The sequence below is a fragment of the Caenorhabditis remanei genome, chromosome IV (genome assembly GCF_010183535.1).
Source record: "Caenorhabditis remanei strain PX506 chromosome IV, whole genome shotgun sequence".
Taxonomy (NCBI): Eukaryota; Metazoa; Nematoda; class Chromadorea; order Rhabditida; family Rhabditidae; genus Caenorhabditis; species Caenorhabditis remanei.
In genome coordinates this window covers 3,083,159-3,149,782 of record NC_071331.1, presented here as the reverse complement: position 1 = coordinate 3,149,782, position 66,624 = coordinate 3,083,159, and the positions used below count along the sequence as shown (strand labels likewise).

The following is a 66,624-nucleotide window of genomic DNA, read 5'->3' as shown; positions in this document are numbered from 1 at the left end:
GTGTAGACGTTGTCCAGAAATCCGATTGATTATGAGCTATAAAATTCAAGAATAAAATTTCATACTTTCAAGAATAATTCTCACATTTATTAACTTTCCATTGGCGGTGTTCTTGAAATTTCCTTCCGTTGTTTCCGTATGATTGAGAAGAGTTGACAGCTTTCTTAGGTTCTCTAGAAATACAATTATAAGTTTTTGGAACTGCAAATTGTTATTAGCTCACCGAGAAATACTGCTACTTTTGCGAATCCGAGTTTTCGTTTTTTGGGAACAATTTGTCCTCTTCACTGAAAGGGTTCCGGTGTGAACCATTGAGTTCTCTGAAGTTTAAACATATAAATCTGAATATTTCGGAACAAAGTTCGGAATGATAATGTAACAAGGGAAATACTGAAAACTCGTAAAAATGGGTAAAAACAGAAAAATAAAATAAATTTAAATGAGTGGCTGCCAAAGAAAAAATCAATATCCAACATTGGGCCAATACTTGGTGACCCTCTATCATTGGCTCTGATCACCCAAAGTTGGGCCTAGACTGGTGGGAGGTTGCGCCTAGACTTGTACAGCCGCAGAGTTTGGCCTAGACTTGGCGACATTTGCCGAGTCTGGTACTAAGCCATGTACGAAAATTTTTTTTGATCGGATTCCAGAAGTGTGTCGACTGTTTTCAAGTTATTTTCGTCAACTGAAAATTTCACTGTCGCTTCCGATTGTAAAACTTTTGATACGACAGATTCAACTGGTGAATTAGGTTAACATGTCAAATTCCTAAATAACAATGAAAAATATCATCTTATTTTAAATGAAATAGTTAAAACATCAGTTTTTTTTCAGAAAAACGATGATGACCCGTACTGTTAACAAGAAAGTAAACAATTTTTAAAAAATTCACAGAATACAGGGATCTGAAACATTGCTATTGGATCGAAATTTCTATTTCCCCATCAATTTGAAACACACAAATTTTTAAATTTTTCGTAATTTTTTTCAACTAAAAATTATTTCTTGTTGTCAAGAAATGAGGAATCGAAAAAACCGTGTTACATCAATACCTGAATTAAAAAGCCTGAAAGCCTGGCCTTGATAATCAAAAATTTTGGTTCTAATCAATTTTAGCACAATTCCAAAACAGAAATCATGAGTATCCCAACTGATTTACCAACGTCTTCCTGTCTTCAGAAAAAACTTTTTTATTAAACTTTTGCTTCGAAGTGTCAACAATAATAAATAGATACTAATGAATGTATTCAAGACCAAGATTTCATAATTATAAACCAATTTTTCACATCCGAATTTATTTTTCCAAAATCTCATGATAACAAAACATTTACAATTGTCATAATCATGATCCATTACCACAGTTACAACCATGCCTCCTGTTTCATCGTAGTGTATTCTATGTCCTCATTTGACGAGAATCTATTAACAAGTTTAAATCTGGAAATCAATTGACTCCTATCGTCTAACGGCCTAAATAAAATATTTTATGGAAACGGAAGTGGAAAACTGGTTAACAGGAAAAATAGGGATCGTAGATACTAACAACTTACCTATCACGCTAATAAATAGAAATTAAGTTTTTAGAAATAGGTAGCAGCTGAAACAGTTGAAAAATTCGATAAGCTACACCCGAATTTCTTTTCGGGAATTTGTTCTGTTTCGACATGAAAGTTTCTTTTCCATAATACCTTATCATCAATTGTTTTGTGTTCAGATAAATTATTTTTTGTTCAATTTAAGAACTTACTAAGATCTCGATCTTGTTAAAAACTAGTATTCCCAAATGTGAGTACTATCACGCTATTTTTAAAAGATATTTAAAAAGATACTAGCAAAATTCTATTGAATGTAAAATATGTAGGTGAAAATATATTTTCTTGAAACATTAAACATGTTAGTGTTATTCGTGCAGTTCTGTATAGTTAAAAAATCATTGGTTATTTGGATTGAGTTTTATGAAACTAATGTTCTTGCAACAGGAAAAATCAATTATTTAAAGATGGAAGAAAATTGAGTTGCAAATAAAAACATTGAGAAAAAATAATAATTTTAGCGTGGTAGGACTCACATTTGGGAATACTAGTTTTTAACAAGATCGAGATCTTAGTAAGTTCTTAAATTGGACAAAAAATAATTTATCTGATCACGAAACAATTGATGAAAAACGTATTTATGGATAAGAAACTTTCATGTCGAAACAGAACAAATTCCCGAAAAGAAATTCGGGTGTATTTGAATTCTTTTTAAAGAAAAGGTAACCTACAACCAAAAGAGAGGTGAATATTGCTATTGAAGTGAATGTGCACACAAATCAAACAACTGAAACAGATAAAGTAGTTTTGTAACTTCTTGAATTGTTTCAAGTTTTTCTGATCTGTTTCAGAGTACCGTAAAAATTTTAGCAGCTGAACAATTGTGTTCACGATTATTTATTTGTTCCAGTTATTTATAACAGGATCTTGAATCTCAGTTGTCGATTCTATTTTTGATTAATGAGAGTTTTTCTGTGAACTTTTAATCAGTTTTTGAACTTTTTCCAACAAAAAAGTTATTTTTAACTGAATATATTTCCATTCACAGAGATTAATAAGTTGGAATTTTTGAGTTTTTATTAGATTTATATGAAAATGCTTGCGAACACTTTTTTGATTTCTTAAACCGTCTTTAACGGTCATAGACAAAAAATGAAGATTTATGAAATAAATCTGAAACATGTATACATATATTTTTGTTTAATGTTGAAAAGGTTGTGGAAATTCTAAAGAATGTTATGATCTTTATGAAATCTCATTTATCTCTGATCCTACCAAGTTGGAGCAAAACTTTCAACTTATGTTCGTGGCATTTTTATTCGCAGTTGCACAGTCAAATTTTCTTCAAGGAATTTCCAAACAAGATATTAATGTCTTAAAACAGAGAAAAGAAGTTAAGAGTAGCGGGTAGAAGTTGTGATGAATAACATTAGCAAAAGACTGGAAATCTTAACTTGAGAAGAAAAAAACTGCCTGCAACAGCTGAATAATTTGAAAATGTGTACAACCTTCATTTTCTGTTTCTGCATGAGAATTTCTTCTATAAGTTCATTCTTCTTGATTACAATTGTAATCGATGTTGAACTTTTCTACAAATCTTATTTCGTTCAAAAACCCCAAATTTACACTACAATTTCTAGCTCGTTACGAATCATCTTTTCCTTTTTTGATTTTTAACCTAATTCTACAGATTTTGATTTTTTTCAAAATTCTCCGATTCGCCTATGTTGTATTAGTATTTCCAGGTAATTTTTTTTCAATGAGCAATTGAATATTTCATGCACAAAAGTGAAGTGAGCTTTGTTCAACTGACAACGGGTTAGCTATCGATAACGTGGATACATTGCCTACTATATATTTTCGGTTTCAGCGTTTCTAGACAATTTGAAAATGGGACAGCTATTTGAAATGAGGAATCTAACTATTTCTAGTTAGAAAATGGATGTGCTATTTTGACTTCATACTTTTCCGAAGAAGATACTTTTTTAAAGACTTGATTTTTTTCTTTTTTGTATGTTAAACAATTATATCAGAAGTAAAGTTGTAATTATTTCTCCATGAAACTGAACTTTATTTCTGTCGGTTGCAAATAGTTTTGAAATGAGTGCTCACAAGAATAACTCGTTTTTGTTTCGTCTATCAAAGGTAATAGTTTGCACATTACTTTACGCATTTTGTTATACAAAAACTATGTTCACTAGTCATTTCCAAAAAGTTACCCGTTTTGAAAAATCATTAGAACGGTTTTAATTTTAATAATTGTTGTATACAATATTTTTTGGAATAAATGTTCTTCTAAAGATTATAGTATCAAACCGGATTAAGATAACCTCGCAGGAAAATCATTTTTTTAATAGTTCAACAATTTTTTATTAATAATATGAAACAGTTTTATCTTGCATAAATGCTGATAATTGGAAAATTACTCAAGTAATAATTATATTATTTTTAGAGTTTCAGATCAATCATGGCATAGCGATTCTCTTTGTTTGAAGACAGTCTGAAAATAAAAAAGTGTTTCATTCGAATTAGTCGGATTCAACTGAGAGTATCAGCTCTCTCCATGGTGTAATGTTAAATAAAAACTGTTTCAAATTTTTCATGAGTAAAGTGTCTAAAATCACATTTTGCTAGATTCGTAGTTCGGTTTCAAACTAACTGTGACCTTCTCCAACTTCAAAAAGCATAGCTGCGGGTTTTTATATTTTTTTCAATGGTGAAGCGATGTTGTTTGTTTTGTTATTTAACGTTCAGTACTAGAAAAAAACCTATAGAAACTGAAAAAACAAGAATGATCATGAAAACCGTCAGAATATGTGGGGAATTGTCAATTTTCCACAACACAACTATTTTTACTGTTCTGATAATTTTTTTGGTTAATTACACAACTGCCTGATTTCGTTTCTGATTTTTTTTTTCTGAATAGCATAAAATGTAAAATTTAAAATATCCCGAAATTATGCATTAGAATTATGCGCCAGTTGTGCTGAAAACATTTGCAGTTTCACAAAAGTTTGAAGTGTATAAAACTTTAAGTCTTAATAGTAAATTGCCTCCGTTCTATGCATCACAAATATGTTGTACCCATTAATAATGAAAAGTGGCACCTATTGAAAACCTGTAGTGATAACAGTAACCATTTCATTTATTCAAGTGTAGCAATGCAATAAAATATGACGAGGAACAAAACAAACACTTTTAATCGATTTCCTGAAGTGTTTCAACTTATTTCAGGTTCTTGAACTGAAAATTTCGTGAAACCAATGAATTTATCGTTTTTAGAAACAAGTTTTAGTTCAATGTTTAGAAAAAAATTCACTGTCTCTTACCATTGTGAAGTTTCTGATTCAATAGATCCAACTGATGGGCCGTATTTCCCAGTCAAATATTCCTATTAACTACGAGAAATAGCATCTTCTTCAAAATGAAATTATTAAAACAGCGGTTCTTTTAGAAAAACTATTTTGTCCTGTTTGTTAACAAATAATATAACCAATTTCTAAAACTTCACAAAAGACGGGCGGCTACAATATTGATATATTGATATTGCGCGCAATTTTCTAGTTTCCCTTCAATTTGAAACACATAAATTTTTAAAGTACACCCTTATAAGACTTACAGATAAACTTAGAGATAAGCTCGTAATTTTTTCCAACAAAAATTGTTTCTTGTTGTCAAGAAAATGAGGAATCGAAAAAAAACGTGTTCTATCACTAAAAAAGCTTCTAAAACCAGGCCTCCATGATCAAAAAATTTTGCTCTGAACAATTTCAGCACAATTCCAAAACAGAAACAAACATGAGAAAGTCGATATCCCAACTGGTTTACCGACGTTCTCCTATCTTCAGCAAAACTTTTTTAAATCTTCTGTTTTGGAGCGTCAACAATAGAGACTAGTGAATGTGTTCAAGACCAAGATTTCATGACTCTAAAGCAATTTTTCATTTCAGAATTCATTTTTTCCAAAATAACATGAAAACACAACACTTATAATTGTCATGATCAACACAAACAAGGTTTGCTTCAACTAAAAACTGGAAAAAGATTTGATACAAGTCCTAATAAGCATAATGAGAATTCAATGGTTCAAAAAGAAAAGGGGGGCGGGGATTGATCCATTACCACATTTGCAATCATGCTCCTGTTTCATCGTAGTGTATTCTATGTCCATATTTGACGAGAATCTATTAACAATACGTTTCCTTCTGCCGGTTAAGAGATACCAATTGATTTCTGTCTTCTATCGGCCTAAATTTAAAAAAAAAAACATTTTTGAAACGGAAGTGAAAGGGGTTCCTGTTCACAGAAAAAATAGTGATAATGAATACTAACTACAATTGACAGATAGAATATGAGCTCAATAATATGAAGATAGAACAAGTACGTAATTAATCAGAAAATCATTTTTTTAGAAATAAAAGAGGCTATAACATTTCAAGTTTCATAAGCGATACCCGACTTTCTTTTAGACTTTTTTTCTGTTTCGACATGAAAGTTTATTGTCCATTAATTAATTTCTTCTTCAATAGTTTCCTGGCTTAATTAAATCTTTTTTTAAATTCGAATTTAAGAGCTTACTAAGATTTTAATCTCAATTTTTTACCTTTATCAATGATTTTTCCTGTTGCAAGAACTTTAGTTACAATTCACATTATCAATGACATCTTGTTTATTTACGCATAGGTGAGGTGTTCTAAAATCACTTAAATTTTTTAAAGTTTCAGGATAAAAACATATCCGCATTCGTCATATAATTCTGCTTGTATTCTTCGTCGATATTGTCAGATTGCTTCTCTCGGTTACAGTTTCCCACGTGTTATGTTATGTAGTTCAAAACAAAACCTATATTAATTGAGCTTCACCATTCGTATATAATGTTTTTAAACTCATTCATCAGAAAATATCTCTCGCGTCAAAGACACGCCAGCCAACCTTGACAGCAAAAAACAAACACAAAATACACACCAAGCAAACATCACTCTGCCCCCCCCCCCCCTTCTGGCCGCGCGTCCAAGACGCGCCAGATGCCGTAGACACCTTTCTCCCCGCTCTGAAAATAAATAAACTAGTTGTTTGGTCAGTGACGAAATGTTGCACCCTCTTGTTATTCTGTTCCCCCCTTGCGACCTCGCATGCAAAATTTCGCAATATTTCATATGTGTATCGGGGAAGGAAAACATATTTATTGAGAGAAATTTTTTGATAATAGGAGTAGTTTTTTTTGTTGTCTTAGAAAAATTGTTTTTGGTTTTAATTTTCAGTGTCTGACGATTTGATTCGAATTCAGTCTGTGTCTCACCGCTTGTCTCACCGACCTATTTCCCGTGTGTAGCTGAAAAAAAAAAGCTGCAAGAGAAGGGAACATGGTGAGTGCTTAAATATTCTATTGAAGACAGAATGGGCATTGCAAAATTTTTGGAAAATAACCCCTGTTTCAAACAATAAATTTATAATTTTTCTGGGGTGAGGTTTCAATCCTGAACGTTCCCCTGTTTTAATTTTTTTGCTAATCTTGACACGGAAATAATAATTTTCCTATTTTTCCAGTTTTCCTACGGCGACTAGAATACACCAATAGTTTTATTTTTGTAGTTGACACCTTTTTTGAAAGGAGCATATTAGCGCGGAGTGTGGGGAAATAAGACAGTCTTTCAAAATTAAAAAAAATTTCCGAAAACTGTTAAATTTTTTGTTTGTGTTTTCCTTTTGTGTTAACTCTTCTGAAGAACTGAAAAAGATTTTTCACGGAGAATTTGATTTTCGCTGAAAACGCCTTTCTGTCATTTTTAGACCAGCGCATAGGTAATTCTAGCGCAATGATACCAGTCTATTCTTTTAGTCTCAAAAGTTTCTATCAAGACCATTAGGATTGAAAAACGTGGTTTTCAAGCAATTTAGTGTTTTACTGTTTCCAACATTTTATTTACTCGGGAGCCATTTTTTATTTCGCTAGGTCTCTCCAGTAAGAGCTCTAATTTCACCGTCACGACAATTTGTAGCCCCCGTTGTCAATAGAGCTGGTGTGCAGAGGTAGGTTGAGCTTCGTTGTGAACATACTGTTTTAATTAGTACTAGTTTCGTGAATTACTGTATCAAGAATACCAGAAACAGTGTCATGTTCGACGTTGAGTTGCTCCGTTTGAGATAGTTTCGGAATTTATTCTAGCTAAACAAAAGAATTTCACAATTTGCATAATTTCTTCATCGTGCTGACATTGTGACATGCTTTCAAAATTTAAAAAAAAAATCCAAAAATTATTTGAAAACTTTTTTGTTGGTTTTTGAGCTTCCTTTCGTATCATTAAACTGAATCTTTAAAACACTTATTTTAATGGAGAAAGAGAAACATTAATTTTTTTCAGTTTTTCAGTAGCGATGCAGCAGGAAAAGGGCGAGATTTTCGGCGATTTCCAAAACATTTTTGTTTACTTTCCCATTTTTTGAACGATTCATTAGAAGTTACAACACGTCTTGCAATATATGTTGTCTGGTAACCACCGATAAGAACAGAAAAAAACTATGTAGGTAAATTTAAATTTTCTCATTTTCATTTATTCCACTTATGAATAGCGCGTTTTGTACATTACTTCATCTTAGGCAACAATTTTCCAAAAATTTTTCTGGTTAAAAATATAACGGCATGATTATCATACAATTTTTACGGTATTTACCTCACATTTTCCTATTCCCCATTTCCAGGTCAACTTCACCGCCGATGAGATACGCTCCCTGATGGACCGGAGACGGAATATCCGTAACATGTCCGTCATCGCCCATGTGGACCATGGAAAGTCTACTTTGACGGATTCGCTGGTGTCCAAGGCGGGTATTATCGCGCAGTCGAAAGCCGGTGAAGCGAGATTTACGGATACAAGGAAGGACGAGCAGGAGAGGTGTATTACGATCAAGTCGACGTGAGTTGGGGCAGCCTGAAAGTATAAAGACAAATTTAATGACTTATAAATAATTTCAATGCAAAATTATACTGTAGCACAATTATTATATAAGATTAGGTGATGGAACTTTCAATAATAACTTGTGCGTTTTGATTCACCCATAATCTTATATTTCCATATACTTCCAGCGCCATCTCCCTATTCTTCGAGCTTGACAAGAAGGACCTACACTTTTTCCAAGGGGAAAACCAATGTGAAACCATTGAAGTCAACGGAAAACCCGAAAAGTTCAACGGCTTCCTGATCAACCTCATCGACTCTCCAGGCCACGTCGACTTCTCATCTGAAGTCACTGCGGCACTTCGAGTCACCGACGGAGCTATGGTAGTGGTGGACTGTGTATCCGGAGTTTGTGTTCAGACGGAAACAGTTTTACGGCAAGCGATTGCGGAGAGGATTAAACCGATATTGTTCATGAACAAGATGGATCGAGCTCTTCAGGAATTGCAGCTCGGAGCCGAGGAGATGTATCAAACGTTCCGACGGATTGTGGAGAATGTCAATGTAATCATCGCCACCTATTTGGATGATGATGGCCCAATGGGCCCAGTTATGGTAGATCCATCGATTGGAAATGTTGGGTTTGGATCTGGTCTCCATGGATGGGCGTTCACGTTGAAGCAGTTCTCGGAGATGTACGCTGACAAGTTTGGAGTTCAGGTAGGGTTATCAGTAATCTGTGAAATAAGTCAAAATCTAACCAAAAAAATTCTGGCAAACCGGAGCCTAACTCGCTTTTATGAAATGGAAAATATACAAAAATGCAGATCTCGGCGAGTTTTATGTTAGTGACCAACTACGGGCCGGATGGCTATTCTTTTGTGCCGCGGGCCGGGAAAAAGGGTGATAAAACGCAAAAATGGACAAAAAGTCATTCTAGTCCGGCTGGCGGAGCATTAACCAAAACTACAATGACCAAGTTACACTGACAAAACTACAGTGACCAAGTTACACTGACAAACAGGATTGAGTGTCAGTGTGGTCACTGTAAGTTGGTCACTGTAGTTTGGGATAATGTGCCGCGGACCAAGCTGGAATGGATTTTCCGGTTTTTCGGTTTTGCAACATTTTCTCGGCTATTAACGATACACCATCCAGCCCGTAGTAGGTCAAGGAAATACAACTCGCCGAGATCTACATTTTGGTATATTTACAGCTCATAATATTTAGTTCTAAGAAAGTTACACGCCGGCCCGGTTTGCAAGTATGCTGTTATCACTACTGCCAGAAATGCGCCAAAATCTATCCGACATACTTCTGGTACCCGTGAAACTGCAAATCAGAAGTTTTCAAGTCGACAAACTGATGAAAAACCTGTGGGGTGACCGATTCTTCAACCCTACCACAAAAAAGTGGAGCTATACCAAAACCGATGATAGCAAACGAGGATTCAATCAATTTTTGCTTGAACCAATACTCATGGTCTTTGATGCTATCATGAGTGTAAAGAAGGAAAAGATCCAGGAGCTCGTGAAAAAACTTTCCATCAAGCTGGACTACGATGAGGAGGATCTGGAAGGCAAACCACTCTTGAAAGCCTTCATGCGACGATGGCTACCAGCAGGTGACACCATGCTCCAGATGATAGCGTTCCATCTTCCATCACCCGTCGCCGCGCAGAATTATCGAATGGAAATGTTATATGAAGGGCCACACGACGACGATGCGGCCTTGGCAATCAAGAACTGCGATCCTAATGGTCCCCTTATGATGTACATCTCGAAAATGGTTCCGACTTCTGACAAAGGAAGATTCTATGCGTTTGGAAGAGTGTTCTCTGGAAAAGTGGCGACTGGAATGAAGGCGAGGATACAGGGACCGAACTACGTGCCAGGGAAGAAAGACGACTTGTATGAGAAGACTATCCAACGAACGATTATCATGATGGGAAAGTATGTGGAGTGTATTGAGGATATCCCGTGTGGAAATATTGCTGGACTAGTCGGAGTTGATCAGTACCTTGTGAAAGGTGGTACCATCACAACATTCAAGGACGCCCATAACTTACGAGTCATGAAATTCTCAGTATCCCCGGTGGTCCGTGTCGCTGTGGAAGCTAAGAACCCGGCTGATCTACCGAAACTTGTGGAGGGACTCAAGCGGCTGGCCAAGTCGGATCCAATGGTCCAATGCACCTTTGAATCTTCCGGTGAGCACATTATCGCTGGAGCCGGGGAGCTCCATTTGGAGATTTGTTTGAAAGATTTGGAGGAGGACCACGCTTGTATCCCACTGAAGATTTCGGATCCAGTAGTTTCTTATCGGGAGACTGTTCAAGCGGAGTCTAGTCAGATTTGTCTTGCGAAGTCTGCAAATAAGCTGAATCGACTTCACTGCTCCGCCCAACCAATGCCAGATGGTCTCGCAGATGATATCGAGGGAGGAGTCATCAACGCCCGTGATGAATTCAAATCTCGCGCGAAAACTCTATCAGAAAAGTACAACTATGACGTTACGGAAGCCCGGAGGATATGGTGCTTCGGTCCAGATGGCACTGGCCCCAATCTTCTGTTCGATGTGACCAAAGGAGTACAATATTTGAATGATATCAAGGATCCAATGATGGCCGGATTCAGTTGGGCGACTAGAGAAGGTGTCCTTTGTGAGGAGACTTTGAGAGATGTGAGGTTCAACATCCATGACGTCACAGTCCACTCAGATTCTATGCATCGAGGAGGGGCTCAGATTATTCCTGCGGCAAGGAGAGTGTTCTATGCATCACAGTTGACTGCAGAGCCACGTGTCCTTGAGCCGGTGTACCTGGTGGAGATTCAGTGTCCGGAGCCGGTGATAGGAGGTAATTCTTAATGGTCACTCTAGTAAATTACTTCTTATGATTTTTTTTCAGGTATCTACGGTGTCATCAACAAGCGACGTGGCCTTGTCATCGAAGAATCTCAGGTCATCGGAACTCCGATGTTCATTGTCAAAGCATATCTACCTGTCAACGAATCCTTCGGATTCACAGCAGATCTCCGATCCAACACCGGTGGACAAGCATTCCCGCAATGTGTGTTCGATCATTGGCAGGTACTACCCGGTGACCCTCTGGAAATTGGTAGCAAGCCGAATCAAATTGTGACGGATATAAGAAAACGAAAAGGTCTCAAAGAGGGAATTCCAGCCCTTGATAATTATCTTGATAAATTGTAATTTGTAGATTTACTGTGAAAAAAATAAAGTTTGGCCAAGGATTTTCAAAAAAAAATTTCGCGCCCAAAACACTTTAGTGCATTTGTGAACTAAAGTGTTTTGGGCGCGAAATTTTTTTTTGAAAATCCTTGGCCAAACTTTATTTTTTTCACAGTAGAATCGGTTTTTTTTTTGAAAAATGAAACTTTTTTCCGATTAGTTTGTAATGTATTGGAATGCCTCAGGAATTGATATTGGAGTGAACAGGCACACAAACTAGAAAACTGAAAGGTAAAGTAGAAATTTTATGAGTCGGTCTCATCTTGCGGTCTCTGTTTCAGAGTACCGTCAAAATTTGAGCAGTTTGTGAATTTTTAATTAAACTTTTGAAGCAATTCTGACAATTTCTCCACAGATACTTTTTGTTCCATACTTGTCAAAGGGACTAGACCCGAATTATAAAAAAGCCCCAATTTTTCCAAAAATCAAACATGTGAGCATTTTTTAATAATATTTCATTTTTTAAATTCTGAATCATAAGAATTTTTTCTAATTCTGAGCATTTAATTTTTTCGGGAGAAAAATTCAAAAAAAAAAATCGAATTTTGCATATTTGTCAACCGGGCCGAAACGGGCCGACACGGGCCGGCGCGTAACTCGCGTCAAAATGAATATTATGAGCTGAAAAATATACCAAAATGTAGATTTCGACGCGTTCTATGCCCGTGACCTACTACGGGCCGGATGGCTATTCGTTAATGTGCCGCGGGCCGCGCTAGAATGGCTTTTTCGGTCATTTTCGCGTTTTTTGACACTTTTTCCCTGCCCGCGGCACATTAACGAAAAGTCATCCGGCCCGTAGTAGGTCACGGACATAGAACTCGTCGAGATCTACATTTTGGTATATTTTTCAGCTCGTAACATTCATTTTGACGCGAGTTACGCGCCGGCCCGTGTCGGCCCGTTTCGGCCCGGTTGACAAGTATGGAATTTTGGCGCCATTTATCCGATTCCTGGCTTTGACAAGTATGGAATTTTCGGGTTTTATTAGATTGATATGAACATTTTTGCAAACTCTATTTTTAGTTGAACATGTTCTGAAGTCGGCTCGGAACGAAACTGAAGTGAAAAAAATCAAGACGTTTGTTTTATAAAAAAAAACTGAAACATGCATATTTTTGTTTTATTATGTTCTGTGATGAAATTAGATGTTTGTTAATACACTAGGAAATACTAGAATATCTATCTAATTATTCTGACAATAAAGGTAAAACTGGTTTTACAATAACTTCAAAAAATGTTTATTGAAATTTAAAAATTAGTGTTTCTCTGTTCTGTTAATTTGTTTTCCGAGATTAAAGCAAGCAATTGGAATGTTCGATTCGTGCTTGTTTTTTTCATTCTTCGATTTATTTTTATTTCAGCAGATGTTAGTCTATTTTATTCTTGTATACATCTCAATGAGTCAACAGTATTCAAATCGGTGTGTTCACTGTTTCAAGAAAAATATGTTAAGCTTCTAGAATGTAACAAAGTGTTTCATCTTGCGGGCATAGAAAAAATTTGTGTATGTATAGTTGTGTTTCCAAAACCCTAACATCTCAAATAGCAAAATCGGATCTCGGTTGTGTAATCTGAAAATCAACACATGGGAAGTTCGAATACTAATATGACGTCTTGAATCTAAAATAATCAGACTTGTCAAAAATCGGGCCGGCCGGGCCGAAATTTCTCTTGGCCCGGCCCGGCCCGGTCGGCCCGGATTCAAAAATGAGTACCCATTTTTACCAATTTTGAAATTTTTCGAAAAAAGAGTAAAAATGGTAAATTATCATACATATTCACATTTTGATTCAATTTTGAATGTTTATTCGAAAACTATACTTTTTTCAAAAAAGTTCAAAAAATTTCCAAACATTTCCAAAAAAAAGTTCAAAAACAAAAAATGTTTCAAAACGGGCCGAGCGGGCCGGGCCGAGATTTTTCCTGATTTTGGCCCGGCCCGGCCCGTGACAAGTCTGAAAATAATGAAGAATGATGTGCTAACAACATAGTTCGATAGGTAAGTACATAGTGCAATAGAAATGAAACTTGTTTTTAAAAAATTTCGAAAATGTTTATTGAAATTCAAAAAAAGTGTTTCTCTGTTCTGTTAATTTCTTTTCCGCGATTGGAGTAAACATTACGTTGGTAATTTTTGCATTTGTGTTTCTTTTTCTTTAACTGCGACAATTTTTTCCTACCGTCTTCTGTCTTCCGCGTCTTTCAAAATGGACTTCGGTGTATCTTTGAAGTGAACCAAACATTTCTTTCCGGAACAAACGGTAAACGGTGATTTATAAAACTTGTAATTGATCACACCGTGATAATGTACTTATTCCATAAAAACATCATATATATGTTTCATAAAGCTTATTACCGATTGAGGGAAAATATGTTTATAATTAAACTTTATGCAAAAGAAAGAAAATAACAAATATATTTGGAATGAGAAATCTAAGTATCCACTTCAATAGAAATGTACTTCTACATATGATAGAATGAAGAAACCGCTATTTTAGTTATAAGGAAAAGTTCTTCACTTTGATTTTTATGCTAATATTTTAGATAACTTCCAGATATATTCCGAGTAATAACTTAATTATTAATATCATTAATCACAACGGTTATCTGAAACTGATTTTTTTTGCAACCGTATCAATTGGCCAGTTCATTTTTTAATTAAACAATCCAATGAAAAGAAACGATAAAGAAAAACATCTCCGTTTTAAGGATCTGAGTTTAATAGCTTCGCATCTGGGAAAACTAGTAAGAAAGAGAATAGTACAGACATACGAAACCCCAACTGCATACTTGCAAAATATCGGCCCGTCGGCCCGGCCCGGGCCGGGCCGGGCCGGGCCGGTAGAGAAAGTTGCCGGCCCGGCCCGGCCCGGTCGGCCCGGAGTCAAAAAATGAGCACAACTTTTTCACAAAATTTTTCGAAATTTTTTGAAATTTTCGTCAAAAATAGTCAAAAATCCTATGTAAACTTGAGTTTTATCGATATGTAAAAACATAGTCGAAAATTCGACTTTTTTGCGAAAAAAACAAAAAATTTTCAAAAAAATTCAAATTTTCAAATTTTTGTACTGTGACCCGGGCCGACCGGGCCGGGCCGGGCCGGGCCGGTAGAGAAAGTTGCCGGCCCGGCCCGGCCCGGTCGGCCCGGAGTCAAAAAATGAGCACAACTTTTTCACAAAATTTTTCGAAATTTTTTGAAATTTTCATAAAAAATAGTCAAAAATCCTATGTACACTTGAGTTTTATCGATATGTAAAAACATAGTCGAAAATTCGACTTTTTTGCGAAAAAATCAAAAAAATTTTCAAAAAATTCAAATTTTCAAATTTTTGTACTGTGACCCGGGCCGACCGGGCCGGGCCGGGCCGTTGAAAATTCTCAAATTGGCCCGGCCCGTTGCAAGTATGCCCAACTGGTGATACAAAATATTGCTGTCCCAAAAGTTCCAGATATCTTCCAGTAAGCTCTATTTTACTATTCCGGATAGTTGTTGCTGTCTAACAATAAATGTTATAATCACCTATATTTTACAAGGATACAGTCCACGTTATTAAAAATCAGGTATACTTTCACTTAGGAAGTTAGGTATACTGTGATGCCTTTTGAGATATGAGAAATGTAAATAACTTGTAAAATCCGTCTCTGATGTTCCTAGTTGAACACAAAATTGAAGACCGGTATGGTTCACTATAGCCTAACCTAAGATAAGTTTTTAAAACTGTATCATGGTTTCAATTGTAAAAAGCTAGCTTCAAATCAGTTTCGTTACTATTGTTTTCTTTTTTTTCGACTAGAAAAGTTATTGTCTCTATTAATTCTATCAAAAGGAATAGTATATTTGAAACATTGAAATATTTGATTCGTTTTCAGGATTTTCGGACTAATTTACCTCAAAATAAATGAACGATGGCAATGAAACTGGAACTGTAATGATAAAGAACAAAACTTTGGTAAACGTGTGTAGAAGATTGGTTAAATGTAAAACTTGCAAAATATTGAATTTGAAACAGAAAAAAATACGCCGAAGCTCGAAAATTTGAATTCCTGCTAACAATTTGAAATATCGCCAAAATTCATAATCATTTCTCAAAGTTTCTAGAATTTTCTGGTTGTTACCACCCGAGTCTTTCCTCGCATTCAGTTTGAAGTTATTTTCCATTTATTCCATTACGGTAGCTACAGTAATCCTACAGTAATCTGGTACCCACGGTCCAAAAAACTGAAGCGCACGGAGGTTCATGTGTATACCCCCAAATATGTTTTGAAACGGTTCAGAGAGAAAAAAGTTATTTGGAGAGAAGCGTCGGGCGGACCGACAGAACTATTCATTTATGTAGTAAGAAAATAAAAGAAAACTATTCATTACTCCAATTCACTATCAAATTTCAATTGTAAAGTTTGCGAAACGGTTTAAAAGATAAATTAGTAATATCACTTTTAAGTTCTTGAAGAACTTTCAATAAAAACGTCAGAACCTGATTTACTCCTACCTGATGTACTCACTACAACAACCACATTCCTATTTGAGTCATAATAAATTAGATCTCCTGCAATGCCAGGAATAACGGAACTGTATGCAAAACAGCTTTCATAGATGTGATTGGAAATTAAGTTTTTGAAACATAGAAAAACAACTTTCTGTAGTCTCTACCACGAGTGTACTGTTTCAGGAAAGCAGTTTCAACTGAATGTTACATCGCGTGAACGATTTTTATGAAATTTTTTTTTTCAAAATCGAGTATTGAGTTCATGATTACATTTTGCACAGATACTGATAGAATTTCTTTTTTAACTTTGTCCACGTTTCATTAATAAGATTTTATTGAAAATTATTGCTACATAGGAGCGCCCATTGAATAAATTTTCAGTTCAAAAAAAAAGATCATTGCGAAACAGTCATTTTTTCTCTGATGTGAGAATTCAATAAATTTTCTTCGTAGGCTGGACAAAATTACGTGCATCATTTTTGGGGTGAGATTTTCGGGCTAAAAGAATATTTTGAAAAGAGGGATGTTGCGAACGAAATAGTGATGAAGATTGCGGAGAAAAATCAATATTCTGTACATTGCGAGATAATCGAGAGTTTCCTGAAACAGAAAAAAAATTATATCTGCTGGCACTCCATTATCTCAAAAAGTAACTAATTCTTCTACACTCTTTTCATGGAAAACATTTATTTTTAATGTTTTACACTGTTTTCTATCATTTAGCAACACACTTTTACCCACCATCAGCTACAGGAACAATTTTTTTCTCAGCAGATTGAAGTCAGTTCCGTGATACATACCAGCGTGCAAATTCCCGCCCTGATTCAAAAAATACTGGTTCCTGTTTCAGAATTTCCAGATATCTTACAGCTATTTTTGAGATACAATTCATAAACTCTCCTCTTTCCTTATTTAAGATACGTATGATTTTTATGACCCGTAACACAAAAATACAAGAATACAGTATACTTGCCAGAGTACTTAATTTTTTCCACTTGTCATTTACTAAGGTATCGGGTATACTCTAGGGTATACTGTTAGCTGTTTAGTCAAGATACAGTATCCATAATTCATTGCTATCTTTCAGTATCCATCTTGTCTTAAATATTGTGGGCGTGTCATAGGTAGGTGGGCTCCTCCCACAACACATCCTAATCCTGCTGGTCAGACGGTTTTCTTGTCATTAGCTCTTTTTTTGTTGTAGTGGATGGTGACTCAGGTCTCCCTTCATTTCAATTTGTACTTTGGTTAGATTCCATTTTCGCATTACCTCTGTTTCATTTTTATTTCTTTATGTTTATATTGAAACCGATTTTCGGTAATTTGTTTTTACGCCTATCCTTTATTTTCAGAAATGTACCCCAATCCATTTCCTCAGTACCCATCAGAAGGCTTGACGGATCAAATGCGGATGAATCAACAAGTGATGTGGAATAACGGTCAATATGGATACCCCCACAATAGCTTCAAGAATACACATCAATATGCAACATCTCACAATCAGGATTGGAGCCAATATGAACCAGCCCATGAATTCCAGAGACCACAACTGCCGCCTCAACCGCAAACGGTTTTGAACAATCCCGATAATATCAGAGTAACATTGCAAGATGAAAAAGAGTGGAAGGAACTGCATGAGCTGGGAAACGAGATGCTAGTTTTATCAGTTGGAAGGTAATTTTCCTATAATTATCTTTTTTCATAATTATCTTTTTCTTAATTATCCTTTTACAGAATGCTCTCCCCACAACTCAACTACCTGGTCACTGGTCTCAATACACACGAAAATTACTCATTCGGCCTAAAACTCAAGCGACTCAACACGAATATTTTGAAACGCGTTGAGGGGGGTTGGGAAGAAAGTAAAATTAAGGTGAAGGCGTCTTGGGAGAGCAATGAGATATTTTTGGATACTAAGGAAGGATTTGTGTGGATGGAGGATGAAGTGTCTTTCGAGAGAGCTAAAATCTATTCTGAAAAGAAAAGAACCAGAATAGTGACAGAGACTGAGGAGAAAAGACAGGAAGGACTTCTTATCAACACCCGCTGCCGCTATATTCCAGTCCTCAGTATCTATTCCCAGAAATCTGAAATTGCTAGAGAGTTCCTCAAATCATTCGAAATCGAGAAAACACAGTTTGTTGCAGTCACTTGTGTGAAGGTATAATTTTTTTGTTCTCTTGCTAAATCGCATAGCATTTTCTTTTCAGAATACCGCTGTGGTAAACTGGAAAACTGCAAAAAACAAATTCGCGAGAGTTGATTATAAGAAAAATTTGAATAGGAAACGATCATCGCTAGTTTTCGGTTCCAAGGAATCAGAAAACGATTCTGGAATCTTATCGGCGAACAACACAATGGCATCGTCACGTGACTCAAAAATAGTTGCAAAGAGAAGGCAGGAGGATTCGGAGTGTTATCAGGCTACCGTATCCACAATGGGTGTTCCTCAAAGTAATGGTAACTCAAATCTGGAATTATTGTTGACTCGTGGACCCTCAACCTCCACAGTCGCACATTATACTCCAAATTTTTCAAACTACAACGTGACTCCCGGTGTTCCTACTTTTGCTTTTTCCACAGAAAAACTGAGCAACGGAGCACCTCAGTACTCGATGAATGATTTTAGGCCACTTGATCAAGCATCCATGGCTACCAATAATTTGCTCATTTCATTGCAATCGCAACCAATTCCATGCAGAACCGTCCACCACAATATGGAACAAGCGGGACACCAAGGAATCACTCGGCCTACCGGACCATCCAATAAGTCATCGTGGGATAATAATAATGTGACTCTCGATTTCAGTCAAAACTCCAACTATTAATTTTGACTATAAATGGGATTTAAACTTTAATATTTTTAACTGTTTCTCATAATAATTATAAATGAAAATATTGTTTTCTACCACTAGTTTTTCGTTGCTCATTTCATTAGGCACGGAACATTAGCTCACTAAAACAGATAGAACATGAAACATATGAGAAACAGAAAAAGTAAATTTAGTGATTCCAAATATCAACCAATCCTGCCCTTTTGAGTCATCTATCTATTAGTTGTTTTTTCTAGATTCCAGTAAAAGGAGGCCACTGACGTTTTTCGATAGCCGCCAGTTAGTTTCTTTGATATTTAGAACAAAATTCACAGTTTCATCCTGCTCATTTCACTAACATCTCATGGCTCTTCAGTTTCCTCTAAGAATTTCTTTTGTAAGATTTGACGCCATATGTTTTTATTGCTGCAGTAGGTAATACATACATTTTTCAGTAGATTAACAAGGGAACCCCAAGACCATGCAAATGCTTTTTTGGCTGAAACTTTCAGGATAGGATAAGAATGGTCTGAAAAGACGTTCCTGAGATTTTTGAAATCCGCCCGACACTTTCAGCCGAGTTATGAGCTCTCAAAGTTTTGCTCTGATTTAACACAGGAAGACTGATTTTCTCCCTCGGAAGCAGTTCCCAAAATATCTCTGCCCTCCAGTTGCCACGTTTTCGCCTGGCCGGTTGGCCGAGGGGATGTGCGCTGGGATGGTAATCAAAGTGTTGCGGGTTCGTTTCCCCTTTTGGTTTTTATTTTTTGTTTTTCTTGAAAACACTTTTACCACCTTTTTGGACATTTTGTTGTCTTCTTTTTGTGATTTCATAGTTCAAAATATCACAACAATTCATATTTCGAAGTTTCAAAAAATTTCATTTTTTCACAAAAACTTGTAAATCTTGCATCCAGATGGTCAGCCCAATTCGAGTTTTTGTGAAAAAATGAAATTTTTTGAAACTTCGAAATATGAATTGTTGTGATATTTTGAACTATAAAATCACAAAAAGAAGACGACAAAATGTCCAAAAAGGTGGTAAAAGTGTTTTCAAGAAAAACAAAAAATAAAAACCAAAAGGGGAAACGAACCCGCAACACTTTGATTACCATCCCAGCGCACATCCCCTCGGCCAACCGGCCAGGCGAAAACGTGGCAACTGGAGGGCAGAGATATTTTGGGAACTGCTTCCGAGGGAGAAAATCAGTCTTCCTGTGTTAAATCAGAGCAAAACTTTGAGAGCTCATAACTCGGCTGAAAGTGTCGGGCGGATTTCAAAAATCTCAGGAACGTCTTTTCAGACCATTCTTATCCTATCCTGAAAGTTTCAGCCAAAAAAGCATTTGCATGGTCTTGGGGTTCCCTTGTAAGGTAAACCCAGCAATATAGAAACAAGCTCCAAAAAATCAAAAAGACAACAACAGCGTAAAACTGTAAAATTCAGGTGAACACGTGGCACCCTGGTTATTTCAATTGGAATGTTTCAATGTTCCTTAGTTGCGAAATGAAGCAACTCTTCCCATCTTTTTTGCAGAGTTGCAACGGGCCGGGCCGGGCCGGGCCGGGCCCGGCCGAAATCAGAAATTCTCCGGCCCAGCCCGGCCCGCGGCCCGGCCCGAGCCCGGCCCGGCCCGTTTCGGCCCGGATTTTCAGTACTAAAGAATTTCAAAAAATTTTTTCGAATTTTTTCCGATTTTTTCGGAAAATTGGAATTTTGGGGTCTCATATCTCAATTTAAACGCATTTTTTTAGATATACTTGGTAAAAAAAATTTGGAAAATTTTTGAAAAAAAATTATTGAAATAAAAATTCTAGTTAAAAAAATTCAAAAATTCAAATCCGGGCCGACCGGGCCGGGCCGGGCCGGCACTTTCTCGGCCCGGCCCGGAATCTTGCAAGTATGCTTTTTTGTTTTGATTTCTACACAGATCGCTAGTTCTACACAATTTTACTCAACTATTATGTGTTTCAGAAATGTTGCATTTTAGATGACATGAAGCTACTTGATTCCGATCGCCATAAATAAATGTATATATATTATGTTCAAAAAACCAGAAGGAATCTGAAAATTTTTTATTCTTTCGATTTCGGAGCAAGGTATTCCAGCGGTTATGTTTAATAGAGTACCAATTTGTTTGAACTACCAGTACTCTCAAGTTTCAGAAAATCTGTATTTTGACCACATTTTGCGGCTACGCATTTTTTGTTTCGTAATCAATTTTATGAAGTACCAACCTGTCGGCTTCTGATCCGTTTGGTAATAATAGTTAAGTCAACAACCGGATAGCTACCGTAACAGTAACTATTCTTGTTTGGAAGTTGGAAAATAGTTTCGATGCTCTTAGACCGGAGATACGAATTACTAGAAACGGTGACTGCTAGGTTCGACTCTGTTCAAACCTGTCTGAGAATTTTTCGTTTTTTTTTTCAAGATTTTTCAGGGATGTTAATTTTGTTTTCAAATCAGCTATCAGCTTATCCGTTTTTCAATGTATTGTTGTTAAAAAATTACTGTGGAAACAAAAAGATAGTAAGTAATATAAATTCACTGAAACAGTCACGGTTTCAGATATTGAATATGAGAGTGTTCGATGTAGTGAAACGATTGCGTTGAGAATTCTTCTTTATTTTCGAATTAATATTATTTTCACAGTTTTGAGATAGACCGACACGGAGAAAAATTGAGTGAATCATCAAAACAAGAAGACTTATTGCTTCAAACGAAAACTGTATTCAAGAAGAAAAAATGTTAAAACAGTGAAAAAAATGTAGAAAAACACATAAAATAATCAAATTTGTTTCTGAATTTCGATATATTTGAGGCGCAGCACTAGCTAAACAATAACATTTTGAACTTAATAATAGATTTGAACAGCATCGAACCTAGCAGTTCACCATTATGGAAAAAAATATATAGTAAAAATAGAAATATAGTTCAACAGTGCGCATACTGGAAAATTCATCTCAACGAACGGTACAAACTCTGAAAATTATTTCAGCACTATCTTGTAAAATTATTTCTATTTATTTCAATTACACGTATTAATAGTGTAGTAAACGAAAAGTTTATCGAAACTGGTACAGTTTCAGAGATTGAATATGACAGTGTTCAATGTAAAAAAAAAACAATTTTTTTCTGTTTAAAAAAGTGAGGAATATCCTCTGATTTTACATTCATTGTTATTCACAAAACAAATTTAAAAACATCAACTATTATTAATCCTTCTCTTGAATGAACTCGTAGAAAATACCAAGTCGCCACTGATTGCTTTCTTCTTGAATACCGGATGAGTCAAATAGAATATCCACGGGACAACACAAGTCTGAGCGTCGTTTGCAAACGCTTTCACAATAACCAAAAACGAGAAATAAGAACTTGTACCATAGTACAGGACATACATTATCTGGAAATGAAAATTTAAATCAAAAAACTTCTGTTATCAAGTATCAAACTCACTATAAAACCTCCATTGATAACATAGAAAAGTATCATAACTACAGTAGTAATTGTAATCGATAATTCCGCTTTGTAAGACACTGCACTTTTTTGGAAACTGATGAGTTGCGCTCTGGCCTTTGCAACTTTCAGGAATAAAAGAATATTGGCCAGAATAGCAAGTGTGAGCCATGCAATAGTGTTGTAGAGGTAGAAATATGAATTTCTGTGCTGGAAATATAGAAAATCTGGGGTCTGGGGTGTCTTTGGCGCGCAATGACTCAATTTGTTCTTCGAGTTTTCATGTTCAAAATTTTATAAAAGTGGTAATTAAAACTTTTCTTCAAAAAATTACTGGATTTTGAAGCACTTTCTATGATCACAGTTATCAGAAATCAACGGTTTCAACGAGATTACAAAATACTTGGAGATAAATTTTAAAATGTTTTCTTCTTCATGTAAAATCTTACCCCAAACGCAGCATTTGCATAATAAATATGGATAGCACCCAACGGATATGGACTACTAATTTGACGACAAACACCAACGGCAGGAATAAGGAAAAAAGTGAAACAGAGGGGGTAGAGCCAGATGAGAGGCACACTGACGCGCAGGAGAATTGAGTTTATCTGTAAATTGAATATAGAACTTCGAGATAATGTTATGCAGGATTTGTGATCAGTTCATGGGTATTTTGAAAAAGTAAAAAATTTGAAACGATTTAGAATACAGTTTTAGTATGTTAATAAACTGAAAAAGGAAAGAGCTGAAACAGTTAGACGGGAAAAAGAGGACCGATATTTTTTTCTGTTACAAAGAGGAAATATACTCTAAGTCACTAAAATGTTTCAATGTGTGCGATTTTCCATATCATTTTAATTAAATCCGAAAAACTGCATTTCGAACGAGTTCATTTCACGATGCTGTCCCTAATCAAAACTACCCGGATCAGAACTAATACGAATCAGAACCGTAAATCTTTTAGTCGGTTCTAATTAGTGCCAGTTGTGATTCGGGTTAGGGACACCACCCATAGGACCGAAAATGGAATCCTCAATGCTTCCGAACCTGACTCTGCTGGAACACTTACTTTCTTTAAAAAAAAATTGGTTGTGGAAAATTTCATAAACTTAAATTTATTAAATGAAACCGATAATTCTTGTTGCAAAAACAATGTTGGTCTGAACTATCACATTGATAACAATCAAAAATTCTGATTTTTAATTCAAAAATGCCAACAAGCCTTAAGTTTTCTGTTTCAAAAAAGGCTTATAATTCTAGTTAATATTTCGAATATTAATAATTTGTCATTATGGGTACTTGACTTATGAACTCGGAAAAAATAGAACTGTGACAATATAGAACAAGCAACAATAGAACTGTTACAAACTGGAACAGCGAAAGTTAGAGCCCCAACAAAAATGTAACTGAAAACAATGGATTTATGAACATAAATTTATTAAATAAAACCGAAAATTCTTGTTGCAAAAGCAGTCTTACAATTAGTCTAATGTATCACTCATCTACATTGGTAACAATCGGAATCCCTGGTTTTTTTTTTTTTGAAAAATCCCATGAAGTCATAAATGTTCTGTTTCAAAAAGTCTGATATGTACTTTTAGTTAATTTTTGAATGTTAATAATTCGCTTAGACCCAAATTGAATTTCGGAAAATTCTTAAATTTTTGGAAAAAAAACTTCCGTCGATAAATAAAAACTTTTCAAGCACAAAATGCGGACCTTGGTCGGCTCGGTCGGTCGGCGGTAGGACCAAACCTGACTGGACCGAATTGAAACTGTAGTTCGAATCACTTTTAGAAAACTTCAAGCACATAAGTTATTTCAATGAAACCGAAAATTTATGTTATATGTAGAAACAATTTTGGTCCAACAGTGCCAATATAGATCTATGTACCTATTATTCCAGGTCTTCCCCCCTCCAGGATGGGTCATCTCACCTTAAAATGATTCCTTGGAAACGATACGACCACCAACCTCACCACAGGCATCAAAAACGGAAAAATCATTGCACAATAATTTGTGTAATACGCCATCATGAATATAAATTTTAAAAAATGATTCGGCTCAGTTGAAGCACACCATGAAGTGAACAACCCGGTAGACGGAAGTCGAACCATAAACCAATCGAATAAGAAAAAAATGAAAACAGTGAGTTGTGATAACGAAATCACTAGAAACACATGTTGATTCAATCCGGGCTCTGGTCTGGTCCAGTTAGCCGATAGGTAGACTGAGAATATCTTACAGATGACGTGGAAACTTGGAAGTATGTAAATCCATGGGAGGACTGCACATATTTGAGGCCAGCCGTTCCATTGGATACGGTAATTCATATAAGTCTCATTGAAATGTATAGTATTCGGCCAAAAAGTTGAGTTGGAAGACATGGAACTGAAGTTTGAAGTCGAGTAGATGAACAGAATAAATCACAAATTCTCTTACTTGAAAGCAGGTGCAACCCTTAATAACTGGTTAGTCTTCTCACTTCTATGCTCAAAAATCGACCAATTTTGCAGCTGGAATGATTCAGTTTAAAACTGAAATGTTGACGATGTTGGGCAGGTGCATAACAACACAAAAACCAAGGGGAATAAAATAAGGAGAATTGTTTCATAACACGGTTAGCCTAAAAATAAGTGTATTATGATTGGAGCAAAGTTTAAATATTTCGGTTACAAGGAGATATGAATTAAGGGGACAAGAAATGCAATTATTCATAATCTTCTTCCTACTAATGGAATAGTTCTGTCTGTCCGTCCGACGCTTCTCCCTGAATAACTTTTTTCTCTCTGAACCGTTTCAAAAGATGTTTGGGGGTATAACCATGAACCTCCGAGCGCTTCAATTTTTTGGACCCCGGGTGTCGGATTACTGTAGGATTACTGTAGCTACCGTAACCAAAAAAATGAAAAAGTGTTCCAAACAGAACGAGGGGAGACCCGACTGGGGTGGTAACAACCTTGACCCCTTAGTATGACACCCAAAAAAAATTGGGCCGGTTACTGTAGGATTACGGTAGTTACAGAGTTTTGAACATTTACAGTCAAACCTGAATATCTTGGAAAGTTCAGATCCCCACTGATCGAGTACGTTGATAAATTTGTTAACTCTGTAGTCCCGTGCTTTTCCTTGGGACACTCTGCAGATTTTCTACTGCCATAGCCCTAAAGGGGTACTGTAGCTACAGTAACCCAAAAATTGGAAAAGCAGGTTCAAACTTAAAATACGGGGCCCATACTTTGGTAGTGACACCCTGGGCACCTTAAGACAGTACTCCAAAAATTTTAAGCCAGTTTGGCCACAAGATCCAGAAATTCCCAAAAGTTTCCAGAATGTTCCAGAAACATCTAGAAAAATAGATTTGGAAACTTCCAGATAGTTTTAGAAATTTATACACTTCCAGAAAAATATCAAACTTTTCCAGATCCTTCTAGAAACTTCCAGAAAATTCCAAAAGTTTCCAGAAAATTCGGAACGTTCTAGATTTTTCCAGAACTTCCTAGACACTTCCGAAAAAATTTTCGGTCAAATATCTAAATATCGAAAAGCGTGAGAAAAACGCGGCGAAGCCGCGCCAGCTCTGCTGGTGTCTACTGACATCAGTAACTGCCACTTGAAACTCAATAATGTTTTATCAAATTTTTTCAGCCAAGTTCTATACTCAGTTTATTGTCCAATGAATTAAAGAAAATAGTTAGAAACCAATGAGAAACAGTATAAATTAAGTGAGTTCTTATAGACATATCAAGACCTGAGTTGTGCGTCGGGAGTGATTTTTTCTAAAACGGAAGTCGGAAGTGAAAATCCGAAAACGGAAGTCGGAAGCAAAATTTAAAAAAAAGGAAGTCGGAAGTCGGAAGAGAAAAGAAGCCCGGATGCCGCAAGTTGGAAGTTGAAAGTCGGAAGTAGGTTTTTTTTTTTTTGCAAAAATTTTTAAACTCCAAGAAAAAGTTCATAAAATTCGCAAAAAACAGAGGGAAATGGCCCATACTCCAAGGGTACAACGGATTGAGGGTACAATGACTCTTAGGGTACCATGACTCAGAGGGTACTATACTTTTAGGGTACAACTAGAAAGTTGCTCTTAAGGTACAACAGATTGTTGACTGAAAGGGTAAACGAGCTGAATACTCAAAGGGTACAACAAAGTTTTTGATCACAACTGAACTTTGTAAAGTTGCATTATTAAAAATGTATGATGTTCCACAGAATAATAGTCCCGCTGTGAAACGTTGATCCAAAATTCATAAATTTCACAAAAATAACAATCGAGTTTGATTATTTAAGAGGTATTATCTGACTGGCTCGAGCACAAGCCACCAGGTCATGTTACGTTTCAGCCTAACTGATCCGTTATGGCTGATTTTTTAAATATGTTTTCACCCTGGGTATTCTGAGAACTTTATGCCATACACCGACCCTAAAAGTATAGTACCCTCTGAGTCATGGTACCCTAAGAGTAACTTTTTCCTCGTTGTACCCTATTTCGTTGTACCCTTGGAGCTAGTGTGAAACAATTAACAAAACAATAAAAACGTGTCTCTTGATCATTTTCCGAAAAGGGAAAAATATACTGATCGAGAACGTGAATCGCTATATACATTATGGAAAGTGTTCAACTAAAACCAAATAAGAATTAGAGATAGATTTGAAACAGAAGTTCGAATTGAAAAATCAGAAGACCGATAAATTGTTAGAAACCTCTATAAATCTAGTTGAAGATGTAATACACAGCAAAAAAAGATATTAGATGTATCGATTGTTGCTAATTGTCGCGTTTGGAAAATTTTTTTCATTGGTAACATTTTAAAAATGAGTTTTCCTTCCAGTTGAGGATAACGCTATTCGAATAATTCAATCTCATAAAATGAATTTAATCGCGAAAATTCAAAACATGACTGTTTTCAATAAAATGAATCGTAACACCCTATTGCTAGTAAGTCGAAGTATTGGCATTGTCACTAACTTAAAGATGTTGAAGTTGAATACGCGTTGAGATTTTCTCAACATAAACACTCCAAACCAAATAGTTTTATAGAAATAATCACAAAACAGAAATAATTGCATTTTGTTCTGTTACATAACATTCATGAAACTGAATATGGTTTTACATTTAAGTTGTTATGGCTGTCCAATTCCTAAAAATTATTTATCAAAATTTTAAAATTACTTCTATGAAAATGAAAACATCAAGCAGCAATTGGGAAATGTGAAATCCAACTATCTACACTCACTATAGATCCTGATGCAGAACAACATATCAGAAAACAGGTCAACTGGAAGCAGACGACGTGACAGTTTTTATTAAAATTTGGTAAGGGTTCATTTAAAACAGCGATAAACTTGATGAGAATGTGTTTGTTAGTAAATAAAAAGAACTGTTTGGACCAAAAAATAAAAAAAAATTGTTTAAAAATTTTCTAAAGAATTGTGCTTTTTTTTTGGTTTCAAAATATTAACCCGCAAGTTTATTTCAATTTGCTGAAGTTGAACAGAGGTTCTTGACAGGTTCCATTGAGTTTATCCTGTTTCACTAGCTGCACTTATGCATTTCATGTACTTGTGACACCGTTAACAATGAACATTTTTATTTGGAAATCAGATACATTTTTGTTGGAAAGGCGCATGACCGTCCACGCTGGCAGTGACGTGACCTCCGAAGAATTGAACTAGCGAACTCTTATAATTGATTATTCTTTGGTTTTCCTATAGGTAGAAACCGACGCTCTACATAAACTATAATTATGTCTATCCTTGACTATTCAATGATTTTTGTTCAATATAATGATTTTCAGATACATAGTATATGTATATCAAGTGTGGATACGTAACGTGCAGTTTGATAGAGAGTTCGTCCTTTTTATATGTGACTGGGATCGAATGTAGCCGCCCTGTTTTGTTGGTAATTTCTTTATTTATTATATTGATAGCATTGATAAGCATTAAAAAATTGGTTCTACTGTATGAATAAAACAGTAAAATTTGACTACCGAGCTTCAGTGGTTTAGTCGTATTGCCGGTTTTCAAATTTGCCGATTTCTCCATGCGAATATTTATTATTTTATTACATCAAGGCATATAAAATTTAATACAATTATAAAACGGTCAAAAATAAATATATCCAAATCATCCTAAATATCAACCAAAAAATGCGATTTTCCAATCCCTCCACCTCTTCCATTCCTTCTTTTTTGATATTTTTTCTTCTTTGATCTCAATTTCTTTGGTTTGAATTCCACCGATTTCTTCTTTGGCTCTGCTTTAGATCTCGACTTCTGAAGTCTCAATTCCTGCGTCAATCGTTTGTTTTCTATCTTCATCCAGTGAATTGCAACTGTTTCTGGGCTTTTCTTGATTGGAAAGGACTGCTTTTCCAGTTCGGAATCCTGATCCTCAGCTTCTTGCTCCTCCATTTCCTCTTTAATCTCCCTAAGAACTCTCGGCGTGTCTGGCTCAGGTATCTCTTGTTTCACGTTGACCTCGCTGAGAGACTTGATCAATTTGTTCGCATCGTCGAATCTCTTCTTCAACTGCTCGCTCACTCGCTTCTCAGCCCGCAGGCTTCTGACGACTCTCTCCAGATTCTTCTGATATCTGGTCTTCATGGAGAGGAGTTCGAGTTGTCTGGAAATTTGTTTGTTGAAGAAAAAAAGAAAATGTAACTTGTCATTTCACTTACTTCTCACGGTTCTCCCGTTGCATCATGTGAACAAAAAACCTAAAATAGAGTAAAGAGTAATGCTATGGAAAGACGTCGTTTATTGGTTTTTGAAATAAAACATTCTAATTATCCTTTCATAGATGCATTTAAAATTTTCTGCTCACACTGCTTAACTATTCGAGCCCACTAAAACTAAATTTGACTTCCATTTGGGGTTGTTGGATTTGAGCAATTAATGGAATCTAAAGTTGTTGTCACCTATCGTTCATGTTGCTAATGCTGTCCAACTATTAAAAATCCAAAACACAATAAATTTTGAACAAACAGGACTCATCTACCTTTGAAGAGATCACTGAAAGATCGATATCTGGGAACAGAAATGGTTACAAGTAGAAACAGAAACTTGGATGTTGTCTAATAAAAACAAATAAATAATAAAGTTTGAATTTCTTTTTCAAGTGTTATGACTGTCATTTGACCCAACATCCACTCCCAGTATACTATTTCTGTTTCAAAAAATCTTTGAAACTTATACATTTTTAACTCATAGTTTCTGCAAAGATTTATTTTTTTGAAAAGCTAATAACTCGAAAAAAATATTGAAACTGAAATTTCTTCACACTTCGGGAATTCAAAACTGTTCTATCGTCTTTTCTAACAGAATTTTCACATAATCTCTGTAGATGTTAGAAACTTTTTAATAATTACCTCGAAAGACAGAATTACTACAATAATTTTGAAAAACTAATACTTCAAAAATAAATATTTTGAAACTGAAATTTTTTCAAATTTCGTAAATTGAAAACTGTTCTATCTTCTATTCTCACAGATTTAATCTCTGTAAATGTTAGAAACTTTTGAATAACAATCTCGAAACAGGAAATTACTAGTTTAACTATCAGCAACTTTTCAAGGGCCCTCTGGTAACTTCATTCATTTCAAAAACTGATTTTATCGTGATTTCAATTTTGTGGTTCAAGTTGACACGGTTATTAAATCCTTTCATGACCACTCAAATCAAGTTTGTTTCTGGAAATAAAGCTTTAAAATCCGTGGAACATCAGAACATCATTCTTAATTCTTATAACTAATTTATGCAACACAATTTTTTTTCAATACTCGTTTTTAATTTTCAGTTAGGTACATACATCTTCGCTCATCATTAATCATCCAAATAAACATAAATCGTGTTGCACCGAGACCATATGTACTTACCTGCACCTAATCTCTTCGTTTGAATAAGGTTAACGAGATCGTATAGAATCTTTTGAGCAACTGTCTTAAAAGTATACCCAAAATCTCAGTTTCAGAATTGCTATAATTCTTTTTGGCAGCTGTTTATTATTATGCGAATTGGTGAAAAATCCGAAACATCTCAAATCACAACCTTCCAAAAAACTGACTTCATTCAATCGTTAAACTCAGCGGTTTCTCAGCATTAGGTCCATTTACTTTTTAATTTCAGAATCAATGACACAGGTGAAATTAGCGAAAATGGACATCATGTTGTTACACTTTCTAAGTGAAACTGTAAAATTTCAAGTCTGGCTAAGGAGTCTTCATTTTTAACTGCTCACTGGGACGTGCTCTCAAATAGTTGAAATAAAGTTACTGTTTCAGAAACCTAGTGAATACTACATCTGAAATATTGGGATAGTATTCAGCATGTTGTTTTCAAGTACAACAATTTTGAATTTAAAAAAAACAGATTATGTGAGTTTCCAGCTGCTGGGGACCGGGCTGCCGACTCTATCCGATTTTTCTGTGCCGATCAAAAAAACCTGTTTGATATCTACAACAAAAATCTATTTTGTTTTCAGAAAATTTAATCGGCGTATTGAATAATATATACACAAACTTTGCAATTTCATTAACCCAAGATTATATATGTTTTAAATACTGCACAGTCTCCCAGACTCAGAGTAAGAACTGCAAGGAAATTTTTGATCTACCCTCATGAAACGAAAAATTTGAGAAATTAGCAGGTCTAAAACGTTATTACTTTAATTTTTAGCGTAAAGCTCAAGGTCAGAAGTAAGAACATTTCAGTTTTAGAATTATTCTGAGAGCATTATCCACCCATTCAATCCAAAAAATCCTGGTTTCAGATATTATTTCAGGTCGAAAAGGCTATTTTTCAATTGATTTCGGAAAAATCTATCATTCGTTGGATAATGTTGAGAAATGAACAAATCCCGTAGATTTTTCCGAAATCAAAATGAAAAATTGCCTTTTCGACTTGAAATAATATCTGAAACCAGGATTTTTTGGATTGAATGGGTGGATAATGCTCTCAGAATAATTCTAAAACTGAAATGTTCTTACTTCTGACCTTGAGCTTTACGCAAAACGTAATTAAAGTAATAACGTTTTAGACCTGCTAATTTCTCAAATTTTTCGTTTCATGAGGGTAGATCAAAAATTTTCTTGCAGTTCTTACTCGGAGTCTGGGAGACTGTGTACTGCGGTAGTTTTTGGCATAATAAGCGTTCAAATAAAGTAAAATGCCTATTTTCATTTTGACTGTTCCAAAATGAGTGATGTATCGCAATTACAATAAATAAACTTACGGTTTCAGGAAATTCATTTTTAATAACTTTTCAATTTTTCTTATTCATCTTGCTAGAAAGCTTCCATTCGGTCCAGTCGGCTTCGGTAAGACCGCCGACCAACTGCCGACCAACCGAGCCGACCGATGTCCGCATTTGTGCGTGAAGTGTTTGCGTATTTATCGGCGGGAGTTTAAATGCATTTATTTTTTTCACAAATTTCAGAATTTTTCGAAATTCAATTTGTGAAAAGTTTTAATACAATTATGTAAAAACATGATTCATTATGAAACATTTGATGAATTTCGAGTGATCGGAACAAAAGGTCCGTGCTCATTGAAAACTTCACTATGACCGAAAATTGGTATCAAAAATTGTTGGAAGCGCTTATTCTGTTCAAATTATTCCAAATTTATTCCATTTTTTGTCAATCTCGTCCGGAAAAATGTCAGTTTTCAGCCGATTTCTTTTTCAAAAATTGTCGTCGAATATAGCGCATGCCGACAAAAAAAATTGCGTAGGTCGGCGATCGGTCGGTCGGGGGTCGGTCAGGTCGGTCAAAAAATGTTCCTATATTGTCGACCCAATAGTAAGGTTCCATAATTTTTGAAGACAAGCAAGTTATGAAACTGTATTCTTTTCTGTTTCTAGTAGTACACATAGATTTTGTGATCTTCTTTCTGAATTAACAATCTAAAATAATTCAAACAAAAGTTTATTATCTTCTCAAAAATTTCAGCACAAATTTATGAAAATAATTTCAAATATTTCCATACTTGTCAAAAATCGGGCCGGGCCGAAATTTCTCTCGGCCCGGCCCGGCCCGACGGCCCGGATTCAAAAATGGGTACCCATTTATACCAATTTTTTTTTGAAATTTTTCGAAAAAAAACAGTAAAAATGCTTAAATTATCATTACATATTCACATTTTGATTCAATTTTAAATGTTTATTTGAAAACTATACTTTTTTCAAAAAATTTCAAAAAATTTCCAAAAAAGTTCAAAAACTCAAAATGTTTTGAAAAAATGTTTCAAAACGGGCCGAGCGGGCCGGGCCGGGCCGGGCCACGGGCCGGGCCGGGCCGGGCCGGGCCGGGCCGAGATTTTTCCTGATTTCGGCCCGGCCCGGCCCGGCCCGTGACAAGTATGAATATTTCGGGTCACAGAATATTCAATAACCCACGAGATTTCAAATATTCTTGTGATTCTTTAATTCGTCTTACGTGCTCGGCTACTTCTTCATCCAATACGGTCCGTGGGACACCGAAGATTTCAGAGAATAGGCGAGGAACAGAAAAGCAGATGAGGTTGTTTTTAATCAAATCAAGAGTTTGATTGTGGAGATTATCTAAACAAAAAATTTAAAAATCAGTCATTTTTCTTGGAATTTGGTATTCTTTTCGCACATTTCTTAAAACTGCGCTCTACCGAAATGCCCTTGAAAAATGTCTCTTTTTCTCTGAGTCTCTCAATTTCGCACACAATTTTCTTGGCGTTTCGGTAGAGCGCGGTTGTAAGGCACGTGTCGTGGTAATAGAACTCACTAATAGTGTTAACCTGCTCAAGGAGTCCCTGAATCCTATCGAACAATCGTTCTTCTTGATCTCGCGTTGACAATTTGTAATACAAGGTTCTGGAGATCAGAGCGTAATTTTCAATCAGCATAAACACATTATCGAATCCCGTCTTCACGACGTCTTTCATTAAAATCGGTTGGAGCATGATAAGCATCAAGAACACTCCGAGTTCCGCCTCGCTAAAATGCATCAATTCAATCGCAGTCGCAAATGACTTCATTTTTATGCCCAACCCCCCGTAGAAGAGTTTGTGGAACTTCTCCCAGGCAATGATGCCACCATTCTTGAGAAGGAATCCGCAGTCAGTGAAAGCTGGTGCGGATCGAACAAGATAAATGGAGAATGCGTGTCTCTTCAGGAGAATTATTTTGTCTTCGGAGGATATGTCGTTGAGAAGTGGAACGTTTCTGGTGAAGGGGATGAAGGATTTGATGTCGGAGTCGATTTCGTTGATAAAGTGTTGGAGAGTTTCCGTGTTGGTCTTCTGAAAAAAAAAAGAGTACATTGTCAGATAACACTTCAGCATGTTATTTAGTGTAAATCCTACGTTCCACAGTTCTAGACGGAAGTCGGAAGTTACTTTCCTTATCCGGAAGCCGGAAGTCGGAATTCCATGCAACTCTGATTAACAAGCTCAACCATGTCGAGACACTCAAGTCCATGGTGACGAGGATTTCAATTACACAATAAACCATAAGGCTGCTGAACCACTAGACATGCACAAAAGTTGTAACTATGATTCTACGAAAATGTAAGATATACTGTTTCGCTGCTCTATCAAGTTGTAGAGTTCAAGCTCTAAATAATAAATCCTCTGATTACGTTTGTTGACGAATAAAATAAACCAAGTAGTTAAATCCAAGACCACTGTTATCAGGCTGGTGCATAAGTTTCTTTCTTTTTTTGGGTAACTTTTGGACTGAAATTTCTAGAGGACTATTAATTCCCATAATGAGAATAATAGTTGGTTAGTACCTATAACTCATTGTGATTATACTTGTGGCTTGACGTCTGCCATCTGCTTAATCTCAACCGTAAACACGTCAAAACACATAAGGAACCCTTTTTTGGTACCATTCTTCGTCTCCATTTTTTTCCTAGAAAATGTTGACAAGAAAGGGTGAGTTTTTTAAAATTGAAACAAGCGAGAAAAGTTATGTATACAGTAGCGAGCATAGGTGAGGGCAGATTCATATTTTCATGTGTATCTCTGCTGAATCGTGTCCGTTTTGCATAATCTTTTTTTTGACAGATAGCTGAAACATTCAGTAATAAGAAAAAAAAGTTTTTTGAAAAAGTTAACATTTTAAATTTTATCGATAATCGATTTTTCCTGACCGTGATTTGAAAATTCGAAAAAAAACTTTTTATTTTTCTCTTGGAGTTATTGAGTTTTTAATGTCAAAATGATGGAACATGTTCAAATAAACAAAAAATCATGTTGAATTAGTTTCTTAGTTCCTGAGCATCGTGCTAGAGCTCCAGAAGTCAAAAGTGGCGTCCTCGGGAAAACCTTCATAACTCATCAAGAAGTTATCCAAATTAGCCAAAACATGTACCAAAAAACGTGTTTTGAGTTCTTCTACAAACCAACATTAAAAAATCAAGATTTTAGAAAAAATAATTTTTCAAATTTTTTCACTCAAAATTTTTTCATTCCAATTTTTTCCTGGATTTCCGATACTTTCTGGCTATAAAACGAACAAAAAACACAAACATGTGTTTTATTATTTGTGATAAAGCACTTTGCATGCAGTATTTGAAACGTATGTTCGTTTTATAGCCAGAAAATATCGGAAATCCAGGAAAAAATTGGAATCAAAAAATTTTGAGTGAAAAAATTTGAAAAATTATTTTTTCTAAAATCTTGATTTTTTAATGTTGGTTTGTAGAAGAACTCAAAACACGTTTTTTGGTACATGTTTTGGCTAATTTGGATAACTTCTTGATGAGTTATGAAGGTTTTCCCGAGGACGCCACTTTTGACTTCTGGAGCTCTAGCACGATGCTCAGGAACTAAGAAACTAATTCAACATGATTTTTTGTTTATCTGAGCATTTTCCATCATTTTGACATTAAAAACTCAATAACTCCAAGAGAAAAATAAAAAGTTTTTTTTCGAATTTTCAAATCACGGTCAGGAAAAATCGATTATCGATAAAATTTAAAATGTTAACTTTTTCAAAAAACTTTTTTTCTTATTACTGAATGTTTCAGCTATCTGTCAAAAAAAAGATTATGCAAAACGGACACGATTCAGCAGAGATACACATGAAAATATGAATCTGCCCTCACCTATGCTCGCTACTGTAAAAAGCAAATAAAGACATTCCAACTGAGCAACGATAGTTCAGTTCCCGCCTCTGAAGAAAGGTGAAGATCAGCAATTTAGGGATGTGCGAGTATTTTCGATTTTTCTTTAACGTTAGTAAGGTTAATTGATGGAAATGTTTATTATTGAGTAAATTAGACATTGACGTTTCTAAATTTACTTTGTTTCAGATGTTCACGCCATCTGTCTTTTTTCGCAAGAAGCGCGAAGTCAACTTCATCAATTTCACATGATTTTTGAGTTTGATGAAGCCTTCTGCTCGTACCTCTAAAGCAATCCACTAGATTTTTTGCACAATTACAGAACAGTGTATCTACTGTTAATTACTTTTTACAAAATAATTCAGATTTGTTTGTGAGCGTTGAGAAGAGACCATGACTTCACCCAGGTCTAGTACACAAAATTTTTCAAAAGCGCAAAAACCATTGCAAACATATCACCTAAGTTTAATCATTTAATTTGATGGCTTTGTCATAAACTTTTTTATGGCATAACTTACTCATGTTCCCTACTAACTTTTACAAATAGTTTGGTACAAATGTTCTCTCAAATATTTCTGTAATCTGTTTGAACCCAGCTGAACCATGATTTCTCTTTGTTTTCAATTGTCTGATCGTAACTTTTTTGTTTTTAACATTCCGATTGAAAACTAAAATGAGATAACAAGATCAAATTGTGTTCTATAAATTGCGTTCAATTTCTTATGAAGATCTTATCATTTCGATACCAATGCGACAAAAATCAAAAAACTTTCCAAAATAGGCATTTGGTTGGCTATCAAAAAAGCCATCGTTTTCACGAGCGGACTGTCTAGGCACCAACTTGAAACATTATATGTTAGCCACTAAAGAGGTTATAAAAATGCAAAAAAGTTTGGGTTGAAAAACAACCTCATCGCTTAGAGACCGGGGGCCAAAGTCACGCCTTCAAAAAAGAAAGAAACTTATGCATCAACCTAATAGTTCCGTAAGTTCTCTTTCCTACTCTTTTCTAGTTGGTCAACTAAATTCTATTGACATTTGATAGTCACGGTATCATATTATCGACCTAAGGTTTGTTTTCAAAGTACATAAGTTGTACAGAACAGTAGAATAGAAAAAATAGAAAAATTATATTTACGTTTCTTGTTTCTGTTTTTTTTAAATGCCATTGCAACATTTATTCCATTTATAAATCCAGATAGCAAAACAATTGACGTAGAAATGTTCAATGATAAACCAACGCAATAGAGAACCATTCAGATTTTACAAAAAACCACAAAGAAACGGAAAGAAGTGTTTGAAGAGTCGGTAAATTCCACTCATACTATTCTCATCGGTGAAACAGAAAAATTGCAACTTCTACTAATGAAAACAAATGAGATGTCAATACTGAAAACAAGTTAACCTAATACAGTTTTTGGGAGCAGTGAAACAGTATCCGTTTAGAAAGACACTGAACATTTCCTGGTTCACGTTTGTTTTATAACACAAGCGGTTTTTGAATATCCACTGTCATATTGGGATACGATAAAGAATCGTGGAAAAAGAATCAGATACAACAGAGTATAATTCTGAATGTTTTGGGATAAATATAGTTTTATTGCAATGAGTTGACACTAGAGGAATGCTGGTATAATGAAATTCCAGCTTATAAAAATAAGATTTATGGTTCGTACATGTAGTATTATAAATGGCTTTAAAGGCGCATCTAATTTATTAGAAATTTCGCGGAATGGTCTCATAGTTGAAAAAGATCAAATACCGTATTTTCGAGCTTTGCAGGTCTAAAAATAAATGCAGATAATGTTTTTCGCTTCGAGACCATTTTAAACAAATTAGATGCGCCTTTAAAGCCATGCGGCGCAATGTCGTGAATTCATAATAGTGTAAGGAGGAATGGACCGGGATAGTAAACCAATCAGAAACAACTTTTGTGCGCTATTTGTGAAAAATTACTCCTCATTCTTCTAGTTTTACACTTCGCCCAGATGAATTTTGCTTTGTTTTGAGTCTTATTGTTTCAATAATGTATATCAAATTAGCAACTTTCATAATTTTTGAAGACAAGCAAGTTATGAAACTGTATTTTTTCTGTTTCTAGTAGTACACATAGATTTTGTGATCTTCTTTCTGAATTATCATTTGAAATAACTAATAATTCAAACAAAAGTTTATTCTCTTCTCAAAAATTTCAGCACAAATTTATGAAAATAATTTCAAATATTTCGGGTCACAGAATATTCAATAACCCACGAGATTTCAAATATTCTTGTGATTCTTTAATTCGTCTTACGTGCTCGGCTACTTCTTCATCCAATACGGTCCGTGGGACACCGAAGATTTCAGAGAATAGGCGAGGAACAGAAAAGCAGATGAGGTTTTTTCTTATCAAATCAAGGGTTTGATTGTGGAGATTATCTGAACAAAAAATTTAAAAATCAGTCATTTTTCTTGGAATTTGGTATTCTTTTCGCACATTTCTTAAAACTGCGCTCTACCGAAATGCCCTTGAAAAATGTCTCTTTTTCTCTGAGTCTCTCAATTTCGCACACAATTTTCTTGGCGTTTCGGCAGAGCGCGGTTGTAAGGCACGTGTCGTGGTAATAGAACTCACTAATAGTGTTAACCTGCTCGAGGAGTCCCTGAATCCTGTCAAACAATCGATCTTCTTGATCTCGAGTTGACAATTTGTAATACAAGGTTCTGGAGATCAGAGCGTAATTTTCAATCAGCATAAACACATTATCGAATCCCGTCTTCACGACGTCTTTCATTAAAATCGGTTGGAGCATGATAAGCATCAAGAACACTCCGAGTTCCGCCTCGCTAAAATGCATCAATTCAATCGCAGTCGCAAATGACTTCATTTTGATTCCCAACCCCCCGTAGAAGAGTTTGTGGAACTTTTCCCAGGCAATGATGCCACCATTCTTGAGAAGGAATCCGCAGTCAGTGAAAGCTGGTGCGGATCGAACAAGATAAATGGAGAATGCGTGTCTCTTCAGGAGAATAATTTTGTCTTCGGAGGATATGTCGTTGAGAATTGGAACGTTTCTGGTGAAGGGGATGAAGGATTTGATGTCGGAGTCGATTTCGTTGATAAAGTGTTGGAGAGTTTCCGTGTTGGTCTTCTGAAAAAAAATACTTTTGTTTGTATTAAGATACTGTTTCACTAGTATGTCAAATTGAGGAGCGCAAAATCTAGATAGTATTTGTTTGTTTAGAAACTCTTCTCCCAATATTTTGAGAGTTATAACTACTGACTGCTTATTTTCAGCCTTAACCGTGTCGAATTTTTTTTGAATTTTTATATCCCAAAAATAATTGACAAGCTAAACCATGTCAAGCCAGCCAAGTCCAAGGATTTCAACTACACAGTCAACTACATGTAGCAGCTGTGACTATGATTCTATGAAATACTGAAAGTAAGATATACTGTTTCGCTGCTCTATCAAGTTGTAGAGTTAAAGATCTAAATAATAAATCTGCTGATTACGCTATTTAACGAATAAAATAAACCAAGTAGTTAAATCCAAGACCACTGTTAGGTAGATCGGGGATATCAAGAATCTCGAGAACCAGAAGGCAACTATACCGCTAAAATAAGCCTGCGGAAGCTCAGGATGTGGTTCTGTAAGTTACCGTCTCAGTACTACCATTCCTACAATTTCTTTTTTCAATTAAGGCTACGATCCAATCACGGAACCCTATCAATCCAAAATCTACTTTTAATGCGTCAGCACAACGGGAAAAGCGGCAGAAGTCTACTGTGTGCATAACCCGATAAAAATATACATATTTAACGAATTTTAAGTAATTTTTGAAAATGGAAGTATTATAATAAACCTGTGCTCATTAAAAACTGCACAATGACCAAAATTCGGATTCAAAATTGGAGGAAGTACTAATTCTGTTCAAATTGTTCTCAATTTATTTCATTTTTGTCAATCTCGTCCGGAAAAAACGTCAATTTTCATGCCGTTTTCTTTTTCATAAATTGTCATCGAATTTAACGCATGCAGACTGGAAAAATTGCGTGGGTCACCGATCTGATTATATTCCCGTTTCAACATTGCCATTTTTCCAATTTATTATCACATGATTCTATTCATCCTTTTTTCCCACAGGGCCTATTCCCTAACCTTCCCAGGTACCCCTCCTGCCGAAAATCAATAACTCACCAGTTCAACATCCTTGATCGTCATCATCATCATTCTCTCATTCGAATAGCCATATGTTGGCAAATGGAATTGATGAATATTTTGGGTGATCTGAAATTCTCATTCAAATTTTTTCCTAAACCATGCATATTATAGTCAGCATACCCATGCGAATTCAAACTTTTCCTTTTGAGTGGGATTGAATGGTTGTTGGCCGTTGATGGCTGGTTCCAGAGGTTCTGAAATTTATTTTTTTGTGGAAACTTTTTTTGAAGGTTTGCCCAGAGTACTCACGTTGAATGGTGTCGATTGGTTGTTGACGGTTGTTGGCTGGTTGCAGAGATACGTTGTTGATGGCTGGGAGCAGAGATTCTGAAAATTCTTTTTTTGTGGAAACGTTTTTGAAGGCTTGTCCAGAATGCTCACGTTGAATGGTGTCGATTGGTTGTGGGCGGGTGTTGGCTGGTTTCGGAGGCTCTGAAATTTCTTTTTTGAAGAAAACTTTTTTCCCAGAATACTCACGAGACTGTTTATGCATTCCCACTTCTCTGCACTTTTTGAGTCGACACGCTTTACAGTCATTTCGAGTTTTCGGGGTGATCGCACATGGTGTCTTGTATCTGCATTGATACTCCTTGTCGTACGCACGGCAGAAGAATTTCTGAAATTTTATGTTTTTGATATTCCGAAATCAGAGAAAAATTAATACCTTGCATCCTTCACAGGTCAAAACTCCATAGTGACATCCAGAAGATTTGTCGCCACAGATCAGACAATACCGTACTGGTTTTTCTACGGGTGGTTTCGGGGATACCACGGAATCGATAACGTTATCCAAAAGTTGCGCCGGGGATACCACGGAGTTGATAACTTTATCCGATAGTTGTAACGGGGATGCTACGGAGTTGATAGGGTTATCCAACAGTTGTGCCTGGGATGCTACGGCGTTGATAACGCTGTCGAGCGGATCCATAGGGAGAGAAGTGCACAAGAAGAAAAATGAATGGGTGACCGACTGACCTGGGCCAAAGAGTGAATGAGGAGGGTGGGTCGAACGGAGAGATGGACGGTGAGAGAGCGTGCGATAGATAGAGACGACGGGCGGTCGTGGTGTTGAGAGGCCATGATGACGTCATTCGTATGTATGAGTGAATTGCCCATGAGACTGTGCGCCTTTGGTTCTGTGGGAAACAATTTACCCTATAGCAAGGCTGTCAGAAATCGTGGTCGGCCGAGGCCGCGGCTTTTTAGAATATCAACTGAAAACATGACTTGATATCCTTTTGACTTTTTGGTACCAATCTGACAACCAGGGTTCGACTCCACCGATAAAAATGTTTTTTTGTTGTTTTTGTATTTCAGTGGCAAAAAAGTCTACCAATAAACGTTATGTCTTGCATAACTTATTGATTTCAGAACCGAAAAACATTTTGAATTTGTTCTAGATTACAAGTGTCTCTTCTCAGAACTGCCCCTTTCCGAAAAGGATCTGAATCGTAGAAAACAAAAAGTTTTGGCACCAATGGGGGTCTAACCCCGGTTGTCAGATTGGTACCAAAATATCAAAAAAAAACCAACAAAATTTTGTTCAAAAATGACCAAGTTTTGCAACATTGAAAAAAACAGCGGCTTTTTTTTGTTTCCCTCTCCTGGCCGACCGCCTCCAACAGATTTGCCCTATAGTATTTCGACCACGTGGCCTCCATATTTGCATTAAAAACGCCACATTTTTAGAGGAGATGTGCACATCAATGGAAGGCGTATGTCCGCGCTCCGTCACACTATGGTTGGCACGGTGCCAAATTCAAATTTGACGTTTATTTGTCGTATCTTTCTATATCACCCGGGACGCGCATGCGACGCGGCTCGGAAAAAGTTTAAATCTTTTCGTTGCGGACCTTACCAATGTGTAGCCAACTAACACTGAAACAATGCGCAGAAGAGAAATTGTTCCTGTTTCAAGTTGATGATTACTGTCAGCGTGTTCGAAAGATTTTTATTCATACTGCTATTATCACTTTACACATCCACTCTTTTCCGCTATATTATATTCCCCCGTTTTGCTCTACAAATTCTACTTAACTCCCTCTCTCGTATTCGTGTCATATCTCCTTAATTCTGGTGTAGCATTAGTGGCATGGCCGTTCTATGTATATTTGCCTCTTATATTGATAATCAAAAAACGTTTCGCCCAAAAATTAACAATGTGAAACACTGAATTTATGTGGAGAGGACGGACGATCATGGTGTCTCATGAGACTGAACGCCTCCGGAAGCATCGGGGGGAAAAACATTTTGTTGAAAAATGAATCGTAAACTATCCATTTCAACCCTGTAGATTCCTTTTCTGCTATTGAAATCGCTACACTTTGAACAATCAAAGAGTTGTGGCCGCCAAGAACAATGTAAAAAATAATGACCCGTTTCAAGTTGATGATTACTGTCGGCGTGTTCGGAAGGTTGTAATCTCACTGCTTTGAATTCAGTTAGGCCTTCATCTGCGACTAACATCTGTAGATTCAGACTCTTGTCAGAAGTTTTCGTCGCCATATTCTTCAGGATCTCGTCATTCAAGTTCAAAAAACGTGAAAGGTACAAAAAATGAACAAAAAAGTGATTGATGAAAAACAGATATCCCAAAATTAGAATGTGAAACAGTGAATTTTTGTGGAAAGGGCTGGTGACGACGTCATCTGTGGAAATTGATAGTAAGGCAGTGCCGCCCTGTGCGCCCTGGCATGACTCGGTGGTGTGGAATTTTACTGAAAACTGAATGGAATTTCCAATTTGTGAAAAATAATTCTGTTTCGAATTGATGATGAGCACCAAGGACAGTATTTGCAAAAGTCGACCATTGACATTTTTTGCAATTTATCTGCGAGCGACAAGCATGGGTTCAAACTATTGTCAGCGTGGTAGAAACTAAAAATACCAGACTTGTCAAAAATCGGACCGGCCCGTGACAAGTCTGAAAAATACTTATTTTTTGAACATGGAGAAAAACATTTTTTGAACGTGAATGAATAGATCCTGAAGAATATTGAGTTAAAAACTGATTAAACCTCTCGAACACGCCGACAATAATAATCAACTTGAAACAGATTCTCCTTATTTCTGTGCGATTTCAATAGCAGAAATGGAATCTACAGAGTTAAAATGGATAGTATATGATTCATTTTCAACAAAAACTGGGGCTTGAAGAGTCGTTGAACATTGAAAGGGGGGTAACGAACACGAATTCTGCACATAGACACAGTAGTTAAACTTTACCAAAAAATCATATCTATATGTCTGAGTCAGATGGATAACTATTTCAGAAACAGGTAAAAACGTTTGTCGCACCGATGAAGCAGAAAAAAAAAACAATTTGTGTCTTAAAATAATGCCAATTATAAATATCTCAATAATTTATCTCAGTGAATGATTTTTCAGCATATGCAGGAAAATAATATTATTTGGAAACCGAAAAAATTATGGAATTGTTTCAAAAACATGAGAAAAATGAATACTTAAATGTGAAAAGAGCAGATTGAAAAGACAATAATGAGACAGTTATTTTAAAAAAATCCATCGGAGGTTGATTTAAACAACTATTTATTGTGCGAATTTTGTTTTCCGACCATTACTAGTTTTACTGTTTCGTTAGCAACTTGAATTTTTATTGTGTTCCTTCATATAATCCATTCATTCCTATTGGTTTATCTATCCCACGGCGGGGCAGCCACGACGCGTGGCCTAGAAAAATCCGCATTAAATACTCAGTCGAAAAAGTTGTGTACACTTCACACGGTGATTGCGGACTAGTGTATACAGTAACCCGAAAATGATATAAAAAAGTTTTTAAGTGGAGAAAACCACATAAAAAATGAGAAAATGTGGTGTTTTATGTGAGAAAAAAATTTATTGGCAAAAAAAGTGCTTTGAAAAAAGATCAAAACACTGATTCAGTGAAAATATTTGGAAAATTTAGTGTGAGGGCTTGGAAATTCTAGTTGATGTGAGAAACTAGCTGAAAATGCCTTCAAAACGTTTCAATGGACGGAAACAAATGTTTTTATTGAATTTTATAGCATGATTTTACTATAATGAACTGTTTCAGAAAAAAATCCAGTTCAGTTTTTGAGAAAATATAAAATATGTTATTTTTTCACTAATTTTTCGCCATTTTCATGAAAAAAACGGTCTTCAAAATGTTTCAATAGACTGAAACTAATGTTTTTATGGAACTTTAGACCTTCAGTTTACTTTAGAAACCTGTTTTACCAAAAAATCCAGTCCAGTTTTTGAGCAAATGAACAATTTTTCATTTTTTTCACTAATTTTTCGACATTTTACAGAAAAAAACGGTCTTCAAAACGTTTCAATAGACTGAAACTAATGTTTTTATGGAACTTTAGACCTTCAGTTTACTTTAGAAACCTGTTTTACCAAAAAATCCAGTCCAGTTTTTGAAATAAATAAATAAGTAAAAAAATTTCCCCATTTTTTCGCCATTTTCGAGAAAAAAACTGCCTTCAAAACGTTTCAATGGACTGAAAGCGATGTTTTTATTAAACTTTATAGCCTGATTTTACTTTAGGGAACTATTTCAGCAAAAAATCCAGTTCAGTTTTTGAGAAAATATAAAATATGTTATTTTTACCACTAATTTTTCGACATTTTACAAAAACAACGGCCTTCAAAACGTTTCAATAGACTGAAACTGATGTTTTTATTGAATTCTAGACCCTCATTTTACTTTAGAAAACTGTTTCAGAAAAAAATCCAGTCCAGTTTTTTTTTAAAAACGTCATTTTTTGAAAATAGTAGTTTTCTGTGATAAACAAGTAGTAATAACCAAGATTTTTATTTTTCCACAATTTCCAACAACCAAAAATAGTTTGTTTCAGTTAATATCACCAATAATGTGTTATATGTGTGCCCCTATTAGTGGAATAGCCTATCGACGCTAAGTGATAATAATTGGTGTTTGAATTTCGCGCGCCGCCCCACGGGGCCGAGAAATTTGGCTGCGGAGTCCGCCCGTCGTGGCTGCCCCGCCGTGTATCCGTTTACTGCACACTGCAAAACGTGTTTATTGTTTCAAGAACCCAATTTCACTTCTTCAAGTTCTTTGTTTCACAAAATATAGTTTTAATGTAAACAATTCAAAGAAACATCACAACGAAACCTCATAAATGATTGCATGAATGAAAACTGTTTTTCAGTTTTTCTTTTCAGAAATGATAAAAAATTGAATAAAAAACTAGGATTTATTTTTGTTAACAAGTAGAAATAAAGGTTTGCCAATGAACCAGTGGAGATGTTCGGTGGCGCTTTCATGAATATTCTGTTGAAAAAACCAAAAAATTTCTTCTGTTTTGAGCAGGTCTGTTTTTGAACATCGGAGTATTCTAAAATTGTAGATTGTAGAATCTTCTGGGGTTTTTTTGAAATACGGTTTCTATAGTGGCATTTAATGTATGCAGCCTTAAACTTTTTAGTTTCAAATTCCTCTGATGTATAATAGATAGTAATAAATTACAAAATGCATGTTTTCATGACTCCACAAATTTTTAATGAAGTAAAAATGAATCAGTACACAAAACGAATACAACTGAAGATATGTCAATGCAAGACTATGTCTCTTTAACACGCCATGTCACTTTCTAAACTAAAGGATAATTGATTGTTATTATGACATCTTTGTGTTCTACAGGAACTCTAAATTTTGGAACATCCGAGTGACACAAATGCTAGGCTTAACAATTTTCTAAACACAGCAAACCGTTTCAGAAACATTTTGAAACTGAAAAACAATTTATAAATATAGGCTGTTTCATTAGTTTGACAAAAGTGACGACTATTCACAGTTACAGTTTCGTGTTTTTTGGTGATAGCATCATAGTCAACCAACATCATTTTTCCAAATCATCAAGAAGCGTACTGAAACTGAAAAATGTTCATTGAATGCCTTTTTGTAGGAATTTCGGTTCCCGAGTAAATGAAAAATGAGCGTAATTAAAAAATGAAATGAGTAGTTTATAACATAATTTTTCAGAATCGCGACTTATGTACCAGAGTTGCGCGGAATTCCGACTTCCGACTTCCGATTTCCGGATTAGAAATTTTACTTCCGACTTCCGGATAAGAAAAATCACTTCCGACTTCTGACTTCCGACTTCCGTTTTAGAAAAAATCACTTCCGCATAACTCTGTTATGTACGTAGCACAATTCGTTTACAACTACTCTCCATTTTTTTTCTTGTTTCAAAAATCTAAGTTAATTGACTCCGGTTTTCCAAAAACCATTAAAATTACTCTGTACGGGTTCTTTTGCATTTATTTGTCAATGTTACTGATTAGACAGACATGGTGTCATTTTCATTTCAAAACTGAAGTGTGTGTGTTTGACAACACATGTGCCCGTTTCAAACTCTTGTTGAATATTTATTTGCAAAAGTTGGTCGATAAATCTGATGGTAAAGGACTCCCTTAAAAAAAATTTTTTGATACCAATTTCATTTCGATTCAGAACACAAGCACACTTAACTTTTTATCTACTCTTCATTATGTTTTTTCTTGTTTCTGACGTTGCTGCTTACTTTTTCCTTTCAATGCGTCGAGATGTTTGAGAATATGGCTCCGCCCACACAGATGTATGAAATACGGTGGGTACGACTGATCAATATTCAAACTTCAATTACCTGTTTCTCAATATTTTCGAAAGATTAGAAAGTGTCTGTTAAATTTACTTACATGTCTCTTCGAATGTCTGAACACTTGAAAGTAGCTTTTAAATGCTCTTGGAATTTCAATACATGTTAACAGATTGGAACACAAAAAATACAACTGAATGAAGGTCTTCAAAAAACAAGATCAATGAGACAACATTTTCAACGACTCAAATGTGAAATAATATATTTTTAATTCCAAATATTGTCTACACGACCTTAAAAGAAGACTGCAAAAAAACACGACCTTAAAAGAAGACTGCATTTAATGTGAGTTGAATTGACGCTTTTTTCCCAGAAATTCTGTCAGTTCTCAGTTCTCAAGTTTCAATTGGCTTTTTATGTCTTAAAACTTTGATAGATTTCCCGTTTCAATTAACTTGTTCAAAAGCCTACAGTTATATGTACAATGAAAAAGGGAAAAAACAGAACGGAAACAAACAAAATGCATGAAACTTGGTACAGCACCATGTAATGAAAGAAAGGTATTCGGTGTTTGCGGACCGAAGTTCCTTAAATTAAGCCACGCCCTCTTTCCGTTGCCTCGGCTTTATGTTTAGAGAAGAGCGGGGAGTTCGACCAATATCATAGCCGAGATAACGGACAGAGGGCGTGGCTTAATTTAAGCGCGGGAACATACTATTAGGTCCGCAAACACCTAATGTCAAGAAAGTTTGTTTTGACAATAAATACGGCTAGAGTAAAACTTTGAAAATCTGAACGAAATAATTTTTTTTTGAAACATCAATTCTTAAAAGTTGGAATGTCAGAATTATTTTGAAGATATTGTATTGTTGATAAATTGGTTATACAATTAGTTTTGATTTTCACAAAATCTCGTTTACCAGAATTCCGTCTATGTTTCAAAGTATGCTGTTTGGTTGATATAAATTAGGATTTACATTCTGTCAGACAAACCGAAAAATGTGCTCAGACATTATTAGGACACACTAAATTGATTCATATTTGTGTTCTGTTTGAAACGGATAGGCGTCATTGAAATAAAATACATAGTACAAAAACTGAATGGAATACAGTTCTATTTTCAAAAAATCTATTTTCAATATCTATTTTCAAAAAAATTCTGATTCATTTTTTCGTTTTCAATGAAACAAATTTAGGATACAGTAGTTCCCGATGTGTTCCAGCTAATCAGCTAGTGAATATTTATGTTCTTCAAATTTCACTTTTCGATTTCTTTTCAATTTTTTTTACCCCCGACTCATCTGGTGCTCGTCGCTGTGAAAGTGATATGACGTCGTACAAGAAGAATGAAAAACGTGTTGATTTCTAATAAACTCACTGAAAATATTAAAAAAGTGTATCATTATTGTTCTAAACGTGCAAAACAAACTAACCATCCCCTCAAATCAATAAAACAAAATTCCGTTTCTCTAATGTGGCTTTTTTGTAGTATTGTGAGTTTTTTGCTGCTATCGAGTTTTTTTTCGCCCTCAATCAAGTTATATTGTGAACCGGTTGAAATAATTCGCCAAATCTTGATACAACCATTAACTAACAAGTTGTTACAGCAATATATTCAAAATAGGAATTCTAGTTGGAAGCTTCCCGATACTACATATGTAACTGAAGTTGAAAACTGTTTATGTAATTTATTACTCAAACTTCTAATTCTTCAGCTCATTTTTAGTTTCAACGCTAATCCAAACCAGAATAAAATTAGAACTTTCTCAAAACGCCTTTTTTTAAATTTGACTGGAAATCTTAAAAAATTGAAGAATACGCTGAAAATCAGACAACTTGCAGTGAAATCAAATATTGGGACCAACTTATACGGCTGTGCCAGGAAGGTTAATTTAACCTGAATGATTATCAGATTGAGAACCTTCATAAATTTAGATGTACCGAAAACATGCAACACACAGTCATTCCAATTTCCTCTGATAAGTTTTTCATACTGATTACTTGAAACCGAACAATTCATGTTCTATTCCAACATTGCCCAGAAATTGTTTCTGTAAATATCGTTTCGAGCAACAGACTTCCATTTTTAGAGATTACAGTTTATTAGTCAAATGTTTTAAAGGCGTATTGTGGTCTGTTGTGATGTTTTCATATCATAATGTATGAGTTTCGGCAAATTGTTTTTCATACTTACTTTTTAATTCGGTCCACAACCCGCTGAGAGCGATCGCCGGAAAGTTTGGTCATTGAGAAGGCCGAAGAAAATTGGTGGCCGTGGCCTAGAAATTCGACTTCGAAAACGTTGATTTTTCGAATTTTGACGGTATTTTCGATCATTTTCGTTGTATTTCTTCAATAATTTCGATAGAAAACGGTAAATATTGATAGAAAAACACCAAAAACTATCGAAAATAACGCCAGAAATAGCAGAATACTGAAAAAACCAACGGAAAGTTTGGTCAGCGAGAATGTTCTAGAAATTTCACTTCGGTAAAGTTGTTTTTTCAGTATTCTGCTATTTCTGGCGTTATTTTCAATAGTTTGGTGTTTTTCTATCAATATTTACCGTTTTCTATCGAAATTATTGAAGAAATACAACAAAAATAATCGAAAATACAGTCTAACATGAAAAAATCGACGAATTTCTAGTCGAATTTCTAGGCCACGGCCACCAATTTTCTTCCGCCTTCTCAATGACCAAACTTTCCGGCGCTCGCTCTCAGCGGGTTGTGGACCGAATTAAAAAATTCCTGAACTATGAAAATGAACTCGCCGAAACTCATACATTATGAGATGAAAATATCACAACAGACCACAATACGCCTTTAATACGAGAGTTTCCATCAATCTCAAACATTCTGATTTTCTCAATAAACTGTTCAAGATGTGATGATGTGAGTGGTTGTAAGATTCATTTCGAAAAGTGATAGCAGGAATTGATATTTGATTAATGTCAAAAAACGTTAATAATTTGAGGAAGAGGCTCTACTATTCTTGGTATTTTGTTGTAATTAATATTCACGTTTTCATGATCATTTTAAAAGATAACATAATGTTTCAAATGATCGGTACATGAAGGTAACTCTAATAACTAATTTGACGATAACATAACTTCGACAGAGAAACTGAAAAATAATAGCATATCATCAGTTTATACAAAAATGAAAAATATGAGACAAATATCTCAAAAAACTTCCCGTTTCACTAATTTTTCAATTTCAACGCGGTTCTGGATAATTTGCTGATGATCACTTACTTATGCTCTGATTTTTCATATCATTCTTTATTTCCGAAAGCTCACAACTTTTTTGATATTATAACAATCAAGTAATGCATTAATCGTTTCCTTGACTTGAAATTCCGGAAAGATTTTGTAAAGAAAAAAACTTTTTGTTTCCTGTTTCACGGACAACTGAAACAGAAAACACGTTCAAAGATTTCAGTAATTCGTTTATTAGATGATTATACTTATCGACTGTTGCTGTTCAGAAACTTCAGAATTAATTTGCAATCGGATAAGATTTTTTGAACGTTTTTCAACAACTACACCACGTTAGTTTTATTTCCATTCCGAAGGTGTGACTAACTATAAAAACTAAAAAACTCGAAAAATTCTGTTTCAGATTGTCAAGAATTTGTTTTTACAAATCTTCAGACAATTGATCCGTGGGTTTTTATAAAAATTTTAAAATGCTAAAAGAAAGTATTCAATTAGTATTAGAAAACTTGTGTGTATTCAATATATTATGAGATCAATTTTCCCGTTTCACAATTATTTTAATTTTATTGAGGTTTACTACTTTTAATTTGCAATTTGATTGTTTGTGCCTCCAAAAACTATCGAAGTCAAGTCAAAAAATTTCCGTTTCAATATTTGTGTTAGAGAAATACTTTTCCGAATCATTCATTGGCATTCATTTATGCAAATGTGAGGCGACGAGAACCGACTGGTTATATTACATTTGCATAGTTACAGTTATCCTTACGCTTTAATGGAATGACATCAAAGTGATCTAGTTTCAAGAAACTTATGAAATAGCAATCAATTTCGTGGTTATAGGTTTGGAACATCAAACATGTCTGAGAAATGCAGAACTTCTTCCGATTTTAATACAGTTCCAGAATTGCGTTACGAATGTCCACTGTCAACAATGAATCAATCTGTTTTGGAATAAACGGTCAGAAAACTTCTAGGACTATGATACTCGTAACAACTATAAAACAACATTACTACCTTGTCCACAAGGATTCTACATATATCTGCAATCAGAAACAATCACATCCCGTTGTGGTCAGGCATTTTTTTTAAAGCATTCACAAACGTAGTTTGACATAGGTTGTCGCCCATCGTCCTACTAACATCTGTTCTGAAAAAATTGTTTACTGAAACCGTGAAACTATAGAACATATATTTTTGGCTTCAAATGCTATTTTTCTATTCAAATTCATTTATGACTTCTTCAATTATCTTTCAACTTCTCTTTTACTACCTTTGATGTAATTCATTCCCAACTTAGTTGTTTTTCATGCGTTTTGAATTAGTTGTACTCTTTTTCACCTTGGTAATACTTGAAATGTTCTAGACAGTCATGCAAAACTACATAGGGGTTAGGTTGACTAAAAATTGCTCTTTAGCCTAACCAATTTAGAATAAAAGCGCACCGTTTCAGAAACATTTGAATATCACGTTTTTCGAGTCCAGTTGATTTGCGTCTTCTTTCACTTTCTGTGGTTTCCGGTTTTCCGAGTGACTGAAAAGTATCGATATCGTCCAAGACAGACAATTTGCTTTCAGGAAGCAGAATTTTTACATACTCCAAACTTCATTTCTTTCTTTAAATCATCAGTCGTAATAATGCTTGCAGACTAAAAGAGGCAAGAGACTTTTTATGTTAAAGAGCGTTTTGGTGCAGTATTTTTTTGACGATACTATCGCAATTAAATCTGATTGAGTGATTGGAAATACTCTTTATTTAATGTACCTTACGGATGGTGTGAAACAGAATATGTACATAGAAAACTTCAGAAAATAGCATGTGCTACTAAATAATCGAGCTTCACCATTTTTTCTTCAGCGAGTCGTAACAAGATATCACAATCCTTCCGATAACAACGACGATGGAAAGCACGAACAGCAATGTTTGAAAACCTTTCTAAAAATTCTTGCTTCAGAATTTTTAAAATTACAGTTTTTCTGATTACATCTCATGCGGTAGAGGAAATGTTATTATTGTCTCTTATTATTGTCTCGTGAGAGATACATAAATCCACTGTTCCAAATACTTTTGAAAATTTTGACTCTCAATCTGCTCTGCTATATCAATCATCGACGAAAAATGTAATGATATAAATATTAGGCTCCAGAAAAGATCCTGAAAAACGTTTACTGAAAATATCTGTTTTAGGATGTGTATAATAGATTCTCACATTTATTCGTGTATTCGATTTATTGTTTTTTTCACAAAACTTTATTTGTTTCTAATACTTCCATACAGAGAGAGAGATGAGAAGTGCTGAGGTAAACTATTTCTGTAATCTCTGGCTAATTATCAATTAGTGTTTCAATCCTATGTAGTATCGAGTTCCATATTTTGACTGGGTTCGGGAACGTGCAGAAACTCGAAAATTTTATGAGAAAAGCCAAAAAAGAATCGGTAATAAAATGAAAGTTGATATTTGATGAGCTAAAACTTGTGGACAAATGAAAAGGCATTCTCAAAAACATTCATGTTCCATAAAACATCTGAACTGTCTCTATTTGTTTGTTTTTTGTTTCGTCGCAAAAAATGTACATAAAGTTTCAGTGAACATCGCTGAGCCGAATCTCTCATTATCAGAAATTTTTCAAAAATTTAGAGTATTGTTTCAAGAAGTACATATCATAAAGCAATCATGTCACTTTTTCGATTAGATGAGTCTTTGAACGTCTTACTGATATTCTATCAAATGAAAACTGAACTGTCTGCTTCGATTTTGAATACATATCAAACAGTTCTTATGTTTCTAAAAATGATTAAGTAATGTGCGAGTGTTAAAATTGGATAACGGGTGTCAAGTTTTTTCCTTTTAAATTTGAAAGTTTTTCGTTTTATTCAAAAACTCTTGGTTTCATCACTTGCAGAGATATTTGGTCTCTGTAGTATTTTAACTATCATTTTGATAAATGTATGTATTTATATTGTTATTTCCTCTTCTCTGATGTTTTGCTCACTAATTCAGGAGTATTTCAAATGTTGTACTTTTTAGTAGATTTGATTCCATCCAAGCGGAATATCGTATTTTGTGTTTGTGCTAGTCTCGAAGGTGTGTTTCGGCGTATAAGCTTTGAGTCGCTAAAATTGGACTAAAACTTCGAAATAATCAATTTTTAATGAAAAATGAGACAGTCATATTCACTTAATTTTTGCAGTTTTAATGGTGCTATGTGGTGGGCAGCCAATTTCAAAATCACTGGATCTACGAACAATTCATTGTAAAAGTTTCACCGATTCGATTCGATTGTAAGAAAAACCTCCTGTGTTAAAATTATTGATTTTTATTTCCATAACTATTTCCATATCAATTATAAGATTTCTTCAGGGAACTTATTTCCATAATAGCGTACATGTGTAATGCAGCGTTACAGGTGGTTTTTTTGTAGAAACGAATATATTTTTGTTGCGAATGATGGAAAATATTTATAATAGCAGTATCAGCCAGTAGGGATGAAAAAAAATTTTTAAATCCTAATCACTGAAATTTCTCATTTTTAGCAAATGTCAAATGCACATCTCTTATAATTATGTTACATTTTTCTTTGTTCGCATAACAAATCTTGAAAATAAACATTATCAAAGTTGATATATCGATCTCAACACAATGCACTGCTCAAAACAATAGGAGCAGTTCTTTGAGAATAAAGTTGTTTTTTGAAACTGACTGTGTTTCTTTTTTAAACTCTTCATCATCTCAATTCTTATTTTCAGTGAACATCAGTATGGAAATTTTCCTTCTGAAAACTTCTGCTTCAGAAGTGCCATAACACATTTTTTCAATTTTTAGCTGTAATAGTCTCGTTTCTGTTGTTACTAAATGCCATCCTATTTATGATTTTGATTTAATTATTTTTCGAAAAACTGGAAAAGTTTTTCTCGATGACTAATAATTCATAACTGTATTCTAATTTCGACGAGCCAAACGTTATCAGAATTGTTTCATTTTACTTTCTCCATGTTTCACGATAGCAAGAAAAATAATTTTCGCTTTCAAAGAAGTTTAATTCAATTTCGTGATGCTATGAAGCTAGTTCAAGTCAATGATAGTTTTGTTTCTGACTCATAACTTAGAATTGAATTTACTCACTGCTGGTCTGATGTCTAGAAATATTTTATTTATTTATTTATTGCACTAGGATCTTTAATATTGCAGATTGTTATGCTTGTTGAACAGGGAAGCGTGAAACATAAATATTTATTTGTGTTCCTAACTTCGCAATGTGTACTTAACTTGGTTTTCCATTGGTTTGGAAGTTTCTTACAAAATAATACTGCAATTTTTCACATTTCTGTTGAATTTCTGTTGAATCTTTCAGTGTACTTCCCGTAAGTTATCCTCTGAACACAAAACAGTGAAATTTCAAAACAATTTCAGAAATTACACTTTCGGTTTCTCTACTTATCAGTTTTCCTACTCATTCCATCAGTCTCACTGATTAATTGTGTTATACATCTCAATTTCAGATTTATTATCACTGACAGTTGAGGCTGTCGCAACAACACTCCGGGTCCTGCAACAAAAACTTCTTACTGTAGTTTTATAAATGGGTTTTCAATGAAATTGACTCTAAATATTTGTTTAAAAAACAAACATAGAAAAAACTTTTTTCACAATTTTTGTTCTTTTAGGTAACTGGACCGGTGGAAAAATTCAGTTGTGTGGAATAACCGGCTTATTACAGACCCAAACATATTGTGTCCTAATTTTTTTTCCGTTTCAGAGATTCAAGAACATAATTATTGTTATTATTCGATTCGACCATTTCAACACTATTGGCTAAACATGAGTTCACACCATTTTGGAACCTTCTGGAATATGAAAATTGAATTTTGGTTTATGTGTAAAAAAATTTCGATTCAAAAACCGAGGATACAAGTATTATTCTCTGTTTCTGATTTGAAATGTGTCCTGTTAGGAAAGCGTTGTTGTACTGTTTTCGATTTTCAACTTAAAAGCATTTACTGCTAAATTAAAATGAAACTATTGTAAAAGTAATGATTAATTTCAGTAGGAACAAAAAAGCGTTTTTAAGATGACTCTGTGAAATAGCTGAAATACAATGTTGCAACACTCCTAAAAATTGTCAAATTGAAGTTTCAGAATACACAAAACAAAGTAGAGAAACAGCAATTTCCTAGTAGATCATTCATTGTGAAATTGATTTCTTGAAACAAAAATCTATTTGAAATGGATTCAAGCAAAACAAGAAAAGTTTACGGTTTCACTATTTTGAGAAATGCATAACTTTTTCATCAATAGGGTTTCGATGATCGGTTTCTACATATTAACTTCACTTACACAAAACCTGAAAAAGAACTTCATATCGAATTTTTTCATGCTACCAACAAATTACACCTTTTACCTGGAACATGTTCTAGGAGTATTGACTTGTTGCGTTTTCATGAGAGTTTATGTATTTCTAGAAACGTTTATTGATCGGATACGCTTTCTTCTAAATTTCTTTTTGAAATTCAGCAGAAAATAAAATCCGCCCAGTCCCGTTTCAAATGTTACTCATTTATGGTACCTTATCGTTATAGAAATTTTACCATATTTTCGTGTGCCAAAATTAGTTATTTCTAGTGTTTCAAGAATGCGAAATGTGCAAATAACACAAGATGTACAATAGAGTTGTGCGGAAATAATTTTTTCTAAAACGGAAGTCGGAAGTCGAGTGCCGGAATTGAAAAAACGCCCGGAAGTCGGAAGTAGATTTTTTTTGCAAATATTCCAAATTCCAAGAGAAAAATCATAAAACTCGCTAAAACCATTGGAAAGTTGGTTTTTGCCTGTAGAAAAGCCTATTTTCTATCCTATTTGACCATGTTTTCATGTATTTCTGCAAAATGTATTCTTCCTAAATTTCACAGTGTTGGAATGACGGAAGTCGGAAGTAAAACTCCTTATCCGGAAGTCGGAAATCGGAAGTGAAAAAATGCCCGGAAGTCAGAAGTCGGAATTCGGAAGACGGAATTCCGCGCAACTCTGCTGTACAATAGTTATTCGGAAACTGAGCATTTAACATAAACCCTATCTGTTTCACATACGTTTTATCTTAATAGTGCATTCCTTGCGTTCAGTATACAAACGTTCATCAAATAACACTTTAGGAACATCCTAGCATAACTCCGAATAAACTTTCAAATTGAAAAACCAACCGAACAATGGATATTAGTTTTTTGTATCAAAATTTGACCGTCGCTACAATTTTTCACCTGTTTCAGGACGTCTACTATTATTTAATTTGCATTTTATTGACATTGAATATCTAAGGTTTTCACTTGCATACGAATCAGTTTTTTTGTTGATATAATGAATTATTCTGTTTCAGAAAAGGTGTGTGATGGGATGCACTCATCAGAGATTGTTATCATAACTTTTGCTCAAATTTTTCACATTTATTCATTTTGGAGATTTCTTGGCTGAATGCTCTCTGATGTATTGAAAACTTTGCGCTTGCATTGTTCTAGTCGGTCGGAATCGTTGAACACGAAATGTTTGGATTCAAACAGAAGGTTCAGCTTGATCACAGTTTAACATTTAGTTCTTGCGATTTGTGAATACTGATATCGAAGAGTATGGCATAAACGAAAACCAACGAAATCTCGTTAAATCAAAAATATTTTACTTTATAAGTTGATGTTGAACTATTGAAACAGAATAACTTCACTGTATTAATAACGTTTCTTCTCTTAAGAAAAAAGTTTGACTTACTTTTCCAATTATGCCCTGGACCAAATATTTTCAAGATCAAGTGAATTTATCTAAGTTTCCCTGACTAATTTCGTGGTTCTGAAACCGAAAATTTTACATTTCTATTATTTTTATTCAAAGAAATCCAAATGAATCAAAATTAAACCAATTATTCAATTAACTCAATTAACTCAAAACTTATAGTTCTGCTTCTGTCCGAAGCTGTTCTCATCCCATGGTTGATTCGATGGCCCTGGAGTGGCAGTGAGCGGGTACGGGTCCTGTTGCCATGAATGTAGTGGTGGTAGATTATTGTATTGAGAATTCAGATCCATATTAAGGGAATGGGTTCCATTTCAACTCCGCTGGATGGTCCTGGAGTCACCGATGAGTTCCAAAACTGATATTGACTCTGAGAATCAGATGTTGACGCTCCTCCGGAAGTGTAATTCATATCGAATCTAGAATTTTCGGGAGTGGGCTCCTTTTTAATTAACGGTCCTGGAGTTATCGATGAGCCCCAAAACTGATATTGATTCTGAGAATGAGAAGAGACTCCTGAATCCCTTCTAGAAGTTGGTGACTCAATTGACGACGCCACTGTGCTATTCATCGACGAAATTCCTGAATCCAATGTTGAATCCTTTTCTGAATTCTCCGCAGCATCCTCCTTATAATCCTCCTTATAATCCGGCCGAGCGAATGGATTCTTGTTCGTTTTCAACTTTCTGACAGCTTCGTTCTAAAACAAAAAATATTCTTTGAAATCTGGAAATTAAAATGAATTTTACCTTGTAGCCAGTGACCACAACGAATTGTGTCTCCTTAAACACGAATGATTTTAGGAATTTCTTCTCGGTAGACTGCATATAGTAGACTGATAGTATGGGAGTGTAACGGCAGTGGCTGGTGACAAAGAGCTAAAAAATAATAATTTAAAATTTTGCGAATTGAAAAACAGAATCGGATTCAGCACGCTGAGAGCTATCATAAAAGTATAATCATGACGTAGTTTGGAAGAAATTGGGTCTCGCCACGAAATTCTACAGTACTACTGTGTTTTCGCGTCGAGACCCAGAATAAACGGAATATACCCATGATTATACTTTTCTGATTGGTCTTGACGCACTGATTACGATTCTATAAATTTTAAACCGCTTGGGTCTCACCACCAAAAGTTACAGTACCCCAAACATCTAAATTTTCGTGGCGAGACCCTAGAGTAGACTGGCGTGGCACAATTTTTCTTCACCTTTCATTTTTCCACTGTTTCATATTTTCTAATCTAATTTTGTTAGAAAAAATAGAAAAAAAAGTTTGCCGCAAAAAAGTTCGAACTCGGGTAGACCAAAGTCAAAAACAAGGTTGTTAACCACTACACCAAACCTTCGCCAGCTGAGAGGAAAGGGAAAAGGGAGTGAAGAAATTATGGTGACTCACCGAAATATCCTTGTTTTGATCTGCCTTTGGTTTTTGTGATTCTTCTTTATCCTTTCCTCTTGTATTATATCTTCTGACGCTCTGGATCCTAGCATTTTTGAAATTGACACCTCCGCCCATCACACCAGCAAATATCTCATTACTCTCCAAATCTGCCTTCACACTTTTCCCAGTCTCTTTCCACTCGCCACCTCTGTATTCCATCAAAAAATTCTTGTTGACACGTTGGAGTTTCAGCCCAAAAATGTAATTTGCCGAGTGCGGGAGACCGGATACGCCGTAGTGGAGAGTGGGGAAGATTTGGCGTCCGTTGGGGAGAGTCACCATCTCGTTATCCAGTACATGAAACGCTTTCCACAGTTTTGAGTCGTGCAGTGTGACTTTAATGGCGTCCGGGTTGAATGGCTCGAATGGGGTTTGGACGGGAGGCGCGGGAGGATTGTAGTCTGAAACATATTTGTACTTATTGGCTCGGCATAGCTCTTACAACTTCGCTCCACCGAAATGCCCTTGAAAAATGTCAATCTCGGTAGAGCGCGTTTGAAAAGAGACATGTCGTGCTGATAAAGCCCCAAAATCCAGAAAAACTCACTATTCATATATCCTGTCTGTGTCCAATACTGATTTGCGGCATACTGTAAGTAGTCCTGGTTATCGTGCTGACCGTTTCAGGTTCCAGGATCTCTCTGCTGATTTTGTGTTGTGCCCGACGTTGGTGAGTAGTTGTGTGAGTTTTGGTAGTAGTTGGGGTACATTACTGAAAATAGTTAGATGTAGTTGAAAAACCGAAACACACCATTAAAAAGTTAAGAAAGTGAAAAGCTGATAACATCGACGTGAAACAATCTTTTATTTTCAAAAAAAAAATTGACTATGAACCCCTGAAAGAGGACTCATTACCAAACTAGAGTCAATAATTAGCGGGCAACAAGAAACCGGTAGATCAAAACAAAAAACCATTTTGCTAGGGCAATATATTACTGTTGCAAGTCTATAAATTTAGCAAATTTTTTCAGGGGAAAATAATGGGACTTTTGTTGATGAACTACAGAAAATCAGTTTATGGGACCAGAGTTGAGCAAAATGCGGGTTTTTTGAAATGGCGGAATGTTGTTAGCTCCGCCCACTTAAGTTAGGCATATGCGCTTTTAAAGATGCTTGGTCAGTGTAGAAAGACGATTTTGGGTTAATTTAGTGGTAAAAAGCTCTTTAAAATGGTTCTATTGGTGCTAAATTCCGTTATTTGGTAAAAACTAATAGCTTTGCATCAAAAAATCTCAAAAATCATCAGCAAATTCGAGTAGGGAGCGCACAAATTTTTCAAGCTGACATCCTCTAGACGGAAGACGGAAAAATCTTAAAATGACGGGGACGAATGGCTTAATTCCGCTTAACTCTGTATGAGACAATTAGTGACACCGTGACACAGGGTCATTGTTAGTCCATATGAATTCAAATTATATTCCCGCGAAACCGGAAGTCTAGTGAAGCGCGTTTGCACACCAGTTGGCAGGCTGTAACATGAGTCGCCGCTCAGGAAAATCGCGTGCTTGTAGCGTGAACGGACAATAGGAAGTTAGGTTTTTTGAATAAAACTTACTTTTCTAGCTTTTTTCGGTTAAACCTTGTACAAAAAAGATCGAAATCATCAAAAAAGGAAAAATATTATACAAATTTTCAATACACAAAAAACGCGCTAATTTGACGGAATTTCTTGGAGCGGAAATGTTTCATATGGATTTTCTATGATCCTGTGCCGTGACAAACTCTCAAAGATAGTCGAATTCAACTAATGACTACCTAAGTTTACAACTAGCACAATACAAATTTACAATCGATAGACGGAAGTGAGAGAACAATAACCGACCAAGCTAAAAGGATTGCTCACGGTATTATCGAAATAAAAAAGTTCCGACATTTTTTCCCCCTCGGTGTTTGCGGACTCAAGCCAAAATTATCAAATTTTGGCTTGAGGCCGCAAACACCGAGGGGGAAAAAATGTCGGAACTTTTTTGTTGCGACAATATAATGTCGCAAAAATGCGTGAGAATGACAGTGTGACTGCGTGCTCTGCGCACGAAACACACTAAATATGAGAAGATACTTTCGAAAAAGGGATTAGATGGGAACGCTTACAAGGTGATGTCACACTTATTCACACTGTCTATTATGCAATATCGATCGATACATGAGAAACTTGGAATATGAAAAAGGAAAGGATTAAGATGATCGGCATAATGGGAATATCATGGCATTTAATGAAAACAAGAATAACGGTATATGTATTATTGACTCTGCCATTTAAACGTAGGGCTCGAAATGGGCGTCACTTTTTTTCCGCTAATTTTGAAAAACAGTCCATTTTTGTCGGAGAGTATTCAAGCTTTCACAGGGCCTGAAGGCATGGTTGGGGACCCGATTTTCAAAGTTTCAAGAATATTGGTTTATTCTTAACCGTTTTATGACGCGCGGGACGGGGACGTTCCAACTCGTCCCATTTTGAACGCTATTTAAACTGATTGTGATTGTGAACTTAACGTCATCAGAGTTTTTATAATTTTTATGAAACTGAAATGTTTTTCTCATTTGCAATATTGCAAGGCAGAGTTGCGCGGAATTCCGACTTCCGACTTCCGGGCATTTTTCACTCCCGACTTCCGGGCATTTTTCACTTCCGACTTCCGACTTCCGGATAAGGAGTTTTACTTCCGACTTCCGTCATTCTAACACTGTGAATTTTAGGATTTCGCAGAAATACATGAAAACATGGTCAAATAGGATAGAAAATAAGCTTTTCTACAGCCAAAAACCAATTTCCCAATGATTTTAGCGAGTTTTATGATTTTTCTCTTGGAATTTGGAATATTTGCGAAAAAAATCTACTTCCGACTTCCGTTTTAGAAAAAATCACTTCCGCACAACTCTGTTGCAAGGATAACAGAAACCGATAAGCCCCACAACCGTCAAAACATTAAGATAATTTTTAGTTGAAACAACCACATTAGACATTCGTCCACACATTAGACATTCGTCCTCCCTTTCTCATTCGTCCTCCCTTTCTTTTCCGCATTCGCTATTATTGATTGATTTCCGCCCCTCTAATGGCGTTCAATCGTCCAGCTTCCAAGCGGAAGCAGACTTCTACTGATGACGATCCTCCATTGCAATTTGTGCCATATTCTGCCTACAAAGATCTCTATGATCGAGTCGCTGCCCTCACTTCTTTGGTCAATCAGCTACGTGGAGCCATAATTGATTCGGGTCAGAACAAACTCGCTGCCGCAGTGGCAGAATCCTGCGAAATCTTCCCTGACATGTCTCAAATCGCGGATCCACTGCTTCAGGACCCATTTGTTGCTGCCAATACTCCTTCTCCAATGGACACCTCTTCTAATATTCCGCAAGTCGTTACTCCATCTGTCACTCCTTTCAGCACCTTGGATATCGCGCGCGAAGCCGCGAAACTCTTGGACAAGGCTACTCGTGTGGTAATCGAGAGAATGCCAGACGATCGTGATAACAATGCTCAAGACGAACGAGACCTCGACTTCTTCCAGAAACTCGCCTCGTCCCATCACTTGCCTGCTCCTAAGAAAGCTCACCGTCACCAATGCTCCTCCAAATTTCGCCCGCTCAAGCTCCAATTCGACTCCTCGCTAGACCGTGATACCTTCCTGCATGGCTTTCACCGGATCCGCTCTTCTGACAAATCTCTTATGGACATCACCAGCAAACCCCGTGCCCGACGTGATCTGACTCAGCCCGAACTGGACACCCTGCGCGCCTCTCGGAAGTTCGTTTATGAGCAGAACAAGATTGCCAAAGAGTCGAAATTCATCATGTCTGATATCACCTACAAGCTCAATTCCAAGCCACGTCCTTTTGTATAAGTGCCTGTCCGCCTATTGTATCTCCAGTGCTTATTGATTCTTTTTATGATTCTTCGTGTTCTATTTCGCAATCCTCTTCTCCCACTTTGAACCCTTTTTCTCTTTCTGTTCCCTCCTACCTTGCGCAGTCTGATTTTGGAATTAATATTCTCTTGTCAAATATTCGAGGTGTCGCCAGCCTTACCAAAATTTCTCTTCTTATAGACCTTTTCTTAGCCTCCTCCCATGATATCTTAGCCCTTACCGAAACTTTCCTCACTGATTCCATTCCTTCTTCCCTTTTTGAGTCTCGTAACATTTCCGTTGTTCGCTGCGACCGTATTCCGTCTCTCCACCGCAAATCTTCCGGTGGTGGTGTTGCCTTCCTCTCCAAAAATCACTTATGTCTCACTCCTATCTCGACCAACTTAGACCTCCACTACCCTTATCATCAATCTGAAATCTCTGCTTGCCTCGTCTCTCCTTCTTCCTCAAACCTTGATCTTCCTAAATTCACACCTTTCACACTTGTATTAGTTTACCGTCCTCCTGACGGTAAATCATCTGAATTAACTGCTCTCACTTCCCACCTTGAAAGCCTCATTCCTTTGATCCTTCATTTTGTCATCCTTTCTCCGATTTCATTTCCTCTAAAGGACTTACTCAACATGTTTCTTTCCCTACCCGCTCCTCATCTACTACAGCCAACATCCTTGATTTAGTCATTTCTTCTGATGATATTGTTCTTTCTCCTCCGATCTGCCACCCCCCTCTCTTAAATTCTGATCACATGAGCGTCAACTTCTCTATTCTTCCTAATCCTCTTTCTTCTATCCTCCCCTCTCCTAGTCCCTCTTTCCCCAAGCTTGACTATAAAAAGTGCAATTATGGCCTGTTAAACTCTGATATTGCTTCTCTGGACTGGGATCTTATTCTCAGTTCCCTCCCCTGTCCTTCTTCCAAATTCGACAAATTTATTCAGATCCTTTCGGACCTAATCTTACTGCACACTCCACCCAAGCCTTTGACAAAACCTAGTCCTCCCTCTAAGTCAATTCGTCAGCTCCGTCGTGCTCGTAGCCGTTTCACCAAGCTCCTAGCCTCTCATCGTGCTTCCTTTACTGATATTCACGCTCTCAGCTGTAGAATTCGCAATCTCTCCAAATCCATTCGTGGCAACTACGCCAGAACTGAGAAAATCCTCATGAAATCTCCACATACTTCCGTTGCCCGCTCGCTCATCACTAGAAGATTAAAAACCGTATCCAGTATTCCTTCCCTCACCTTCCAAGGACGTGTCGTCTGTTCCGACTCAGAGAAAGCCTCTATTTTCTCATCTTCCTTTTTGTCTAACTTCAAGACTTCTCCTCCTGCTTCATACGTTGCTCCTCATCTCTCCTCCTCCCGCCCTTCATCTTCCCCTTTGCTTGACAATGATTTGTTCGCTCCTTGGGTTATTGAGCATGCCCTACAAAAACTTCCTCCTCGCTGTGGCTTTTCTCCCCACCTCGCCAATTTTTTCCTGATTAAAAAATGTGCCACTTCTATATCTCTTCCTCTCTCGATAATCTTTGGTGAATCTCTCCGCTCTTCATTAGTTCCGCTTTCTTGGAAGAAGGCTGTAATTATACCGGTGCACAAAAAAGGTAATCCTGGTTGCCCGGAAAACTACCGCCCCATCTCGCTCACGGACCCCTTTTCCAGAATTTTCGAGAGAATTATTTGTAACCGAATTAAATTAGATTGTCTTCAAAAACTCTCTGCACACCAACACGGTTTTCTCGCCAAGCGCTCCTGTCCTAGTTCCCTTGTTCAAGTTGTTACCAACTACAAGATAATTCTCAAAACTCACGGTTCCCTGGATGTTGTCTTCTTTGATTTCAAGAAGGCGTTCGACCAGGTTCCTCTCAATTTACTTCTAAACAAGCTTGCCTTATTTGACATTCCACCTCTCTTTATCTCTTGGTTTTCTGATTTTCTCACCTCCCGTTCCTTTTCCGTCAAAGTTAACAGTACCACCGATCCTTCCTCTGCTCTGATCCACTCTGGTGTCCCTCAGGGATCCGTCTCGGGACCTCTATTATTCCTCTTGTATATTAACGATTTATTAATCAGCCTTCAATCTATCCCTTATCTCCACTTCGCTGCTTATGCTGATGATATAAAAATTTACTCCCACCTTCCCTCCAGCCTCCAAGCAGGTATTGACTTGGTCTCCGACTGGGCAGTTTCCAATGATCTTCCTTTGGCTCATTCTAAAACGGGTTTACTCCGCTTGGGTTCCCTCAACCCCTCTCACCAGTTTCACATCGTTGGCTCTCCCATTCTAGATTCCCACTCTGTTCGTGATCTCGGAATTCTCTTTGAACCTGACCTCAAGTTTTCTGCCCACATTAAAAAGTCAGTATCTCTAGCTCGTCTTCGCTCTTCCCAAATCCTCAAATCTTTCAAGTCTAATAATCCGGCATTTTACTCTTTTCTATTCAAAACATATGTTCTTCCTATTCTTGAATACGCTTCTGTCATTTTCTGTCTTGCCCCCTCCTCATCCCTCTCCAGACTTCTTGAATCCACTCTTCGAATTTACTCTAGGACTAGCGTCCCCCGCCTGCCGGCGGGCTCCGCAAGGTGGCGCGGTGCCAAGCAAGCTTTGAATTTTTGTTCTACGATCATTTTAAAGCAAGTTATGAGCATTTTTCTATTTTTAGCGACCCAAGCAAGCAGTCGGCGAAGAGCTTTCAAATGGTAGTAAGATGAAGGTTCTACGATAATTTTGAGCCGAGTTATAAGGTTTTGAAGTTTGGAGGTTGGGGCGCCGCGAGGCGCGAAGCTTCTGAAGTTTATCAGTGGGCTATAATCCTGTGGGGACACATCTGAGTGCCACCACGGCAAAACTGTAAATCTACCACCCTGTGGGGACACATGTAACGTCTTGGTGGGAAGGTGAGATCCTGGGTCAGAATCCATTCTTCTAAGGAGTCAAGCGACATCAGGTGATCTATTTCTCCCGAATACAATAACATCAAAAAATCCTTCACGTCTTCACATTTTAGAAAACGGCTCATAACTTTTTATGACGTGGATCAATCCAGAAACGGACAACACGTTTGGAATCCTCTATTTCTCCCGAATCCAATAACATCAAAAAATCCTTCACGTCTTCACTTTTTAGAAAACGGCTCATAACTTTTTATGACGTGGATCAATCCAGAAACGGACAACACGTTTGGAATAATCTATTTTTCACGAATCCAGTGATATCAAAAAATCCTTCACGTCTTCACATTTTAGAAAACGACTCATAACTTTTTATGACGTGGATCAATCCAGAAACGGACAACACGTTTGGAATAATCTATTTTTCACGAATCCAGTGATATCAAAAAATCCTTCACGTCTTCACATTTTAGAAAACGGCTCATAACTTTTTATGACGTGGATCAATCCAGAAACGGACAACACGTTTGGAATCCTCTATTTCTCCCGAATCCAATAACATCAAAAAATCCTTCACGTCTTCACTTTTTAGAAAACGGCTCATAACTTTTTATGACGTGGATCAATCCAGAAACGGACAACACGTTTGGAATCATCTATTTTTCACGAATCCAGTAATATCAAAAAATCCTTCACGTCTTCACATTTTAGAAAACGGCTCATAACTTTTTATGACGTGGATCAATCCAGAAACGGACAACACGTTTGGAATAATCTATTTTTCACGAATCCAGTGATATCAAAAAATCCTTCACGTCTTCACATTTTAGAAAACGACTCATAACTTTTTATGACGTGGATCAATCCAGAAACGGACAACACGTTTGGAATCATCTATTTTTCACGAATCCAGTAATATCAAAAAATCCTTCACGTCTTCACATTTTAGAAAACGGCTCATAACTTTTTATGACGTGGATCAATCCAGAAACGGACAACACGTTTGGAATCCTCTATTTCTCCCGAATCCAATAACATCAAAAAATCCTTCACGTCTTCACTTTTTAGAAAACGGCTCATAACTTTTTATGACGTGGATCAATCCAGAAACGGACAACACGTTTGGAATCATCTATTTTTCACGAATCCAATATCAATAGGAAGGGCGGTAGGATCGGCGACAGACAAATAAACATACAGCCGTTTGCGTTTGTTACTTGAAAAGATATTTCTTTCAACAATCTTTTAGAAAGTTCATACAAAAAAAATACAAAAACAAAAGTAAATCGGTTAGATTTGAACCACCGCCCTGCTGATTCTCACCCCCGCCCTCAACCACTGCGCCACCGATGCACGAAATGACGCCCTCATGGTGAGCGTAGAAAACAGGGGCGCTTCTCGCAGCAGTACAATGACACATACAGTGACAAAATGGTCAGTGTATTCGAAAAAAATGTCAGTGGAGATTCAGGTTTCTCCACAGAATCGTCCGGCTTGAATATTTTTTGATCGGACTTTTTGGTTCCATTAGATCTCCAAAAGTTTAGATCGGTGTCAAAAATTCAGAGCGATTCAGTGAATCCAGTTCCCAGGACAGCGAATATAAAAAATCCCAACAAGACCGAAATCTAAGAAAATCACAAAATCCGGTTTCCTGAAAGTTTTACCAGCTAAAAGTATATTGAATTTTACATGGTTCGATAGAGATTTTTTTTCTACACATTTCCTTTTTTATGGATTCTGAAATTTCTCAAAACTGAGCGAGTTACAACCGGTGAAAGAAATGAGCGGGAATTTCGGGGTACTGTAGTTTGTTTGATTTTTTTGGCAAATCAACAGCCGTAGCGGGCAGGGGGTGTCTTAAATCACAATTCTGACGCGATCAGATGATTCCCCGTCTCATTTTGCATCTATATACCAAAATTCAAGAAAATCTGTCTAATAGAACTCGAGATTTAAGAAGGAAAGTAAAAAAAATCGGAAATTTTCAGAAAGTTCAATATTTTCACTTTTCTCTCTGTAATTTTTTTTTGAAAAGAGGTATCAAAATAATTATTTTTGCTCCGCTTAGCCCTGTTTTTTCTCTA

The 66,624-nt window shown here is 35.9% G+C and overlaps 7 protein-coding genes across 7 annotated transcripts; 3 read left to right on the top strand and 4 right to left on the bottom strand.

The window, feature by feature from the left end:
- Nucleotides 1–9,718: 9,718 nt before the first annotated feature.
- Nucleotides 9,719–11,641, top strand: GCK72_012302 (uncharacterized protein; the record flags this gene model as incomplete). The annotated part of the gene is made up of 2 exons (XM_053728999.1): nucleotides 9,719–11,285; nucleotides 11,337–11,641. 2 exons carry the CDS (start codon nucleotides 9,719–9,721, stop codon nucleotides 11,639–11,641), a joined length of 1,872 nt encoding a protein of 623 aa, XP_053583771.1.
- Nucleotides 11,642–17,524: 5,883 nt separating this feature from the next.
- Nucleotides 17,525–18,998, top strand: GCK72_012301 (uncharacterized protein; the record flags this gene model as incomplete). Its single annotated transcript, XM_053728998.1, has 3 exons — nucleotides 17,525–17,844; nucleotides 17,905–18,331; nucleotides 18,381–18,998. 3 exons carry the CDS (start codon nucleotides 17,525–17,527, stop codon nucleotides 18,996–18,998), a joined length of 1,365 nt encoding a protein of 454 aa, XP_053583770.1.
- Nucleotides 18,999–22,192: 3,194 nt separating this feature from the next.
- Nucleotides 22,193–24,431, bottom strand: GCK72_012300 (uncharacterized protein; the record flags this gene model as incomplete). Its single annotated transcript, XM_053728997.1, has 4 exons — nucleotides 22,193–22,390; nucleotides 22,444–22,653; nucleotides 22,893–23,051; nucleotides 24,381–24,431. 4 exons carry the CDS (start codon nucleotides 24,429–24,431, stop codon nucleotides 22,193–22,195), a joined length of 618 nt encoding a protein of 205 aa, XP_053583769.1.
- Nucleotides 24,432–28,574: 4,143 nt separating this feature from the next.
- On the bottom strand, nucleotides 28,575–29,048 carry GCK72_012299 (uncharacterized protein; the record flags this gene model as incomplete). Its single annotated transcript, XM_053728996.1, has 1 exon — nucleotides 28,575–29,048. The coding sequence occupies one exon, from the start codon at nucleotides 29,046–29,048 to the stop codon at nucleotides 28,575–28,577; it is 474 nt and encodes a 157-aa protein (XP_053583768.1).
- Nucleotides 29,049–32,815: 3,767 nt separating this feature from the next.
- Nucleotides 32,816–40,678, bottom strand: GCK72_012298 (uncharacterized protein; the record flags this gene model as incomplete). Its single annotated transcript, XM_053728995.1, has 9 exons — nucleotides 32,816–33,003; nucleotides 33,200–33,716; nucleotides 37,839–37,963; nucleotides 38,160–38,676; nucleotides 39,727–39,816; nucleotides 39,871–39,944; nucleotides 40,000–40,182; nucleotides 40,228–40,366; nucleotides 40,415–40,678. 9 exons carry the CDS (start codon nucleotides 40,676–40,678, stop codon nucleotides 32,816–32,818), a joined length of 2,097 nt encoding a protein of 698 aa, XP_053583767.1.
- A 15,938-nt stretch (nucleotides 40,679–56,616) lies between these two features.
- On the bottom strand, nucleotides 56,617–58,330 carry GCK72_012297 (uncharacterized protein; the record flags this gene model as incomplete). The annotated part of the gene is made up of 4 exons (XM_053728994.1): nucleotides 56,617–57,033; nucleotides 57,083–57,211; nucleotides 57,732–58,177; nucleotides 58,324–58,330. The coding sequence occupies 4 exons, from the start codon at nucleotides 58,328–58,330 to the stop codon at nucleotides 56,617–56,619; spliced, it is 999 nt and encodes a 332-aa protein (XP_053583766.1).
- A 2,502-nt stretch (nucleotides 58,331–60,832) lies between these two features.
- On the top strand, nucleotides 60,833–61,621 carry GCK72_012296 (uncharacterized protein; the record flags this gene model as incomplete). The annotated part of the gene is made up of 1 exon (XM_003109177.2): nucleotides 60,833–61,621. The coding sequence occupies one exon, from the start codon at nucleotides 60,833–60,835 to the stop codon at nucleotides 61,619–61,621; it is 789 nt and encodes a 262-aa protein (XP_003109225.2).
- Between the last annotated feature and the right edge of the window lie 5,003 nt (nucleotides 61,622–66,624).